Here is a 72089-nt window from a genome sequence, read left to right on the forward strand (position 1 = left end):
ACGAACATCGAAAGATGATGTTTACTGACATCAAAGAAGACCAGACACTACGCATGACTGGGAAAGCACCGAAAGATGGTGTTTACCGACACCAAAGAATACCAGACACTACGCATGACTGGGAAAGCACCGAAAGATGGTGTTTACCGACACCAAAGAATACCAGACACTACGCATGACTGGAAATCACCGAAAGATGGTGTTTACCGACACCAAAGAAGCAACACACGCGGGTGCTGACAGGAAGGAACACCAAGGATACCGGGTTGTAGGTATGAAACAGGTGACCGACCAAAACGTGAATCGGTTTGTGCTCCAAAACACTTCACATCCTAAAGAGGGCTAGAAAAGCAGTCTTGTTAGAGGATGGACATTCGATTCCACAAGGAATACGAATCTTACTCGACTGGGGAGGACGACTTCGACCCAAGAGCGCGTGAGACAGATTACCTATAGCCGTCAAAACGTAGATAATAGACTCGCATGGAAGATTATCCATAACCGGGTTGTAGGTTGTTAGATGGATAAATCAACCGACATCATCCTGAAGAGAGCGAAGGCAAACTTGTTAAAGGATGGAAATTCGACTCCACAAGGAATACGAATCTTACTCTGCTGGAGAAAACAATCAAAAGACTGACCAGAGAGTGCATGAGACATATTATCTATAGCCGTCAAAACGTAGATAACACACTCGCATGGAAGATTATCCATAACCGGGTTGCAGGTTGTTAAATGGATAAATCAACCGACATGAAAGGCATCGTGTACCAGGAACAGGTATGCAAAGATGACCAATCAAAAGAGGATAAAATTGCTTACTCGGAGCAAATACCCAAAAGAAAGGGGGAGACCCACTGGGGACAATACTGCTTGATCAAGGCGAGTATCCAGAGGGGAAAAGAATATCAATACCGCAAACTGGGTACTGATAACTGCAAAGAGGGGATTACATCTACCGGTTAGTAGGCAGAAAACCACGGAAAAGTAACCAGTCATCGATAAGATGAGCACACAGGGTTAACTCCACCAAGGGGATGAAAGTGGGATTTTACAACTACCGATTGGGTAGGTAGAAAACCACAAAGATAGGACTTACAACTACCGGGTTGTAGGTAGAAGCCAACAAACAGAATGAACCACAAAGGCTACCTCTGCTAGGGGATGAAAGTGGGATTTTACAACTACCGGCTTGTAGGTAGAAAACCACGACGATAGGACTTACAGCTACCGGTTTGCAGGTAGAGGCCAACAAATTCCGCTGAGGATAAGATGAATGAGTGCCGGTTAGTGAGCAACTATTCATTTATGCCCCAGGGAAGTACAAGAAACAGTCAACGGGGAGCCAATTTAGGATCAATCCCAAAAGACAGACTGAAGCAAGACTCATCCCAATGAGGAAAGAACTCAATAGGGAAACCCATCCCGTTAGGGAGGGAACGGAAACAACCGTCATCCACGAGGATCTAACTCAGTGGGGAGCGCAGAAGGAAATGGTAGACACTTTTCCGCTTAAGGGGTAGACTCTACATGGAGAGATCAGACACACCCACATCTTCTAGGGGAATTGTACTGCTGGGGATACCCGCTCGACTAAGGAGTCGCTTGCTGAGAAAACACCAACCTCTCAACCATGCTGGGGAACCCAGCTCTGAAGCCGATCCAATGGCGCGATGCTAAACTCTTTCCAACAACCCAATCTCGGTTGGTCACCACTACCTAGGGCTAATGGACATGTTTGCAATGTTGATGCATGAGTTTTTTTTAATTTTTTTTACACAATGCCCCATGATCACGGAAATGTTATGCACTAATGATGCAATATGCCATGCTTATCTAAATGATGGATGCATAAACACACGTCTCCTCCAGAGACAACACCGGGGAACTCCAGGAACCGTGCTGAGGATCTCCTTGCCGCGTCAATTTCCTCCCTGCTGGGGAAAGACAAACCTTGCTGGGGATGAACTTCATCGAACCCGGACTTCTTAGAGATTACCCTGCTATGGGAGGCAACCAATCCTTATCTCTACCAGGGATAATTTTCGCCGAACCCGATCCGCTTGGGGACCTTGCTGGGGGAGAACCATCAACACAAACTCTACTGGGAAGACAACTTCAGAATCACAACTCCGCTGAGGATACGGTAACCTTCAGGCTTGCTGAGGAGGCACTAATCTCGAATCTGCTAGGGAGATGACACTCTCAAACCCATTGGGGAAATACGGCCTATCGGACACGGGCCGCCCTTCGATTCGTCGAATACTGGTGTTCATCATCCTACCACAGTGTTGACTTTCCGCTTTTGAGAACTCCCAGACTCATCTGGACTTTTCTGATCCATCACCTTGTATTCCCGACTCCTCCGTACTCCACGGGGATCGCACTCCTGGGATTATACAAACTTCCCAGTCCTCAGACTTTGAAGAGTCTTCTTGATTAAACCTTCCAGGATCGTCGTCCTTCTTTCGTCGTCCTTTCACCGTTCGTCTATCCCTTGCCCCTGGTTGGACTCTGTGGGGATCTTTTGTCAAAAGGCTCCATATCACTACTTGCCAGCGAATGAAGATATCTAACAGCACCTGCACAAGAGATTGTTAGATAAAAGCGTGCCCCAGGCGTGCCAACACTTCAACATCTTGGTCACTCAAACTTCCGAATAAGATTTCCAGATTTCAATCTTATAAGCATGCATCGGAAGGGACCTCCATGTTTCAAAATGCAAATATTCTTATCAAAACGAACGGATGTTTTCGTAATCAAAGCAGTAATGAAAACAAAAACAAAACTATTTGACTGAACACGTATTTTATTGACTGAAACACAAAGGATGGCTTAGAATCGAGCAACACACAGGAAGCAAACCCTGGAAAGAGGTGATTGCGCACAAAAGGAAAAAAAATCTACCCTAATGGCAATGTGAAACCATGATCTCATCGGGTTCCAACTCAGTTACACCTCATATGTCCTCAAGACGTTCCGCACTTTCGGCCTTCTAAACAAGACGCTTCCGATCGATCTCTGTCGGAGATTAGCCGAGTCATCTAAAGCTCAAACGATCATGCTAGACGCAGTTGTTCGTTTCATTCCCTCTTTTGCCTGGACCGTCCTTTCGGGTTTCAGTCCACCGGGATACCCATTTTTGCCCAAGTCGCCCTTGTGGGGTTTTCGACTTGCCGGGTGTACAGCTTTTTATTATCCCTAACTTTTGCCCGAATCTTTTCTGTTTTTTTTCTTGGTTCGCCGGGATGCCCCTTTTTTGCCTGGACTCTTTCTTTTTTGTCCAGCGGGTCAATTTTTCACGAAGTATCTTTTAACTGCGTCCGCATCCGCAGGGGATGGAAAATCCTCATCATCCGTGGTCGTCAGCAACAAGGCTCTGTCAGAGGAGACTTTTTTTTTGACCACGAATGGACATTCATAACTGCTTATCCATTTTCCCCACGATCGTTGAGGAGGAAGGATCCTTTTCAACATCACATCTCTTCCATGCTACCCACGAGGTCCCACTTCTCGGTTAACAACACGCTTCATTTATTGGGTACAACTACCCCATGACAAGTAACTGTCGAACTCTTTTCTCAATCAGGCTCAACGCGTCATACCGAGTCCTCATCCACTCGCCCTTTTCTGACTTCTCATCCATCTGGACTCTCCACAATGAGATCTTGCCTCCAGCAGGCAATATCACTCCCATCCCATACTGAATGAGGAAGGTGTTGCCCCAGTAGATGCACGTATCGAAGTACGACACTCAGGATACCAACTTCGTACTCAGCCACCATCGTTGGCGCTTTCAACTGTTATCGGGGAAGCACTAGCTCATTCACTTTAAACTCTCCCCATCAGACATCAGAACCCGTTCGGATTCAGGGTCAGGCCCCTCCTCCGGGATCGGTCACTCTCAATCTTTCGATTTGAGTACCTCGAGATGTCCTCATCAGGGACTTCAAACTTCCTTGGTTGAGAATCATCGATGGGTTGTTGGGCGAGATAACCATACAATACCCTCTTCTTGATTGCTTTCTGGGAGGTATACCGAATATCGTATTCAGTCGACACCATTTGCCCTCTCGCAACCCGTCCGTTCAACGCTATCTCCTCAAGCACATACTTGATCAGATCCATTTTGGACATCCACAAGGTGGTATGAACCAGCATACTGTCTCAGTCGGCGAACAGCCTATGCCAAAGTACATCAAGTTTTCTCGAGCAGTGAGTGTATTGTTTCACAGTCGATAAACTTTTTGCTTAGGTAAATTGCATGCTCTTTTCGACAAGACTAGTCATGCTGACCCAATACGCCTCATAGACCCCTTAAAGGCTGTCAAGTACCAGATTAACAGTTGTTTCTTCCAAGGAAGGTATCAGAATCGGAGGTTCCTGCTACTTATTTTCCTTTCCATGCCCCTTGGCAGTCACCATTCCACCTGACCATTTGATTTCTTTCTTTTTTTTTTCGGTTCAGGCGTTTCTAGTATTGTCTTTTTTTTTTTTTTTTTAGCAGGATCGACCTCGACTCCTCTTTCGTTCACGATAAGCCTCGGCAACTTACCGGACAGCACTCCACAAGTGCACTGGTTCGGACTCAACCTCAGTCTGAGTAGTTTCGATCCGGTCAAACAATTTGTCCCAGATCCACCGGATGCCCCTCTTCCGCTTGGGACTTTGTCATCATGTCATCAACATGGCATTCGCTTTCACGATGAGTCATATCATGAAACAAAGTCACCGTAGCCCTTTGATTCGTGGCACCGGCCTTCTTTACTAGAGGATAGTCTTCTCTCGATGGTAGCTCGTGCCCCACAACATGGGTATTCCACCCTGGTGTACCTTGATGCAACCAGGTGAAGATATCAACCTGCTCTTTCGACAGGGCTACCATTCTGTTCTTGACTTGCCTCTGAAGCGGCCTCAACTTTCATTTCCCTTCTGACCTCGGCGGTACTTGGGATTACAGTCTTGACTTGCTCCTCGTGTGGTTGAATCACCTTCTCCTCTTGTTTCAACAACCTAGCTAATTCCAGCAGATCACAATCTTCTTCGCCTTTTTCTTCGGCATGATAGACCGGATTGTCGAAGTCATGCAGAGGTGTAACCAAATCGTTATCGGTGAGATCAGGAAGGTAATCACTTTTGTGGTCGGAACCAAATGAATCAAAAGGAAAGAAAATAAAAACATTGCCATTTTAATTTTATTTTTTAAACTGCAAAAAGTGAAAAACAGGGAGCACCGCTTTTGATCACAAAAACATCCATTTATTACTGATGTAAAATGTTGCACAATGAAACACATGAGATGGCCCTTACAATGGACCATTACGTTTCGGGCAAAACGTATGGCTTTCATGCAAACAAAATAAAAACCAGAAATCCTACAGCTCAGGATGAGTGATAGTGGTGATTTTAGAGGCCTTCCAATCGCCTGGTACGCACGACTTTATCCACAGCTCGAGCTCGCGGTCGCGGTCAATCTCTTCACTCACCGAACAAGCATGATCAGAATTCAGCATTCCTGCACTGACGAAGATGTACGATGGACGACGTCCTCTGTTTGATCTAGACGACTCTTGGTCTGGATAACCAATCCCAAACATGTCTGCCTTTACCGGTGTTGAGTGGATCCATCAGTTTGGATTTGTTGCCCCTAGCAGGATGTTTGAGCAGACGAGCTATGCACACTAGCTGATACCTACAAAACAGCAAATGGGTTAGTATGACTCACACATGCAATGTCTATCCGTACTAGGAAAATTCTGTCCTTTGATTCTAGCATCACTGAGACAGATAATTTTTCATCAATAACAATCTGCCATCTGGATGTCTCTTAACCAGAATTTCAATTAAAAATAATGGCCCCTGAATACGGACAGACATGGGTTGAATGCAGATGAATGCGAAATGAGACAGATGCAAATGCATGAATGCAGGTCACTGTGCCACCAAGTCATCTGAGGACCCATCAAATCTCTGGACCAGTCACAGTCATCGGGACTAAGTCACCATAAATCCGACTTGGGGAGTTCCGAAATAAACGGAACCGGAGATTACATTACTATCACAGAAACATCCACTGAACGGATGACAGCCAGATCCTCTGAACCGGTACTCTCAAATTCAACCCGGGGATCCGAAATAAACGGAACCCGCTGATAAACCACGGACAGAACTCCGGCGTCCCAGAAATAAATGTCCACAATTCACAGTCACCATCAGTACCAAGAGTCACCAACAAGTCACCAACCAGTCAGCAACTGTACCTGTAATAATCATTCCCTCCCACTCACGGGTGTCATCTAGGCCAGGGTAAGGTCGAAAGAAACGCAACATAAATAACCTTTCGCAGAATATCATCCTGTGCACACCCGATGTATGCACCGATAATATCCCACCAGGGTCTGAACTGCTCGTGATATCAATGTTCCGCTAAGTGGCGCATACCACCCGCTTCCCATGAATCACTCTATTCCTAGGTTTCCTATATTTCACTCATAGCCTGGGTATTGGGCCTTTTACCTCGAGTATCACCCACCCCCAATCAGAGAAAACACAGCCAGCACAGCAGATGAATATGAATGAATGAAAACATTAATGCAAACAATAAATGCAAACAGTAAACAATGAATGCAATAAATAACAGCAAAAAGCAACCAAAGCCCTAACCTAGAGAGCGCTAGGAGAGACTCGCTTAGGGAAGAAGGACCAGCACAGGTCAACTTCTCTAATATCCCCAGCAGAGTCGCCAGCTGTCGCATTACGCGAAAAACCGGCGGGAAAACAGAACAACAGAGCCGCCACCGTGCGTTATTTATCCCAGAAGAGGGAAAGGAAACGCTCAGAGTAAACCTGGAAAAAGCATGGTCTCGCGACCAAAGAGAATGGGATCGGGAGTCGGTTATGCGAAGGGAAGGTATTAGCACCCCTACGCATCCGTCGTACTCGACGGGATCCACGCACAAAAGGAAGGAAAATGGTTGCTAAAACACTGCTCAAACAATCATCTACACAGGCTGAAAGAGACACAAGAAAACAGTCAAGACTGACTCGGCAGGATATCGCATCCTGGGCCTACTTAGTCTATCAAGCATAGACATCAGAGTCAAAGTAGTTCGGACTGGGGAAAACAACACATGCTCGCTAGGATGTCGCATCCTATGCATACGTATCTCCTTTGGACGAAGGAGAATCAGAGCATTCGTAGCTCGGCTAACACGCACACAAACAAATGCAGGAAAAGGCAAACGTGGAGCCTGAATGCCAATCACTGGGCTTACATCAGCATCCGAACCAAACACACGCACACTGGAACCCGAACGCCACTCGATGGACTTACATCAGCTTCCAAGCACACAACGAGACAAAACAAAGACACAGGCAGAAGAAGGGTCTCGATTGCAACTAGGGCAAGAGAAGGGGAAGTTCTCAATCGCAACGAGGGCGAGAGAAAAGAAGTTAGTGTTAGTGGTTAGTCAAACTCGACAAGACATCGCATCTCGTGCCTACGTATCTCATCTGAACATGAGAATCAGAGTTGCCGTAGTTCGGCTAAACTATTCCTGTTGGTTTGTGTTTTTTAGGTGGACAACGTCACTACGCAATCTACTGGATGCTCGACCTTTGGAGACTTACTCACCTGTAGTAGAAGGAGTTGACGTATCCTTAAGAGGGGATAATGTTTGTTTGTGTTTTAGGAAAGCTCAAGCAAGAAAGGAAGTCCTATACGAAGGAACCGTGCTACCTTAATTGTCATGCAAACGAGACTACGCGGAGTCTAGCAAACCTAGGGGATACAATCACACCACACAAACATATACAGCATGAAATAAACACACCAACAAGGGGCTCAAACATCAGGGCTAGGCTTTAGTCGAGGGGTCATATCAACCTCAACAAACAAGTCTCTGTATCGGGGTAAGGTTAGCTCTTAACCTTGCCATTGAGGGGCTAAGGTGAAGCTGATGAAAGGTGAAGTGAGGATCAGACCTCACAGCTCTTATCCCTAACCAGGGAGAGCTTCTGACAAATGAGCATGGGTCCAGAATGGGGGGACCCTTCTATACTCAGAGACTCTGACACAATGTGCACTGCACAAGATCTTGGGCTTGTGATCTCAATGCTACAACCATGTAATGGGAGCAAGGAGAAGACTCAACTGAATAGTGGGGGATAGATTGCTTATCCCTAACTTCCACCAATTGCCTCTTTTAGAGGACTTTCACCTGCTTGGCACGAAAAATAAACAATCACAATCATTGCCTCTTAAGGAGGACTTCAGACAGTTGCCTGGCCAAGTAACAGACCGGGTCTCCAGACTACATGAAGTTAGGAAGTTATACCTCAATGAAAGTTGCTTAAGCAAAGCAAAGCAAAAGTTCACAAGGAACTGAGCAACTAAAAGTACCTGGAAACAGTCAAACACAGTTAGTACTCAGACAGACAAAGATAAACAGCAAGTATTAATCATCCAGACTATACAAACTAATGCACAACAAAGCAAGCTCAAAGCTCAATCCCAAACTTCACAACCTACAAAACAAAGTTATATTAGTGTACAAACATCAAACAACATCAATTGAATTGACTTGGATCATTCTCCATTCACATTGCACCTTTTCATCCTGAAAAATCAATCAAATGTTAGCAACTAGACCACTAGGCCAAGCCTAGGGTCCAAAGGCAAGAAAAATTCCTAAACAGCAAGGTATCTCTAACCAAACTCAAATTAATGTCAAACAAGAGCCAACACAATTAGTCCCATGTCTCTATCATTCATCATGTTCATGTTATGCACAAAACAAGGCAAACTAGCTCAAATGAAGCATCAAACATGCAAACAGAACTATTGCATTCAAATCCACATCAAAACACTTCCAAAAATTCTCAAATAATTTATACCTAAACAGCACATGTTCAAGGTCTAGCATGTCAAATTTTAGCTTAATTGGACGAATGGAACCATGTCAATGAAAATCAACAAAAACAGACACAATTACATGCTCCAAATCACAACATCAACACATGCTTCCACTTCAAAAATTCATAACTCAATGAAAACAATAAAGAAATGAGTAGGACCAAAACAGGGATGTTCTATCATGAGTCTATTACCAGCATATCAAATTTCATGATCATTCAATACCATATGAGCATTTCACATTAAATCTACCAACCTATGTCACATGAACTTGCACTATTGACCAACAGAGATGAAAAATAACAATCAAATTGAAAATGCCACATAAAATTCCACAAAAATTCACATAGCATCTTAACATGTTAATGAACATCCATGCAAAATTTCACATCATTCTAACAAGCCTAGGTCATTCAAATAAATCCAGCAAGTTGACATAATGAGGTGTGACACACATTGTCACACCTAGATTCCAAAATTCATAACCCAATGACCAGGAATCAAAAATTCATGAAATTTACATGTAAATAAGCATCAACCAGTCCACAATCATCACAAAAATTTTCAAACATTTATTTGCAACCATGAGCATTTCACAAAGGAATTGGCACAATGTATCAAAATGTAGCACATGTTAAAGAACCCTAGGTCACACATAATTTCTACCATGCACAACTTCCATCAATAGGTCAAATAAATTCTAGAGTCAAAAACAAAGTCAACACAAAAATTCTCACATTTTTCTGATTTTTCTATGATTTTTTATGAATTTTTTAAAGTCTTTATGAATTTTTAGAATTTTTATGAGTTAATTGAAATATCCAGTGGCACTCTGGTAATTAGTGGAGCGCGGGGGAGGGAAACACGTTATTTGAAAATTCAAACGAATTCAAAGATCAAACAAGCATTTCATCATCACTTTCATTCAGAAATTCCCAGGAACACGCATGAACATGAATTTTCAAATCAACACCAAAATGCGCAAATGAATAGCCGTTCAAACCGTCTTAACATGTACAATCCAAATATCAACTTAATCTAACCTAAATGTTGCTATATCACGTGAATCGATCAACTTAGGGTTTTGGTTCGAAACTTCCAATCCAAATTTCTTAGCCTACAGTGCATCATTTCACAAACCAAGCACATCACCATAACCTACGTTCTAAGCTCTACAAAACGCACCTAAGCACTTGAAAAATCGTGACACTCGAAAAATCACATACCTGGAATGGCAGTGGTGTTCTAGCTGTTCTTTGCGTGCTTCAACCTCAAACAGATGTAGTATATGCTAGTGGAAGTGAGATGCAAAGCTAAGATTCACTCGATTTCGCTCCTAATGCTTGAATTCACGATTCACCATTGATGATGCCATCTTGTACAGTTGAGCTTCACACGGTTTTGGATGTTGAAAGGCAAAAACAGATGGAGCATATGGTGATGCAAGATCAATGCCACAAGAATTTCGAAGATTGATCCACAATTGATGAAGTTTGATGAATTTTGGTTTTGGAGTGTTCTTGAGGAAATTGAGAGAATGAAGAGTTTTCAGATCTGGTTTTGGGATGTGTGATTTTCTGTTAGGATTAGAATGTGATTATGAATATATATGATACCTTAATCCAAACTTAATCATGTAATTAGCCAACTTGCATTTGATTAGTGAAAATGTTAATTTTCAAGTAAGGGACAAAATGGTACTTTCACACACAAGCCAATGCCAGCTCATGGACAACTCACACACTCTCTAAATGACATGTGTGAGCTGTTGCAACTTGTCTCACTCTCATTGGATGCATATTTCTCATTTTCACTATGTAATTGCACTTTGTCCAATTTTGCACTTTCATTCCACAAGCCAATTTCCAAACCATGAAGCCTAGCCATGTAATGATGATTCCAACAAGTTTCAAATACCATTTGTGAGGTGTAGCAAAAATCCCCACTCAAAAATTCCAATTATTTCACAAGTTGGACAATTTTGCCCCTGGTCCACTTAACTGTCCAGTTGAAATTTGACTTTTTGCATTGGCCACTTTTGAAGAAATCCAATTATGCACCATGAAAGTACATGTCAAATGGAGTTTGTGCATATAAAGAACTTGCAATCTGGACAAACCATGTGGAAATTATGGCCTCCTGATTATGGGTCATTTCTGAAATTCACTGAGCCCTAATTTTCCAACCATGCATTGGATTTTCAAGTTCTTGGACTTTTTGGAAAGGTGAGATCAAGATCTTCAACTTTCATGTTGGACAAAATTCCATTTGAAGCTTGTATGATGAAGTTATTTTGAGGGGAAAAAGTTTCCATTTTGGGCAGCTGAAATTACAGGTCACCTGCTATTTTTGGAAACTTTCTGTCTGACCTCCAAATCTTCAACCTTGGTCTTTGGTATGTCAAATGAGACTCATATGGACATGCATGAGGCCTTTCAAACCATTTCCCACCTTCCAATCCATAAAATCGGGCACAGTTGACCACAGTTGACTTTCTAGGGTTTCTGGTTGACTGAACAATGACTGGTGATTTCTGAGCATCCAACCTTTGGCCAAACCACTTCAAAATGATCCTTGGACCATATGAGCTTGATAAATCAACCCTAGGGCCTTGTCCCAATGAAAATGGCACTCCCTTGCTTGATTGACTGATTCTCCTGATCAGTCTGACCCAATCCATCAATTGAGCTTGCTCTTGGGCAAATGGACAATGCAATGTTATGCAGTGGACATTGTTAATGCTATGACCTAATATGAAATGAATGTAAACAATGGTAGGGTGCAAATTTGAGGTGCTACAGTAGGCAAAAGCTGGAAATCCGGGAATGTGAAGCAACGGTATAAGGGATCATAGAACTACACCAACACACTCATCAGACCTTCATCAACCTGAGTAGCAAGAATAGACAGAAGCTTCCCATGACGAGCCTTGAAATCCAAGGGTTTAATACATAGGATGTCAAACTCCTTAACTCTTTCAAATCGGGTTGTCTGAAACTGTACTTCTTTGTATTCCTTCTTTGCTTATCCATGTCTGAAAATTTGCAAATAAACCTCTTAAGTTCCTTGAAAATTTTCTCATTGTTGATGATATGGATGTATGTGGATGCATGAATGCATGGATGCAACAATCACACTCAAGGATCAAACAAATCACACCACACAAAGGTCATGGGATGAATCAAGTCATCCTTAATATCAATCATCCATTTTGGTGGATTATGGTTTACACCTTATCAACACCCAAGTTCCATTGATATTAAGGATATACACGAACGAATCAACCATGAATCAAGGGTTTGTTGCAAGTCACGAGCATGGAGTCTCGGTTAAGAACCACCCAAAGGGAGTGTACTATGGTTAAAACCTTCCAATCATGTTCTACAAGAGGTTCCCATAGTCATCATCCCATCTTTCGGATATTATCGGATAAACGACTACTCGTATTCCAAAAATATTCTCAAGAGAGACTCTTATGAGTGTAGTATCGCGTAACAATCGTATCAAATCTTACACTTGAACGACCTTCGCACTACGTCCTAAAAATAGGCCAAGATGGGCTTGGTAAACTAAGGTCCTTGGATTCTAAGGTCTATATTGGAAAGAGTAAGGCCTAACCACGACTACTCGTGTGACATTATTGATCCCAACATGACCTCCACCAAGTGAATAGGCTTGCAAGTCAACTTGCTAAGGAATAACTCCACACAAGTCAACAAGTCTATGCCATTCTCCTACCCTAAGTGCACTCGAGTTCGGGTATAGAACTCATCTCACAAAGATCACCAAGCATACAAGGAATTAATATATCAAGCAATTCAATCATTACATACAATACAGTAATCCCAAATTGCACAAAAATATGTCACAAAATAATATAAACAATACAATACATTAAATGTGAAAAGTAGGCAAAACCCACTAGGCAATTACGGATTTTCCCCAGCAGAGTCGCCACTTTTCTGTAGCGGGGTATTCGTTACCTTTAGATTTATTGACTAAATCAAAAGTAAACCATACAAATCGAGTCGCCACCGCACTTCTATTTATCCAAAGGAAAGGTTAGAAAGTGAATAAAAACCGAGAAGTTTTATCGAATCAAAAACTAATAAAAATGTCAGAGATCGGGGTAAGGGGGTTGGTTATGCAATGGGAAGGTTTTAAGCACCCAAAACATCCTAGGTACTCCTAGGGAGCCCTTTTCACAATTTGTTGTAAGGTAGGTTAGTATTTGTGAAAATTATTTGTGCAAACATGATTGGGGAGATGAGAGAAGAATATACAAGTTATTTACAATTTTGTGTTTGAATGAATAAACCCATTGCCTACGTACCATCTTAAAAAAGATTAGGATCAAAACCTCGTAGTTTGGGGTAAAAAATCTCAAAAGAAGTTGGTGAATTGATTGGTCCAAAAGCCTTAAGGTCTTTTGTTATCCAAGGGAGAAAACTCAGCCTAAAACCACAAATCCACCATGTGAGGATAACTTCAACATGCTAGTGAGGGGTTAACCCTATAATAAGCATGGAAGACTCATTGTCCATCACTAAGGATATAGGTGAGTATTATATCAACCTCAAGGATAACTCAAACCTAATAGCTAATGGTTATGAAAAGAGTTTTGATAAGAAAGTGGGCATTGAAACCACAAAACATTTGAATGAGTGATATTTACCAATGAAAAGTATTTACAAGATATGGTCAAAGTTGACTTAAAGATTCAATTCAAAATAAGTGTTATGAAAAGGAAGTTTGAAAAATCAAAAGCATAATGCTTAGGTTTCTAATGTTTGAAAACAAGTGTTAATGTTTGCACAAAAGTTTTGGCTTGGGTTAGAGTGGGGGGAAGAAGAAGAATGGCTAAGTCCTAAACATACAAGAGATGAAGGCAGGATACCTAGTTGCTCTTTGACTTTTATAGCACTCTAAAGGCATGAGGCCTAGTTGCTCTTTGACTCCATTTTTACATAGGGAATGTCCTAAAGTCTAAGTCCTTTTGTCCATTTGCAATTGGTTCACAATAATCAAAATAAAACACAAGCACAATAGTATATGCACAATTATGTGCTCAAGTGAGCAAAAGGCAAATTGGATTAACATAAACATGTGCTCAAATGAGCAAAGGGCAAAAGCAAATGAATAATATGTACAAGAATATTAAATTGCATTAATGTAAAGTGCAAGAATAAAATGTTAATAGTCAATGGTTAGAGTTAGTGTGCCATAAGGCAATTTAGCGCTATGTTAAGCAATCGTAAGTGGACTAATATAGTAGTCACACCTATCTGAGGCCGGTCAATAAAAATATAGGCAACAACACAAGTTAGAGATCTTGATTAGTGAATCAAGCCCCTACAACTTGCCATGCCAAAAGAAGATGAGAAATGATCTTGTATTGATTTAGGTTCTTTGCTTGATTAGGAAGCAACTTACCCTTAATGCAAAGCCATTCACTTGATCTATGATCAAGATGAATTAGATTTGAATCAAGGAAGGTTAAACCTCCCATTCATCAAGGCTAACCACTAATCTTTAACTCATTGATCAAAAAATAAAAAGATGAAGAAGGAGATGAATAAGAATGAACATTAATGGAAATTTAAATGAAGTAATCAACATACGTTGACCAAAGATAGATGGAATCAAGGTCAAACATTAGCAAACAGAAGCAAAATGAAACTTAGAAGTCAAGAAACAAATAAAATATTTTTGGTATTTTTCAAAATTAAAATAATACTTGAATTAAAATAAACAATTAAAGATCAAACTTCAAATCCATTTCAAATCAACTTTGAAAAGTCCAAATGGATCATCCAAAGTTCAACAAGGTCAAACAAAGTTTGACAAAAAATTTCAGCATTTTTAGAAACCAGAAACTATTTTTTAATCAATTAAAATGCATAAAAATAACCTAATTGGATTAAAATCTCAAATAAATCTCAAATCAATTAATAAATTGATGAGAATATTTTTCATAGATCCATCATCATTCAAAGAGGTTAAGAAAATATTTTTGTATTTTTTGAATATCAAAAACTATTTAAAATGAATTAAAAACAACCAGAAAAGAGAAAATTCATAAAAAAATATCATATGATAAAATAAAAAATATTAAAAATCATTTTTAGAAACTAGAAATTAAAAGAGAAATAATGCAATTGGTCTCACATTTTTTGGAATTAAATTGAGTGAGATATGATTTTTTGAAATGAAATGGAATAAAAGAATAAAATGGAAATTAAAATCAGAAATAAAAAATAAGGAAAAACGTGAGGCGTAGGATCTAAGCTCATTAATTGAGCTGGCGCATCAAACGATTCCCAAGCGCGCGTCCATTAAACACACTAGTCAACTGAGCAACATGTGGACATTAAAAAAGTCATAAAAAGGAAGGATCCAGATTAGATCTGGAAATGAGATCGCACGACCATGATTTGATATGGAGTTGGGACGGTGGTGTACACCACCGTCTTCTCCGGCATGTTCTCCAGTTCCGGTGAGAGTTGCAGACATGGCAACCTTAACCAAATGCCACGATCTATACAACAATGGAAAGCTGGGGTGATGTACATCACCCCTGTGCCATCTATTTTCGCTCTAGACTTCCATGGAGAGAGAAATCAGAGGTTGAAAAATATTGTGTTCAACTGAAACTTGATGGAATTTCAAAATTCAAAGCATAAATGAATTGCCTCTGACGAAGAACTTCAGCCAACCCAATAAATGCAAGAAACAAGCTATAAACAAAGAGTTTCGAAGAAGGAAAGTTTGAATATCCACCTCTGAAATATGGATCTTGAGAGCACGATTCTCCTCAGCTAATGCTTGTAGTATGATCTAGTGATGAAGATGAAGCAAGGTCAAGGAATTATAAATCTGAAAATCAACCAATGTAGTTGAAATTCAGATCTGAATTTTTTAGAAGAAAGTGGAAATTCCTTTAAGTATGGCTATGAAGGGATTCTTGCAGCATAACAGGCGCCTTCAGGTTACCGAATTGTGAAGCTTAGCACTCCTATTTATAGCAATTGGAAGCTACAAGCATGAACAAAGTGTGTGCATGGATGAAGAGGGCCTCCATGCATGGGCCTGTACAGGCGCATGGAGGGCCCAATTCTCATTGCAAATGAATGTTCATACCACATTTAAGTGAAGTGGACGTGAAGAAATGATGTCATGAGCTTGTGCAATGTGTTTTCAACTTGTTTCCAAAAATGCACTAAAACTTTCTCCACTTCGAAAATGATATTTCCAAAAATAAAACATAGCCTTATAGGTAATGGTTGGAAAGCTCTTGGCATGAGGACCAATTTTTATGTTGGGAAAAACTTCATTTGGAATTGGGAAATTGGTGAAAATTGATCATGAAGTGCAAGGTGCAAAACATGTGTATGTGAAAATTTCCAAAAATGATCAACTTCAAGCCCTTCTGTTTTAATGATGCATGCTCCAAATGACAAAACCTTCAACATCAAAGTTGTAGATATTTTCAACATAATCAATTTGGACTTAAATTTTGAATCATTTTGATTTTTTATGAGAACTTTATGGGCACTTGAAGTTGGACTTTTTCAAATTTCAATGCCTTTGGTCCAAAGTGACCTATAATGTTTTGCATTATCACATGTATTTCTTTTAGGAATATGAAAATTTGTTCAACATAAAAAATGAAGTAGACATCTTAGAATTTCCAATTCACTTGAGACCACCTCAAAATCATGAAAAATGAATGAGTTATGTTCTTAGGAAGTTGACCTAAAATTAGGGTTTCAGTCAAAATGACCTATAATGTTTTGAAATGGATGATGACCTTACAAGCTTCAAATCAATTTTTGATGAACATTAAAGTTGTTCACTTGGTTCTTAAGAAAATTTTTTCTCTTGGGGTCATCTCCATTTTACAAACACATTAAAAGTTATATCTCAGTGTACTTCAAAATAGTCAGATGAATTGACTGATCAACTTCTCAAGTCCAAACTTCAAATCTTGATGAATTGATTATTGAGGACACTCACATAGGCACATATATGCATGAAATGATGAATGAAAGAAATTCCCTTGCTTGTATTTTATCATAGGTTGAGGTTGCTTAATGAGCAAGGCACAGTTGATGCACAGTTGAATTAGGGTTTCCTTGGGAAACAATCCTCAAGCCCTTTGGTTTGCTTTGATCAAAATGATGAATTGGGATACTTGAGAGGCATATTTGATGGATGAGAGATTTGTGAACCATTGTCATTCTTGCTTTCATCTTCACCTGGCCATATCAATGAGCATAGGGGCCTCTAGGAGCCTTGGATCTTGTGATTGCTCAAGCTACAAAACAAAAGATGTTAGTGACATATTTTTGTGCTTTTGGTTAGTAATCAAAGTAAGAAAAAGAAATAATATACAATTCAAGCATGCTTGGTGATCTTACCAACTCACAAGTGTTCCCACCCAAAGGTTAGGAGCCAAGATGCCATGATCCTTGAGGCAAGATGCAAATGCAATGTTATGATGTCACGAGGGATCTTATGGTCAAAGTTGGGGTCTTACAGTGTTGAATGGTCTTGTTTTTTCTTTAGGTTGTTATATGGAGTATGTTGTTGAAGGAGGAAAAGAGTTATGGATGGATACATGTTTTTTACATGGTGGAAAAGAGGAAGCTTGATGAATAGCGGTTTGTGTTGGTTGAGTTTCAAGAAAATCAGCTTTTTCTTCAAAGCAGATGGAAAGTTTTCTTTTCTCTTTTTTTGAAAAAGGAGGTCGAGAAAGAGACTTCAGTTTTGTGAGAGTAGCCTCTTTGTTGTGAGTGTGAGTATTGAGTGGAGAGAGAGCAAAGGGAAGCGTGAGACAGTGATGGAAATCTGTGTGAGAGGGTTTTTTTTTGTGGATTGGAGAGAGAGCCTCAAGATTTTCTCCATTATTTCTTCACTTCATTTTATTATTAATTAATTCGACTTTTTATAGATGAATAGCAACGCACATGGTGTCCCAATATTGACCACTGATTAATTTGAATCATCCATTCAGAGTAAAATAAACCAATCAAAATTGCAATGTTATATTTTTTAAATGATTTAATTGGTTTAAAGGGGATTAAATCAATCAATTCAAATAAAAATTCACAAATTCCTAAATAAATATGATAAAAGTGAAATGAAACGTGGAAATTCCTATTTATTCAACCCGAATATTTTGGCGAAAGAATAAAATTAAAAGGACTAACAATGAATAAAAGTCGGGCAAAAATTTGCTCGAAAAATTAAATCGGATGTACTAAAATGATCAGCACAAAATATACTTATTAAAAAAATACAGCCTTTCTTCAAATTCTGAAATAAATTTGCACCGGTAAAAAGGCTCAGGCGGGTCAAAACGCAGCTGAAACAGTCATTGAAAAATATGACGAGCACATCAGGTTAAACTACGTGAACCGTAGATTAATAATACTGGCGTCTGCAATTTTAATTTTGAAACTTTTTATCCGCTGATTTTGTCCATACTTGAGGAAAGATTCAACCGATTTGTCTGTATTTTCAATAAATTTATTCTGACTGATATTTTAGTTGTTATATATGATGCAAATTAAAAATGAAATCGATTTTACAAAAATTTAAATATGCCCAGACAAAATTGGGGCATGACAGTGGGTACGACATATGAGCCTTGATCAACAAGCCAAATTGCTTCTTCAATATGTTTTTTTATGGTGCTTAAGAGACACCTGTTAGACGTGATGTCACATCATGTGGGTACGACATCTTGGTCTTACTCAACATGACAGATTGTTGCGTTTTGGGATGGATTTTCTGTTGAAGATTCAAATAGATTTTATTACTTTTATTTAGTAATATGATTATATGATTGTTTTGAAAACTTTTAAGCTCAAATAATATTTATATGTGATTTAAATTTGAATTTGAAATAAAGCAAAATTACATCTTTCTGTTGGAGATATTTATGGAACCATTCTTATCCAACATATTATGCAAAGATTTTGGACGAAATTAAATCAAAGATTCAAGGAGAAAAGACCATAATTTTGCTATATAAGGAGGTCAAAACCTACATTAGAAAGCAATAAATACATTGAATATATTAGAGTTATATGGTTTATTTGAGTCCTTGTTATTTATGTATGTACACCACTATATTTCAGTAACTTGGCATAGTTGGTTTGTCTTTGTTGAGTTGTAATATTCAGCATTGTTTATTGAGATTGTAAACATCAATCACAGGTCATGTGATTGAGAAGAAAGTGAATAGGTTCTCATATTTAGGGGGGTCCTTAAATAGAAAATAGAAAGTCACTAGGATTAGGAAGAGGCTTTGAACAACATATGGTTTATTGGTTCTTGTAAGAATAAAGGTACTAATTCAAAGTAGTGGATTTCCTTTTTTGGGTAGAGTGCCCTATAGACGTAGGTGTTTTTTGCATCGAACTAGGTTAGCAATCTCTTGTGTTTTTATTGATTTCCTTATTGTGTTTTATATTGATATTATTCTGGGTTAACTTGTTGGAGTAGTTGTTCCAAGATCGTGTTTAAAATTTGTCCCATAAGAAACATAATTTCAATTGGCGTTAGAGCAAGCACCATGTTGTATTTGGTTGAGCTTCAAAAAGGATATTTTTGGTTCAGATGGTCAACACAAAAGATGGAGGGTCTTTTAATATACCACATGTTTTGGATGGTAAAAATTATTACTATTTGAAAGTCAAGATGGTAGTTTTTCTTAAATCCTTTGACAACAAAACCTAGAAAGATATGGTTAAAGATTGGAAACATCATGTGATCACTTCTTAAGATGGTTCAAAAAGCTTGAAGCATGAAGCTGATTGGTCCAAAACTAAAGATGATAAAGCTCTTGGTAATGATAAATCCTTGAATGTTATATTCAATGGTGTTGACAAGAATATGTTCTAACTAATCAACACATGTAATGAAGCAAAAGAAGCTTGGGAGATTCTCAAGACTACTCATGAAGGCACATCCAAGAGTGTCAAGGTTGCGGCTATTCACAACCAAGTTTCAAAATCTGAGAATGATGTAATATGAATCCATATTTGATTTTAACATTCGTCTACGTGACATGGTCAACAATTCTTTTGCTTTGGGAGAAAAGATGTCAAAAGAAAAACTAGTTAGAAATATTCTCAGATCTTTACCTCAGAAGTTTGACATGAAGGTAACAACTATTAAAGAAGCCCAAGACTTAAGCATCTTTAAGGTTGATGAGCTCATTGGTTCCCTTCAAACCTTTGAAGGTTCTATAAATGGAAGATCAAAAAAGAAGAGTAAAGGTGCAACTTTTGTATCCAATACTCAAGAAAAGGAAGATCAATGTGATAAGGATATTGGAGAAAGATTTTCATAGGCTATAGCCCTTGTTGGGAGAAAGTTTAATAGTTATAGCGGTAAAAAAATTGAGATTAAGCTATTGATTAACTTAACTCGCACAGCAAGAGTTGTCACTACGCTTTTATTATTTCAAAAGAAAAAGGAAAAAAGTACGAACAAAGCCCAAAGAAATTTTAAAACAAAACTAATAAAAAGAGAACAAGGGTCTGGGGGTTATTTATGCAAAGGGTAGATATTAACACCCTAAACCTCTATGGTACTCCATGGGAACCTCTTTGAAAATATGTACATTTTGGTTTGCAAAAGGGCATTGTTTGTTAAAAGATTGGAGAGATGAAAAAAGAAGCATTTTTTATTATGATTTGGTGTTTGCCAAGACCTTTAAAGTCTCATTCCTATGTACCAACAAAGTGCAATGGAGGATTAAAACCTCGTAGTTCATGGTAAAAATAACGAAAGGAGTTTGTTTTAATTCATTTTCATGGGAAAGACATTTTTTCATTTTAAGGAAAATACTCAACTAGTCACCGACAAGTATGAGAACTTTGCATCATCATGAGAAGGGCCCCAACTTGGATAAGGATCAACAAGTACACTACTAGCTCCCACAGATAGAAAAGAATCATCATCAATACTATAGAGATAGGAGAATTATAACTCAACTATGGAAATGACTCGTGTCTAATGCCTTGAGAAAAAGTTTAAAAAGAAGAAGTACACAAGAGTAAAAAAATGGTTTGAATGAGTTAGGCACATTTTAAGTATTTTGAAATTAATTTAAACATGCTTAAGATAGATTAACATTTATTAAGAAAAAGGTTTTGAAAATCACTTCACAAAAGTCAAGGTTTATTGAGGAAGTGGTTCAAATTAAAACAATAAGGTTTTTAAAAAAAGGGAGGAGATTTTGAAAATTAAAGAAGGGGGGAGGAGAAGAATAGACTATCCTAAAGCAGTAAAGTAAAAGCTAAAAAAGAAAGATCTAACCAAGAGATAACAAGCTTTATGACATAAGTCAAGCAAGAATTCCCTCCTTTGGATTAAGCCTCAAGCAAGCAAAATAAGCATATAGTAATCTATGTGTCAGATGAAACCAGAGTAATCAAGCTAGGTATTCACAGAGAAATCCTAAGTCATAGGTATCAGATGAATTCCAAGGTTTCAAATCACAAGTCCCAAAGCAAGGGTCAAGATCCTAATTCTAAGTCCATAACTCCATAATGATGCCAAGAATTGTAATCACAAGTCCATGGGTTAGGAGTGAAATTCTGGTATCAGATATAAGATGTCGAAGGTAATGTCACGACACAAATATCTGCTAACACAAATAGGATAAAGATATTGAATGGTAAAGCACATGACACAAGCAATTGTTAACCCAGTTTGGTCCAACTCACCTACATCTGGGGGCTACCAAGCCAGGAAGGAAATCCACTATAATAGAATTAGTTCAAAGACTCTTCGTACACTTCAACAAGTTACAGTATTTCTCACCTAATCTCTACCCGTGTAATTTCTACCTAAGCACTCTTAGATATGAGAACCCACTCACTTCCCTACAATCACACCTGTGATCTTAAACAACGATCCCTTGAGAAAAGAAAACACTTTTCAATAACACACTCTTGATTTTACTACACAATTTCAATCAAGAAGACACACTCTTGATCTTGCTTCACAGCTTTGATCAAGAAGACACACACTTGATCTTGCTTCACAGCTTTGATCAAGTAGACACACACTCTTGCTTAACAGCTTTAGAGTGACAACTTACAACCACAAATCAGTCCAATTCAATCATCAAAAGATGACTTGAATGGCTTACAAGTCTCACGACTAAACAGACACAAACCCTAGCTCTCTCTATAAATTTCGCTCAGTATTGGTTGTGTTGTTAAACAGGTTTTCTAAGTCCCTTTTTATAGAAGCTTTCAGCTGGGCTTGAACATCTTGAAAACCCTAAATCTATTTTCCAATCAAATCTTTTTATAACAGCTGGTTAGATCTCCTTGGAAAATAAGTAAATCAGGTTGTAATCCATGATTGAATGCGCTAGCTAATCAGATCTTCAATCATACATAGATTGTCGTTAATTGTGCAATCACAAAACACCAGACATTCACACTGAATGTTCTGTGTACAGGATGTCATGACATCGGGTCTGACATCCTGGAAAAATCCTGCATAATCCAATAATTCCTTTTATAACTTCCAGCAGGTACAACCATATCAGATGCCATGACCTTGTGTATGTCATCTGAAACAATCCTACATGAACATGTCTTTCACTTAAGCTCTAGCAGGTACATCCAATATCAGAATCCATGGCATTGTATGTGGCATTCTGAAACAATCCTGCATGAACATGTTCTTGATCTCCAGCAAGTACATAGGATATTTCATGTTAAGACATCACACATAACATCTTGTGAACACTCTTTGTTTTATCAAAATTGCTGCCAACACTTAGAATCAACAAACTCCCCCTTTGGCAAATTTTGGCTAAAACATATATCTGTCCTTTTTGTTCACAAAGTAAACTATCAGCAGTTAAACAACATAACAGTAGTTTAAACAGCAGCAGAAGCAAATACAATTACTAGATATAGCTACTAGTAATACACACATGCACAAGGGTACTTCTCCTCCCCCTAAATCTGGGCAACAAAAACAGAATTACTAGTTATGGATGCAACTAGTAAGACACACAAATGCATAAGGGTACTCTTTCTCCCCCTAAATCTGTGCATACATCAAACATCTTTCATGAACATAACAACTACTGTAACTCCAGCACCTGTACCAGCCATGCATACATCAAACATCTTCCATGAACATAACAGCTATTGTAACTCCAGCACCTGTACCAGCCAGAATGTCATTCTGACATCTGCTTCAACATCAACACCTGTGCACCATATCAGACATCCTCTTTGACATCTGTAAACAGAACAATATTCTGTTTTAATACCTGCGCACTTCCTTCAATAATAGATGTCCTTCAGTTCAGCTACATACATCTCACAACTCCATATCAACAACTGCTTCCACATTAGCACTTCTCCCCCTTTTTAGTCAAAATTGACCAAAGGTGACAAATCAGACAAAATAAATGTCTATTAGCCTAGCAGAGAATGTTAAATCAGATGTTATAACATTAAAAATGTTAAAACATAATATTCAGGAAGTACAAACCATCATCATACACAGCTGTGATAGCTGAGATAATGATCAAATCCAAGGAACTTATTAAGAGCCCAAAATATTACAAACAGGCATCAATAAGGACTGCCACAAATTACACATTTTTCAAAAATAAAACATCAGTCTTCCAAACAGCAGCACCAGAACAACAATAGTCACAATAGCCACACAGCACCCCTGACACAATCTTCAGTCTTCCACACAAAAGAAAAGGGGGGGGGGGGGAACCATCAATCAGAAGAAGAAGTATCACCTTCACCTTCACCTTCAGAGCCTTCATAGCTTTCAGAGCTGCCACTGGATTGGGCTTTTGCCTCTGAATTCTTAGCAGCCTTCTCCATTTCTTCCTTTTCCAGGCTACAAATAAGAACTTCCAAAGCTTCTTTTCTTGCCTTGGCCACCCTTATACCATTATCCAATTCCTTGCAGGTTTCTTTTAGTTGATCAATCAAGCTCCCTTGAGATGCAGGCTCCCTTCGGGCAGATGTCATGACAACATCATTGACATGACTTCCCTCAAACAGCTTATAATGAATGGATGGAGGGGGTTTTCTTCTGCTTGGCATGTCATTTGTATTGAGTATGCCTGGTTGTTGACTCAAGATAATACCACAAATGATGGATGGGAAGGCAATGGGCAATTTCACAGCATTTGTAGAGGCATGTCTGATGGTTTGATCAAATATAAACTTTCCAAAATCATAGTTAATCCTGGTTCCAATTGCATGAATGATTCTTCCAAGACTAATGGAGATGGTAGAGATATGATTAGTAGGCACCTAATTAGCTGAACCAATCTTGTGTAAGATGGCATATTTGACAGTGAGCTTCCCAGCTGATAAGTGATTCCTACTAGGCCATTCCTTAACTTGGCCGGCTGTAATAATCCTACATACCTCATTGTCTGTAGTCTCTAGGTTCACTCCTCCATCAGTTCCTCTTCCTAGGAACTTGTTGATAATACTTGGTGAGAATTTCACACATTTTCCCCTTACAAACACCTTGCAGAACTCCCTGCTGCTCTTTTCATAAATATCCTCAGGGATATTAACAATAAACTCTTTTACCAACCCCTCATAACATTGGGGTAGAGCTACCACAGTCTTCATTAGTCCAGCATTTTTGATCAAATCAATTATTTCCTTTACCTCTACAGCCTCTTTTCCAAGCTCTCTTTCAACAGCTACTCTTCTCTGAATGACAAATTTCTATTTTGTAGCACCATCTTCTAAATGAAAGGAGATGTTGTCTAGGTGCACAGCAGCACCTTTGCCATGAGACTTCTGAACAACCTGCCATTTTGTAGGGGAGATGTCTGGGACATCATCTTTGACATCCTCCTCAGAGTCAGAGTTGTCACGTTCTTTCCTTTTCCTAACCTCAACTTTGCTCCAGGATTTTGAGGGTCCTACACCAGCAGCCTTTTTCACTCTTGTTGTTCTCATTTTAGCCACATTTTTCCCTATCCTAGTTCTCAATTTCTCAACTACACTAGGTTTTACAAGATGAAACAAATGATCATCCTCTTCTTCAGAGCTTTCTTCCTCTAGGTCAATAATATTCTCCTGAGACATATTTGCTGGTTTCTTGCTAGGTGGGGTTTTACCTAGAGAGCATAGCCCCTCAGCAGCCACTTCCTTTTTTGATCTAGATGAATCATCATCTTTATCAGCATGAGGTTCCTCCTCATGAGAGGGGTCCCTTCTGGACAGAGGGGTAGAAACCCCTTTGACTTTATGCCCTTCACTTAGAATCCTAGTGACTAGGTTCCTTATGGCACGATCAGCATAATGCATGTCTTTTGGAAGAGAAGAGTCACCAGGGGTATTACCTTGCTTATCTCCATCCTTGGAGGAGGGACCTGGGATGTCGCCTGGTATCACGCAAAGTGGAGTAACGTCCATCACGTCTTCATCCAGAAACTCCACGGAGGGAGTCTTTGCATGGTGAGAGGATTTTGAACCAGATGATGATGGATGTTGAGACATGTTGTAGGACTTTTGAGAGAAGTTTCTTTGCCCTAGCTGAGCTTCTCTGAGAAGTTGAATGGAGATGGAGATTGGTGTGTTTAGGTAGCGTGTGCTGAGGGAATAGATACTATTTTTAATGCTAGGGAATGATTTATCATTAATGTGGCTCTTTCTTTTAAAAGGGCAGACACTATTTTTATTTCCTTTATTTTTCCACTTTAATTGCCATAATTTCACAGGAGTCCAAATCCCTAATTTCCCTCCCTCATATTCAATTTGAATTTCACCCAAATTCCTTGCAACCTTGTCTGCTAGTTCCAGTCCATGCTTTAGACCTTTGAATTTATCTTCCACGAATTTTCTAATGAAGTGATAATAGCAAAAATAGTACTTTGTCCATCTGTGTTGAATCTGATTTTTGGACCTAGTGTCAGTATTCGGGTTGTCATAATACAATGTCATGATATCGTGTGTGACATTGTATGCAATCATCAATAGTTTCATCCAATCCAGTTGAGCCCAAATGCTTCCATCTTCTATACCTTTCACATGTGTAAGAGCAGGTGTCATCCCAATCTTCTCCACATTGTTCTTGGCATTTTTGTTTTGAGATAAACATATAGTCCCTTATGGCCTAGTCCCAACAGTTCCATTCTGCCTATGACTGGTCACATGTCCACCTGTTTGATCTAACCTCTCAGTTGTTTGAGCCATCATAACCTTTTCTCCTATGAAGGTGAGGTGTGACATCTTTGTCTGACATTTACCACAGACTTGTTTTTCATCACTCTTGAGAGCATCTATACTCATCTTTATCCATTCCTTTTTGACATAGGAATTCTTTAAGGGATAATCCATTTGAGAGCTCCACATGTAGCAGTTATCTTTGGTCCTGATTCCTTTCATAATCACTTCACTATTTTTGTCAAAGATTAGACATTCAGTTTTGGTGAAGTTAACATTCAGACCTTGATCACAAAGTTGACTGATGCTTATTAGATTTGCAGTCAAGCCCTTAACTAGTAGAACCTTGTCAAGTTTAGGAACTCCAAGACAATCAAGCTTACCTGTTCCCTTGATTTCACCTTTTGCTCCATCTCCAAAGGTTACATGGCTTATGGTATGATGATGCAGATCAGTTAGCAGGTCTTGGTTTCCAGTCATGTGTCTAGAACATCCACTATCAAAGTACCACTCTTCTTTGGCTGAGATTCTGAGGGGAATGTGAGCTATCAAACCTATAACATTAGTCTTAGGAATCCATTACTTCTTAATGATAGGCCTGTGCTGTTTGGGTCTGGATTGATAGTGATTCTGATGATGAGCAGGCCTAGGATAACCATACAGTTTATAGCAGAACGGCTTCAGATGACCAAATTTCCCACAGTGATGGCATCTCCATCTTTGGTGTTTCCCTTTCTGCTCTTTTCTCCTCTGGTGTTGTGACATATGATGTGACATCACAGGTTTACTTTTAATATGGATGCACGTAGGTTTGGCTTGAGATTTGGCACCAGTGTAACTGCTCTCAGGCTTTGAGTCATTATACCCAATGCCAGATTTGTCTCCTGTTATTTGTCCAGTTTGGAGAATCTTGTCTAAGGAGTCAGATCCATTGCTTAACATCCTTACATACTTGGTCATCTCTTCTATTTTAGAATTTAGAAACATGACTTCAGTTTTCAACTTAGAGATGGTTCTCACATGGTCTGCCTTCTCACTTTCCAGCTGTGCTATCTTCTGACTTTCAGCTTGTGGATTTTCAACTAGCTTGGTATTCAGAACCACTGCTCCTGTTTGTAAATTGGAGATGGTTTCCAAGTATTCTACCTTCTTGTTCTCAAGTTGAGTTATTTCCTTCTTATGGTTTTCAACCTGTTTGCACAGCTCTACACTTTTGTGACACAACTTTCTGTAGGTAGAGGTCAATTCTCCAAAGGTTACTTCACCATCACTTGAGTCTTCATCAGATCCCCATCTTCCTGTCAAAGCAGTCACAAGATTTGCAGCCTCCTCTGTTTCACTCTCATCAGACCAAGTGGCAGCAAGACTCATCTGCTGTTTCCTGAGGTAGGTTCCATATTCAGTCATGATGTGTCCATACCCATCACATTCATAGCATTGTACCTCTTTTCCTTCTTTGAGCTTCTCATCTGATCTTGCTCTTCTTCCAGTATTGTTGGATTTACTGATGTCAGATGAGATGTTCTTGACATTTGTATTAGATCTTACATCCATCTTTTTCAATAGTTTATTGAACTGTCTTCCCAGCATTGCTACTTTATTGACCAAATCTTCATCAACCTCCTGACTCTTTTCCTCTTCTGTGTTTGACATAAAGGCCATGCTCTTTATTTTCTTTTCAAAACCATCACTCAATCCCATCTCAAAGGTTTGGAGGGAACCAATTAGCTCATCTACCCTCATGTTGGAAATGTCTTGAGACTCTTCTATGGCAGTCACCTCCATTGCAAATCTCTTAGGGAGTGACCTGAGTATTTTCCTTACCAGTTTTTCATCTGTCATCTTTTCTCCAAGGGCTCCTGAGGCATTAGCAATTTCAAGGATACTCATGTGAAATTCATGAATATTTTCATCTTCTTTCATCCTTAAGTTTTCAAACTTGGAGGTGAGCAGCTGAAGCCTAGACATATTAACCCTAGAGGTGCCTTCATGAGTGGTCTTGAGAATGTCCCAAGCATCTTTGGCCATTTCACAGTTGTTTATCAACCTGAAAATATTTTTGTCTATTCCATTAAATATGGCACTCAAAGCTTTAAAATTTCCAAGGGCTAGATCATCCTCCTCCTTGGACCATTGTTCTTCAGGCTTCTTCTCAGTGGTGGCTTCTCCTTCTTTAGTAATGACAGGATGCACCCAACCTGTTAACACAACTTTCCAAGCCTTATTATCAAGAGATTTTAGAAAAGATACCATTCGAGGTTTCCAATAGTCATAGTTAGAACCATCCAAAGTTGGGGGCCTATGAACAGATCCTCCATCTCTCTCCATTGTACCAGAAAGTATTGTCCCTAGATCTCACCCAGAACCAGAGCAGGATGCCTGCTCTGATACCAATTGAAATTCTGGTATCAGATATAAGATGTCGAAGGTAATGCCACGACACTAATATCTGTTAACACAAATAGGATAAAGATACCGAATGGTAAAGCACATGACACAAGCAATTGTTAACCCAGTTCGGTCCAACTCACCTACATCTGGGGGCTACCAAGGCAGGAAGGAAATCCACTATAATAGAATTAGTTCAAAGACTCTCCGTACACTTCAACAAGTTACAGTCTTTCTCACCTAATCTCTACCCGTGCAATTTCTACCTAAGCACTCTTAGATATGAGAACCCACTCACTTCCCTACAATCACACCTGTGATCTTAAACAATGATCCCTTGAGAAAAGAAAACACTTTTCAATAACACACTCTTGATTTTACTTCACAGTTTCAATCAAGAAGACACACTCTTGATCTTGCTTCACAGCTTTGATCATGAAGACACACACTTGATCTTGCTTCACAGCTTTGATCAAGTAGACACACACTCTTGCTTAACAGCTTTAGAGTGACAAATTAAAACAACAAATCAGTCCAATTCAATCATCAAAAGATGACTTGAATGGCTTACAAGTCTCATGACTAAACAGACACAAACCCTAGCTCTCTCTCTATATTTCGCTCAGTATTGGTTGTGTTGTTAAACAGGTTTTCTAAGTCCCTTTTATAGAAACTTTCAGCTGGGCTTGGACATCCTGAAAACCCTAAATCTATTTTTTAATCAAATCTTTTTATAACAGCTGGTTAGATCTCCTTGGAAAATAAGTAAATCAGGTTGTAATCCATGATTGAATGCGCCAGCTAATCAGATCTTCAATCATACATAGATTGCCATTAATTGTGCAATCACAAAACACCAGACATTCACACTGAATGTTATGTGTACAGGATGTCATGACCTCGGGTCTGACATCCTGTGACATCCTGGAAAAATCCTACATAATCCAATAATTCCTTTTATAACTTCCAGCAGGTACAACCATATCAGATGCCATGACCTTGTGTATGTCATCTGAAACAATCCTGCATGATTATGTCTTTCATTTAAGCTCCAGCAGGTACATCGAATATCAGAATCCATGGCATTGTATGTGGCATTCTGAAACAATCCTACATGAACATGTTCTTGATCTCCAGCAGGTACATATGATATCTCATGTTAAGACATCACACATAACATCTTGTGAACACTCTTTGTTTTACCAAAATTGCTGCCAACACTTAGAACCAACAAGGAGTAACAAGCTTTTCTTTTTGGTTTTTTCTTATTAGTATCTTTTTTACAATGATATCAAAAGGAAGGTCCAAATGGACAAAGAAAAAAATAATATAATCACATAACAATATGATATGAAATGCTAAACATAAAATATAAGGTAAATTACATAAAAAGTAAAGGTATAAAGGTAAATGACTTTGAAGTAAAAGTTAATACAAGTAAATTGTTAGTAAATGATGTTAGTAATCAAAGATGAGAATATATTTTGGTCATTTTTTAGAGAACACTCAACTATCCACTCACAAGCATGAAAATATGAACCTTATACATCATTTATAATAAGGGCTCTAACTTGGATAAAATCAACAAGTATGCCACTAGCTCTCATAAATGGAAAAGGAGCAACATTTTCATACAATACCATGAGGAATATGAGACTTACAATCTCACTTATAAAAATGTCATTGCCTTTGGTATAAATTTAGCTCTATGTGAAACAATCGTAATTGGACTTATGTAGAAGTCACAACTATCTGAGGTCGGTCAATAATAATGTTTGTGTTAATACATGCTAGAGAAATGATATGTAAATCATCATCCTAAAGTTATGCCACACAAGAAAAGAAAATGAAAGGGAATGATCAAGCACAAAGGTTAGGGGGATCATCCTTTACTTCAATCCATATTTCATGACACTTAAGACAAACTTATGCATCAATCCAAAGTACCTTAAATGATCATGATCACTTAGAAGATAGATTTGAAATGATGAAAGTTCATCAAGCATCAATCCACACATCATGAACAAGATGGACACAAATCCATCTAATTGATCAAAAGAAAAGAAAGGTATGAAGAAAAAGGGGAACAATAGAGGTCACACCCAAACTGAATCACAAATTTGATCAAAGTCATCATCAAAATCAATCATTCATTTTGGTGGATTAGGGTTTTCACCCATCAACATCCAAGATCCATTGAGTTTGATGAGACTTGAGTCAAAACCATCATGATCCAAGGCCAACAGAAGTCCACAGGTCAAACAAATTAAAAAGGCAATTAATATGAAATAAAAATGCATAAAAGATATTTTTAAATGACTCTTAAAATTAAAATAAAATGGAAAATCCACAAAATCCTTCAAAACCCAAAATAAATGGCCAAGAAAATTATGGAATATTAAAAATAAAATGAGAAACATAAAATAAAATTTTCAGAATTAAAAAATGCATAAAAGTATTTTTAAACCAATTAAAACAAAGGAGAAAAGAGAAAATTCATGAAAAATAGAAAAACAATGAAATAAAATGTGAAAAAATAAAAATCATATGAATAAAAATAAAAGAGAATTTTAGAAATTATTTTGGTATTTTTTGGATAAAAAATGAAATTACTACGAATTTTTAAAGAAAAAGCAATTTAAAATAATAAAAGAAAAATAATTAAAAACAGAAAAAATCGAGAGCGTTGGATCACGCCTCATTAATTGACGCGGTAGATCCAACACACTAAATGCTAAGAAACACGATGGAACGCGCTACAAGCCAAACACAAGATCCAGTTTGAATTTAACCAATCAAAACATTTCAAAATGCCAACGTGTCTAGTGCAAACTCATACCACCTGAGAAATACTCCGGTCATCTTCTCCGGTGAGCTCTCACCAGAGTTTCATCGTTTGGTAATTTTAGAATCCGAGACCACCACCATTGTGATTCTCTTCTCATCCCGAATTTAACCTTATGCTTCAAATTCATTTATGTGAACTGAGTAAAGGAAATTTCAAAGAAGTTTCATAAACAAGCAAGCCACGAAAAATAAAATTAAATGATGAACACGATCAATCAACACCAGATAAGTTAGGGGAAAGCACCGGAGAGTGAAGGACTACATTGTGGTAACTTGTTTGAGTTCAAATGATGATCAGAACTACCTTGTCAATATGGTGATCAGAAGTTAATGAAGCTCGATCTAGTTAGAACACTTCAGAAGGTCTCAAATCTTGGGAGTTGTTGCAAAAGCTTCAGAGGATTCCGATGGAGATAATAGAATCAAGAAAATGGATTGAAACAGGCTGAAACTCAAAACACGATAGTTGAATTTTCTGGAAAAACTTCAAGTTGCAGTAGGGGTTTCTTGGCTATCAAAAGCTTACAAATGAAGGCAATAGGTTCCTCTAGTTATAGGCAATGTAATTGGATCCAAATACGTGTGGAATGATGCAGAATTCGTGCAAAACGAATTTGATCCAAGTGTGTGAAAATTGTGACTTTAAACTCCTCAAAACTCTGTCAAATGATGTATTTTAAGTGTCAATTAACTTTTGGAGGTTTGATTAAACATGTTTAGGACCAAAACACTTACTAATTTAGCTTAGAATTGAGTTTAGTCGTGATCAAATTTCGGGTAATGGTGATTTCTTCAGTTTCAAGTCACCATGTTCAACTCAATTAGGTATCCTACTCAAGAGACTTTATGATCCCATTCTTTTTGAAATGTGTTAACATCATGGACAAGATTACAATGAGCCAAGAAAGGTTGTATTTAGATGTTTAAGCATTAATTTATGGTGTGTTGAAGTTGGCAAAAATACTGGTTCCATAACTTAGAAAAATTTGAATACTTCATGGCTGAAAATGACCTATAATGTCTCAATGAATTCCATGGCCTTCCAAGCATAATTTGGCCTTGGTCCTTGAAGCAAACTTGTAGAGTGTATTACCAATGACATTATGCAAAAAGAATTAGATCCATATGTTGAAAATTGAAGAAATTATGATCTTTTAAAGTTGGAAAAAAGTCACTTGAAAATAGGTCAGATTTCACTAAGTCCACAAATGGCCTATAATGTCTCCAAATGTTTGATGATCCTTCAAGCATAATTGGATCTTGTTATGTAAATATAAGTTATAGAGAATGTTGATAAGAGTCATATGCAAAAAGGGGAACTAAAAAATGTTGAGAATTGAAGGAGTTGTGATCCTTGGAACTTTGACTTCAAAATATTGACTTTTAGTAAAACCCTTTGGAACAAGCTTGTGCACTTGGACTTTCTTTTAATTCCAAAGCACATGGGTGATCACATGAGCTCAAGATATGTGTAATTTATTTCCTATTTATTAGATAGCTCAAAGCTTGAATTTTATTGTTGAAGAAGGCATGGAAATAAGCACATGAACCTTTGACTTTCTTGAGGAGCCCTAACTTGCACCATACACTTAAGAGAAACAAGACATATTTTTGGTATTTTCATTAGTGGTTATATAAGCAATGAATCAAATAAACACAAAGGTAAACAAAGAGGTGCTTGGTGATTCCTACAAGAAGCAAACCCAAAGATGAATAGGGGGAAAGGACCAAGATATGACCTTGCTTGTATTCAAAAGATGCAAATGAGATGTGGGATCGTAGGGTTAAAAATTAGGGTATGACAATAGTGATTTGAAAAAGGTGGACAAAAACTGAAGGGAAAATGTCTCAGGCAAGAGGTCAGACATCAGTCCCCTAAACAAGAGGAAAAAAGATTTCAAAGATAATAAAGGAAAATAAGCCCAATGTTCAGAATGTGAAGGGATTGGTCACATTAAATATGGATGTATTACTTTTTTAAAGAAATGGAAAAATGGATTATCTATCACTTGATCTGAATTTGATGATCAAAGTGAAGGAAAAATAGCTAATGAAGTGATTGCTTTTATTGGGAAATATGATTCTTTAAGTGAGGCTAATGATGAAGAGATGTTAGGAGAAGAACTTGTTAAAATTTATAGAGAGCTACTCACTGAATGGAAGGAGACTTGGTTGTGATAAGAGAATAAAAATAAGACCATAAGTAATCTAATCCTTCAAGAAGAGAAACTTGGCTCAACCATTATAGGTTTGGAAGAAGAAGTCACATTGTTAAAGTCCAAACTTGAAAATATGCCAAAATATGTACATATGAAGAACAACAATTCAAATATGTTAAATGATGTCGTCTTAGAAGGGAATATGAAGTGTGTAGGTTTTGAATATAGTTCCATGAACAAAAAGATCAAAGTCCAACCTAAGAAGAGGGCTGAGTTTCAGATGGTGGGCCACATGTCTCAGCGTCATGCTCGACATGTGTATCCTTAACAAAGGGGTTACAAGAACTCTGCAAAGAGATGTCACCACTGTGGTAGACATGGTCATATAAGACTTGTTTTCTATAATATCTATGAATATCCTCAGTATTATAGTCAGTCAAAGTCCAAAGGAAAGAAAGGGAAGAAAACTCACACTAAAAAAGTGTGGAAACCCATTAAAACTGTCAAATTTCTTTTAGCTCTTGTTCCTCTTAGAGTTTCTTCTCGAAACCCATTAAAACTGAAGTGAACAATTGTCAAAAATCTTTTTTTTGAAACCCGGAAAATTTTGATACTTGTCCTTTTGCCGTAAAAAGTCAAGAGCATTCACTTAGGGTGAGTAAGAAATAAGTTGGGGAGAACGAAAAAGAGAATCGGTAAGTGCCACAACTCTTGAAAAACCAAGCAAGCATTGAAAATAAAAAATATATATATATAAAAGAGAAACATTTGTTTTGTAAATATGATGTGAAAGAAAAGAAAAAATAGAAAAAATGAAAATGAATGCTTGCTTGGAAGAAAAATAGTGAAAAACAAAAATTGAGTTGTGAAATAAGAGTTGTGAAGGTTTCAAATGAGAAACAAATGGAACGAAGTTGAGATGTGTGAATAATATATAGTGAATGTCTCTTTTGCATCGGCAATTTCGTTTTCAATGGCCTTAGAAATGACCCTTGTTTGTAAACCTAACCATGCTACAACCGGAAAAGTCCTTAGTGATCTTCTCGCTTCCGCATTTCCATTTATAATTGTTAGACATTGTATGAATTGAATTGATTTCTTCATTGTTTGTTGGAGAGAGATTGCCCCTGCGGTTGCAAACGTGTAATTTCTTCAATCCTTATTCGAAGAGGAGAGATAGGGTGATTCATTCAAGATAATATTGTTGTGGATAGATACATATTTCGCATTGCTATTAAGTTTTAGTTCTTGTGCATTATGTTATTCTAACCATTGGGAACTTATGCCTGGTTGATTTTCTTGTGTTTGAGCCGTTTTATCCGACTTCGGAGAACCCTTTTTCTTAAAGCAAATCCTCTTGTCCTTCAAGAGGCATACTTTTCTTGAGGACAAGCAAGAATCTAGTTGGGGAGAGTTGTTAGATGCCCAAAAGTGCTTATTTGAGCTATCAAATGTGAGCATCTTTCACTCCTTTTTGTTGCTAAAGCGTTCGAAACCGCCTTTGTTTTAGATGAATCGCAATACAATGTTAAACGATCTTGGTACCTTTGATTTGTGCGTTATTGTGGAGGAATTAGGCATGAAATAATAGAAAATGAAGGCACAATAAAGTTGGCAAAGGGACCAAGAGAAGAAAGCATTCATCAGCATGCTCGCTAGGCGAGCACCCAGCGAGCATCCAGCGAACATCTCCAGTATTTTACAGTAGCAAACATCAACAAACTCGCTAGGCGAGCAGCCAGCGAAGGTGGTAGCGAACACGCCTAGACTTGGTCAAAAGCGCAGCCAACACTCACTCGCTAGGCGAGCCATTAGCGAGCTCCCAGCGAGCAATTCCAGTAGCAAAACCTCCTAAGCTCGCTGGAGCGAAGGTTGAAGCGTGGGCTTCGCCTAGCGAAGGTTTTGTTCACCTAGCGAACATGCAAATCTGGCAAAGGATATTTCTCTGGGCGCAGATGCCTCTGGTGCCTATTTTAGGGGCTCGCTAGGCGAACCATTCTGCTCGCCTAGCGAGCATGACAGCTCAGTAGCAGCACTATAAGTAGCAGGGGCTACTTTTTGGAGCCATATTTTTACACTTCCATACTTTGTACTTTTTTTAGATATTTTCAGCATTGCTCTAGAGATATTTTGTAACCTAGAAACCCATTTTTCTTCATCTCTTAACATTATTCTACAAAAAGAAGGTGGATTCCCATCCAATCTCGATTCTTCGACTTGGATGTTGATCAACCTTCAACCGAGACTTGTTGTGCAAGCCACCATGAAAATGAGTGGCTAAGTTCTTCATTTTGTCAAGGTTAGATGTAGATGATCATTAGCTTTGTGTGTAAATGGGATGATCTTCATTTGTAAACTCTTTAATGATGAATATATGGTGAAAACTTTGTTTTATTGAAAACTCTTTGTGTTGGTTTATGATCGAGAGATGTTTACCAACTCTTTACCTAGGTTTTCATCCAATCTTGTTTGTTAGCTAGAGATAGTAATGATTGATTTTGTTCACCATAAGGTTGAACCAAAAAGTTGTCATTTTGATAGATTGTGTTAGAGATAAATAATGGATCAAAATGGGAAAACCCACAATGTATGTTAGAGATAAACACATTGGGAGGACTTTGTAAAATAGTTTGTCATCTAAAGGAGTTTATAATTTTTGTTGATCGAACATATACATGCAAAGTGATCGTCGAACCCTAACTTTGACAATATTTCTCAAATAGAAAAACCAAAACTTTTACCGCATTTTATTACACTTTTATGCAAGATACTGTGACTAAAACCAAAACCCCCTTGTTACTACGAGTTAAGAATTGAAACAACTGTCGAACGGCGGTGATATCTCACAATCCCTGTGGAGACGATAACAAAAACCCGACACTTAAAACTACACTCAACAAAATGGCGCCGTTGCCGGGGATTGTGAATTGATATTGCGAGCATCGCAATAGTTGCTTAATTTTTAGCTTTCGAATTTTTGACTTGTGCTTGTAATTTGTTTGGTTTAGTGTGCAGCTTTCGTTTTATGCGAGGGCAGATTCCTGTGGACGAACTTCTTTTTGATCCCGAGATCGAAAGAACCGCCAGGAGACTGAATAGCAAAACGAGACGAAGGAGGCAACAAGCTAGACAACGACAAGAACAAGGAGAAAGTTCTTCTACCACACATCCACCACCGTTCATACCTATCATGGATCAACCACCACAACCACCGCCCATTTCCACTCCATGTGTAAACAGTCCAAGGAATACTGCTCAGTTTGCCAACCACACGGGAAGGCAAGCCGAGATGAAGACGGGAACTCTTAATTTACTATATGGAAGTTCATTCACCGGAATGGACCATGAAGATCCCTTTGCTTTTTTCACCAAATTTTACGAGATAGCATTGGCGGTCGGAGTTGATCAAGCTCAAGAGCTACCGTTGTTCAAAATATTATTTCCCCACGCTTTGCTTGGCAAAGCAAAAGATTGGTACTTAGATCAAACACATGCCGTCATGACAGATTGGAACGTGTTGGAAGAGAAGTTCATCGAAAGATTTTTCTCCCACAACCGGTTCATGGAATCCAAGACGGCCATCTCCGTGTTTTCACAAGGGACCAACGAATCGTTGAATGAGGCATGGGAAAGATTCAAATCCATGCTTCGGAAGTGCAAAGGGCACGGTTTCGACGAATTGACTCAAATCCACATTTTCAAAAATGGCCTTCAACTGAATTGCAAGACTTTGTTGGATGCTACCTCGGGTGGTTCTTTATTGTCTAAAAGCGCCGAAGAAGCTACATATATTATTAACCGAATGGCTCTAAATAACCTCCAAAGTCAAAGTAGAGGAAACTCTTTGAAGAAGCCGGGAGTGCTTGAACTTGGGACGAACGATGCTATTCTTGCCCAAAACAAACTCATTTCACAACAAGTGGAACTCTTAACTCAACAAGTAAAAGAGTTAAGAGAACCTTCAAAAGCTAAACAAATAGCTTGTTGTGAGCTTTGCAAAGGTGAGCATGACACCGGATTTTGTCCACCTCCCGGGTTCGAAGAAGTAAACTACATGGCGAACCAACGAGATTACCAACCGAGACAACAACAACAACAACAACAACCTTATCAACCACATCCTCAAAATCAACAACAACACTTCCAAGGGAATCAAGGGTTCCAACCTAGGAGTAACTATTACCATAACCAAGGTTATGGGGGTGGTTCTTCTAGTCGTCAAAACCCTCCCCAAAATCCTTACCAACCTCAACAACCGTCGGTCGTGACTTCAAAGCTAGAAGAGACATTGACGCAATTTATGCAAATGTCAATGGCTAATAAAAAATGTAACGATGCGGCAATCAAAATCCTCGAGACTCAAGTCGGACAACTTGCTAAGCAAATAGCGGAACAACAACCCGGTCCATCTTTTTCGGCGAACACGCAAACTAATCCTAAAGAGCATTGTAAAGCGATAACGACGAGAAGTGGAAGGGAGTTGATTAGTGAGAATAAAAAAAGAGATGAGAGTGAAAAAAGAGAGGAAGAAAAAAATGATGAGGAGAAAATAATAGAGGATAGTCTTGATGGTGAAGTGGGGGAGTGGAGTGAGGAAGAAGTTGAAAAGAACGAAAAGAATGGTGAAGTTGAAAAGAAAGAAAGTGTGGAAATTGAGAAAAATAAGAGTGATGAAGTAATGGTGGAGGAAGTGAAAAAGAAAAGAGCGAGAAGTTCTAGAGTTGCTAAAGGAAAGGAGGTAGTGAGCGCTACTCCAATCCAAAACCTTCTTTACCCACATGCTCCATCTAAAAGGGAGAATGAACGGCATTATGCCCGGTTCGTGGATATTTTCAAACAACTGCAAGTCAACATTCCGTTTGCCGAAGCACTGGAGCAAATGCCCAAGTATGCCAAATTCATGAAAGGCATACTTACAAAAGAGCGGACGTATACGGAACCGAAGACGATTGTCCTCGATGCTAGTTGTAGTGTGATCATCCAACGGACGCTTCCGAAAAAAGAGGTTGATCCGGGACGAGTTACTTTGCCGGTTAAAATTGGTGATGTCTATGTCGGAAAGGGACTAATTGATTTGGGGTCAAGCATTAATCTTATATCATTGTCTATTGTGAAGAGGCTTGGCAACATTGAAATTAAGTCCATCCGGATGACGTTGCAATTGGCCGATAAGTCGACTACCCATCCTCATGGTGTAGCCCAAGATGTTTTGGTTAAAGTCGACAAATTATTTTTCCCGGTCGATTTCATTGTGATTGATATGGAAGAAGATGATGATGCTCCGCTCATTCTTGGCCGACCGTTCATGAAAACCGCGCGCATGATGATAGACATTGACGACGGTTTGATGAAGGTAAGGGTCCAAAATGAAGAAGTTACATTTGACCTATTCGAAGCAATGAAGCATTCAAATGATAGACGTGATAGTTTTTGCATTGATGCGATTGAAGAGGCAACCTTTGAAGTTTCTAAGCATATTCATGAGATATCTCCTATGGAGTTAGCTCTTGATGACTCCTTTGAAGTTTTCACAGTTGAAGAAGAGCAAGCTCTTGATGAATGCTTAAGGGAACTTGATAGTTTAAACGAACTACAACCGTGGGAAGTTGAGGAGGAAGACTTGAAGAAGGAGGTTAATGAGGAAAAATCGCCTATTGAATTGAAAATGTTACCTTCTACTTTGAAGTATGCATTCCTCGACGAGACCGAGGCAAAGCCGGTTATCATAAGCAATCTTTTGACAAAAGATGAAGAAGCCCGTTTGATCAAAGTGTTGAAAAAGAATCAAGAAGCCATGGGTTGGACTCTTTCCGGTCTCAAGGGAATTAGTCCTTCCTATTGCATGCACAAGATCTTAATGGAAGAGGATTTTAAGCCGGTAGCTCAACCACAACGCCGCTTAAATCCTACTATGAAGGAAGTTGTTAAGTTGTTGGATGCGGGAATGATCTACCTGGTTTCGGATAGCCCATGGGTTAGTCTTGTGCATGTAGTTCCGAAGAAAGGTGGCATTACCGTGATCTGAAATGATAAGGATGAGTTGATCCCGACCAAAGTTGCAACGGGGTGGCGTATGTGCATTGATTATAGGCGGTTGAATACCGCAACTCGAAAAGACCATTTTCCACTCCCGTTCATGGATCAAATGTTAGAAAGACTCTCGGGGCAACAATACTATTGTTTCTTAGATGGCTATTCTGGGTATAACCAAATTGCGGTTGACCTGGCCGATCATGAAAATACGGCTTTCATATGTACCTTTGGAATTTTCGCATACCGTAAAATGCCCTTTGGGTTATGCAATGCACCGGCGACTTTCCAAAGATGTGTGCAAGCTATTTTTTCTGACCTTATCGAGAAAACAATGGAAGTCTTTATGGATGACTTCTCAGTATTTGGTGGTTCCTTTAGTCTATGCTTGGCAAACTTGGAAACGGTTCTTGAAAGATGTGTGAAGACCAATCTTGTGCTTAATTGGGAGAAGTGCCACTTCATGGAGACCGAGGGGATAGTGCTTGGCCATAAAGTCTCTTCAAGAGGGCTTGAAGTTGATCGTGCTAAATTTGAAGTGATTGAAAAGTTACCTCCTCCGGTGAATGTGAAGGGAATCCGAAGCTTTTTGGGGCATGCCGGTTTCTATCGGCGCTTTATCAAAGACTTCTCAAAGGTAGCTAAGCCTTTGAGTAATTTGCTAGCCAAGGACCAGGTATTTCTTTTAACTGATGAATGTTTGCAAGTTTTTGAGATTTTAAAGGAAAAATTGGTTACCGCTCCAATTATAGTCGCTCCAATTATAGTCGCTCCAAATTGGAATTTAAATTTTGAGCTCATGTGTGATGCGAGCGACTATGCAATCGGAGCGGTATTAGGCCAAAGAAAAGAGAAAAAATTTCATGCGATACATTACGCAAGTAAAGTTCTTAATGAGGCTCAAATTAACTATGCCACCACTGAAAAAGAATTACTTGCGATAGTGTATGCGCTTGAAAAGTTTAGGTCTTATCTTATAGGGTCCAAAATCGTAGTGTATACTGACCACTCGGCGATTAAATATTTGCTCACCAAACCGGATTCGAAGCAAAGGCTCATCCGTTGGATCCTCTTGTTGCAAGAATTTGATGTTGAAATCAAAGACAAGAAAGGATCGGAAAATTTGGTGGCGGATCATTTATCTCGCTTAGTTAATATGGAGGTTACAGCTTCAGAGAAAGAAATCCGAGAAGAGTTTCCTGATGAAAAACTTTTTAAAGTTCAAGTTAGGTCGTGGTTTGCGGACTTTGCGAACCACAAGGCTAGTGGTTTGGTGCCTCCCGACCTAACTTCGAACCAAAAAAGGAAATTTCTCTCGGATGCCAAGTACTACGTATGGGATGACCCATATTTGTTTAAGTTGGGTGGTGACAACCTTTTGAGAAGGTGTGTTACCGGCGATGAGGCGCAGAGCATCCTTTGGCATTGTCACAACTCGCCTTACGGCGGACACTATAATGGGGTAAGAACGGCCACTAAAGTCCTTCAGTCGGGATTTTATTGGCCCACTATTTTCAAAGACGCACATGCCCATGCGCAAGGTTGTGATAATTGCCAAAGAAGCGGTGGGATTGGTAAGAGAGACGAGATGCCTCTCCAAAACATCCAAGAGGTTGAAGTATTTGATTGTTGGGGTATCGATTTTGTAGGACCATTCCCACCCTCTTATGGTAACGAGTATATGCTTGTGGCTGTTGATTACGTTTCAAAGTGGGTTGAGGTGATTGCCTCACCTCGGGCGGATGCGAAAACGGTAATAAATTTTTTGAAGAAAAACATCTTTTCCCGTTTCGGAACCCCCCGAGTGTTGATTAGTGACGGAGGGTCACACTTTTGTAATGCACCGTTAGAAAATGTCTTAAAACATTACGGTGTATCGCATAGAGTGACAACCCCCTATCACCCACAGGCTAATGGTCAAGCCGAAGTCTCTAATCGTGAGATTAAGAGAATTCTTGAGAAAACTGTGTCAAATTCGAAAAAAGAGTGGTCACAAAAATTGGATGAAGCGTTATGGGCATACCGTACCGCTTTCAAAGCTCCAATTGGGCTAACTCCTTTTCAATTGGTGTTTGGTAAAACTTGCCATTTGCCGGTTGAATTGGAGCACAAAGCATTGTGGGCCCTGAAATTATTAAATTTTGATAAGGATTTGGCCGGTGAGAAAAGGAAAGTGCAACTGCTTGAGTTGGAAGAGATGCGCAATGCCGCATATCACTCGAGTTGGTTGTATAAAGAAAAGGTAAAAAAATATCATGACAAAAAGCTTCGAAAGAAGGATTTTGTGCCCGGACAGTTGGTCCTATTGTTCAATTCCAGGTTGAAGCTATTCCCCGGAAAATTGAAATCAAAATGGTCCGGGCCATTTCGGGTCAAAGAAGTCAAGGAATATGGAGCTATTGTCATTGAGGACATGGAAAAGAAGGAGAGTTGGACGGTAAATGGCCAATGTTTGAAGGTTTATCTCGGCGGTCATGTGGATCGCGGGAGCTGTGCTATTTCCTTGGATGCTCCTCTGTGAGTATCAAACCGTCGAGCTTATCCGACGTTAAACAAGCGCTTGTCGGGAGGCACCCCAACATTGTAAGTATTTTTAAAAGCTTTCTGTTATGTTGTATTGGTGTCCATCTTGAAGAAACTTGTTGAATTGTGCATTGCATTTTGTTTTGAAAAGCAAAATACTGTCATGTTCGCTAGCTGCTCGCTAGGCGAAGGCAGTAGCGACGCTTCGCTAGCTGCTCGCTAGGCGAAGCAGTAGCGAGCGCTGCGTGGCAGAACCAATTTAAGTTTCAGCAGGCCACTATTTTGGGCCCAAACACTCTCTCACTTTTCATCTCACTCAAACCCTAAATGGTTACATTGCATTGCAAACCTCATTGTGCACTTCAAATTCAATCAATCTCTTTCACTAAGGTTTGCCCTAATTCCATTTCTTTATGTTTTAACTTTGTAAATTTCTGATGTATATGTCATTTAGGGTGAATTTGGAGGAATGGGTATATTAGGTTTTGCATGTGGGTGTAGATTTGCATGTACCTTAGAACGATGCCTTTCATGATAAATCATTTTGTTCTGAAATAGATACCATGAGACCTTGGGTTTTTCTGAAATTTCAGTGTTAACAAGGCAGAACCCAAAACCCGCAAGATTCGCTAGCACCTCGCTAGGCGAATCAGTGGCGAACATGACAGTAATTGGATATTCTGTTTTGCTTTCTAATCTGTTTTGTGTTTGTGTTGTTTCCTCTCTATGTCTTTACAGATGGCATCCAGATCAAGCGCGCCTAAAAAGAGAAAGGTCAGGAGCACTTCCCGTACCGTGCCCATACAATTCGACACCGACAAATTTGTCAGGCCAAAGCAAGCGGCTAGATATATGGCTTTGGAGAAGAGAAAGATTCTGCTGGAGAAAAGATTCATAATCAACCCCGAGGGAGAATACCGTACATTTGTCGGGTTGATTCACAGTAAGCGGTGGGACCGGTTGATATCTCCGCTTGAACACTATGACATCGAAACAGTGCGTAAGTTCTACGCGAACGCACTGCCTAACGATGACGAGCCATTCACATGGACAACACGAGTGTCTGGCCGTCAGGTTGCATTCGATCGGGACACAATTAACCGTGTCTTGGGTGAACCGATCCATCTGGGAGCGAATGAGAGAGACACTTACCATAGGGATTTGAGGCTTCACCGGGATACCGATTCAATTTCTGATGCCCTGCTTTTTAAAGGGAAATCAGTTGAGCTGAACTCATCTGGGGTTCCGATGAGATACCATAGGGAAGACATGATTCACATGGCTCAGCTGATCCTCATGTTGGTTCTCACAAATATAAAACCCAAGTCTCACACCTCTACCGTGCCGATCCCAGTGGCACATCTGGTTCACTGCATCTTCACGAATATTCAAATTGATGTGGTGAGGGTAATTGCTTTGGAGATGAAGTCTGTGGTCGAGAGCGGGCTAAAGTCGGGGGCACGAGTTAACTGCCCCCTTGCTTTCCCGTGTCTAATCATGGCTTTGTGCCAACATGCGAAGGTGAAGCTACCCTCCCGGAGTCAAGTAAGGATCCCGCCGGCCATCAATGATAGATATGTGGCCAAGTTTTGCAAGCCTAAGAACTTAAGAAGTGGTGCAGCTGCTGGTAATACCGGGACTTCTGATGGTCCTGGTACTTTTGCTCATGGATCCGATCCTTTCTAGCAGGCTGTCTGCAACTACAATTGGGATTGGATGGCGGCAACTCACCGCGCCATGGTTGACATGCACGACTCTATGCAGCTGTTGCAGTTGCAGGCACGTGACCCCTCCGATGATCACTCGATGATGACGCGTGAGCAGTTTCTGCAGAACGCTAGCTGGCCTGTGGACAGGCCTATGTTTGGAGAGGGGGCGGGTGCCGGTGCATCTGGTGCTGGTGCTTCAGGTGGTGCTGAGGATGATGGTGATGATGACGATGATGATGATGATGATGATGATGATGCTACCGGTTTTGAAGCCGGTAGTGATGAGGGTTTTGAGTCCTTTGAGGGCTAAGTTTGTTTTATTTTATTGTATTTTTCAGATTTGTTGTATTTTTATTTTGGTTATGTACTTTTGGGGTGTTTTGTCCCCAATGCACATTTTTAAAATTTTTAAGTAATGAGTATTGTTTATGTTTTTAATTTGTGTGTTTGGTTTAAATTTCTTTTTGTTTAATAAATTTTTGGTTGTTGAGTGTCAAACCTTCTAGATTGGTTGCTCCTCAATGAAGTATCCAATGAAGGTGCATCCGAGCTTGGATGGCAATGATAAAAATAAACAAGTGAATAATGCTAAGGTACATGGTTAGCTCCGGTTAGAATTTTAGAATGCATTAAGAACTATACTCTTTTTTGTAATTGAATATTATTCTTTTTGCAACATAATTAAATGAATGTTTCATCTAGGACTTAGAACCACAAATTGTGAGGAAACCTCCATTGTACACTTAAATGCTGGATTCTAATAAACTTTGTTGATTCATTTGATTCATGCTTGGTCTTTTATTATTGTGAATTTGTGGAAGCAATTAGAAATGATCAAGGCGCTTGTTTTCTATCGAGCACAACCAGTTCCAAATACAACTTACCCGTGAGCAGAGAGAGTATTCGTTAATCCCTTTGAGCTTAAACAGTTGAGTCTCAGCTTGAAATAAAGCGAGATGTCAAAAATCTTTTTTCTTGAAATTCGGAAAATTTTGATAATTGTTCTTTTGTCGTAAAAAGTCAAGAGCATTCACTTAGGGTGAGTAAGAAATAAGTTGGGGAGAACGAAAAAGAGAATCGGTAAGTGCCACAACTCTTGAAAAATCAAGCAAGCATTGAAAATAAAAAAAATATATAGAAAAGAGAAACATCTGTTTTGTAAATATGATGTGAAAGAAAAGAAAAAATAGAAAAAATGAAAATGAATGCTTGCTTGGAAAAAAAATAGTGAAAAACAAAAGTTGAGTTGTGAAATAAGAGTTGTGAAGGTTTCAAATGAGAAACAAATTGAACGAAGTTGAGATGTGTGAATAATGTACAGTGAATGTCTCTTTTGCATCGGCAATTTCGTTTTCAATGGCCTTAGAAATGACCCTTGTTTGTAAACCTAACCAAGCTACAACCGGAAAAGTCCTTAGTGATCTTCTCGCTTCCGCATTTCCATTTATAATTGTTAGACATTGTATGAATTGAATTGATTTCTTCATTGTTTGTTGGAGAGAGAGATTGCCCCCGCGGTTGCAAACGCGTAATTTCTTCAATCCTTATTCGAAGAGGAGAGATAGGGTGATTCATTCAAGATAATATTGTTATGGATAGATACATATTTCGCATTGCTATTAAGTTTTAGTTCTTGTGCATTATGTTATTCTAACCATTGGGAACTTATGCCTGGTTGATTTTCTTGTGTTTGAGCCGTTTTATCCGACTTCGGATAACCCTTTTTCTTAAAGCAAATCCTCTTGTCCTTCAAGAGGCATACTTTGCTTGAGGACAAGCAAGAATCTAGTTAGGGAGAGTTGTTAGATGCCCAAAAGTGCTTATTTGAGCTATCAAATGTGGGCATCTTTCACTCCTTTTTGTTGCTAAAGCGTTCGAAACCGCCTTTGTTTTAGATGAATCGTAATACAATGTTAAACGATCTTGGTACCTTTGATTTGTGCGTTATTGTGCAGGAATTAGGCATGAAATAATAGAAAATGAAGGCACAAGAAAGTTGGCAAAGGGACCAAGAGAAGAAAGCATTCATCAGCACGCTCGCTAGGCGAGTGTTGTGGCGAAGTGCTCGCTAGGCGAGCACCCAGCGAGCATCCAGCGAACATCTCCAGTATTTTACAGTAGCAAACATCAACAAACTCGCTAGGCGAGCAGCCAGCGAAGGTGGTAGCGAACACGCCCAGACTTGGTCAAAAGCGCAGCCAGCACTCACTCGCTAGGCGAGCCATTAGCGAGCTCCCAGCGAGCAATTCTAGTAGCAAAACCTCCTAAGCTCGCTGGAGCGAAGGCTGAAGCGTGGGCTTCGCCTAGCGAAGGTTTTGTTCGCCTAGTGAACATGCAAATCTGGCAAAGGATATTTCTCTGGGCGCAGATGCCTCTGGTGCCTATTTTAGGGGCTCGCTAGGCGAACCATTTTGCTCGCCTAGCAAGCATGACAGCTCAGTAGCAGCACTATAAGTAGCAGGGGCTACTTTTTGGAGCCATATTTTTACACTTCCATACTTTGTACTTTTTTTAGATATTTTCAGCATTGCTCTAGAGATATTTTGTAACCTAGAAACCCATTTTTCTTCATCTCTTAACATTATTCTACAAAAAGAAGGTGGATTCCCATCCAATCTCGATTCTTCAACTTGGATGTTGATCAACCTTCAACCGAGACTTGTTGTGCAAGCCACCATGAAAATGAGTGGCTAAGTTCTTCATTTTGTCAAGGTTAGATGTAGATGATCATTAGCTTTGTGTGTAAATGGGATGATCTTCATTTGTAAACTCTTTAATGATGAATATATGGTGAAAACTTTGTTTTATTGAAAACTCTTTGTGTTGGTTTATGATCGAGAGATGTTTACCAACTCTTTACCTAGGTGTAAGACCCCAATTTTGTCCCTAAGATCCCTCATGGCATCATATCATAACATTGCATTGCCTCAAGGATCATTGGGCACCTTGTTTCCTTCCCTATGGGTGGGATCTTTCTTGAGAGTGGTTCTTGATCACCAAGCATGGCTTGCATTTATATATCATTGTTTTTCTTTTTGTCACTAACCAAAATGTACAAAGATATGTCATTAACCCTTGTTACTTGCAGCTGAAGCATTTGCAGGTCAAGCAATGAAAGGCATTCATTGAGCAATAGATGGTGGTTATTCTTGAGATTTGGGACCCATGATCATTATCAATAGTTCATATGAGCTATGATGTCATTTTGAAGCAAAACCCCAAGTGGTAGAGGTCTAAATTTCATCAGGACATTTCCAGGTCATCTGAAGACCCAAAAAGTCAACTACAAAGTCAATTAAGGATTTGGAGGTGGGAAGTGATTAGAATTACTTCATTCATGTTCAAACAAGTCTTATTTGACATTTCAAACACTCACATTGAAGAATTTGAAGTCAAGTCAAAAATTTCCCAAAATGGAAAGTGACCCATAATTTGAAGTTTCCAAAAATGGAAGGGTTTTGGACCAACTTCAACTCAATCTTACATCCTCAAAAAAGCTTCAAATGAAATTTTGTTGAATATAAAAGTTGTATATCTTTCTCTCCCATTTCCAAAAAGTCCAAGATCATGAGCATCTGATGAATGGTTGAGGAGATATGATCCAATCATTGCCAAGTATGCATGGAACTTCAAATGAGCATAACTTTTGAACCAAAGCTCCAATTTGAGTGGTTCTTTTTGCAATATTCTTCTCTTGACCTCTAATTTCCAAATCATGCATCACATTACATAAAATCTCATCACATAATCACTTGCATATCCATGACTTTTTTTGGAGGGAAAATGCAAAATTCAAAAATGGTGCATTGTATGAACTTTCTACCATTGCCATTGAGTTTAAAAGATAATTTTAAGTGAAAATGATGAGGCCAAGGGTACTGTTCACGTGTAAATGGTACATGCACCATGCAAATTTTGATTTTTGCAAAACACCTTATTTCACTTAACCAAACTAATTATGGATTAGCAAAGTGATTAGGAAAGCATATATATACTCTAATCATAACAAAATTGAAGGAGGTTAATCACAATTCACATTTCAAGATCCAAATTCTCTCTCCCTCCAAAAAAAATTCTTCCATTCATAATTCAAAAAATTTCCAAATAGCATTGCAATATTACTTCATATTCTTGTTCCCTAGCATTGATTTAGTGCAGATCAAGTATTTGTTTGAAGAATTCGTGCAAGAATGGTACATAGCAAGCTCATGAAGTTGAAAATGGAAAGTCAAGATTAAGCTAGATCTACACGTGTGCAAGCTTCCTTTTCTTCACCAAACATCATTTCAAGCATTGTAGAGTGGATTTGGATACTTACAAGCTTCAGATCATGCAAAATCAAGAACTGCTCTTCAAGAGGTTCAGTTTTCGAATCTCTTAATTCTGAAATTCATGTAAATATTCTGGTAGATCTTGTTCTCCTGGTGATTCTGATCTAAAAATCGTGTGAAATGATGCACTATAACATGAGATATGTGTGTTTAAAGTTTTACATCCATGAATGTTCTTGCTTGATTCTCTCTATTCTTGATGATTTGTGCTTAAATGATTGTTGATCTATGTTCACTGTTGAAATAGCTTCCAAATGATGTGGTTGGTTTTGATTTCTGAAAAATTCTGGAAAAAAAGTATGAATCTCATCCACTGTTCATCTTCATCTTCGTGAAGAAGATGAAGATCTTCTTCCATGCGTCGACCGCACAACAATGTTGCGTCGACCGCGCGGCAGTCTTGCGTCGACCGTGTGAGGTCTTGCGTCGACCATGCCTGGCTAGGGTTTGCAGTGAAACGGTGTCGTTTCAGGCTTGGCGCGTGCGCTCATTCAAATATGTACATGGTTCGATTCTGGCCGAGTGTGTTTTTGCAATTGTTCATTATTTTATTCACTTTCCCTCCAAATTACATACATGTGATCATTTCCATTTCAAATTATTTTCTCCAACTTGTAAAAATCATATAAATTTGAAAAATGATCCAATTCATCTCCAATTTTTTGCAAAATGATCCTTGTTTTGTCTAGTTTTTTATGATCATGAATTTGCAAGTTGTTCCTGGCTGGAAATTTATTTGCTCTAGGTTTATTGAACACATGTGCATTTGTGACCTTGCCTTACTCTTTCTTTTGTGAAATGCTTGATTTTAATCCAATGGACTTGAAATTTTGCATGCTGATTCTAGACACATTGCTGGATGTTTTAGGCTTGGTTTGGTATTTTTCTCATGTACCATTTATGTTTTATGCTTGTGTTAACATGGTGTGACAATTTGTGTCACACATTTGATTGTCCAACTTGTGCAATTTAATTTCCATGCCAAATGAACTTGGATGCTTCTGATTTTTTGTATGATGATCATGTTAGATGTCTTGAATGTTCATGAATTTTTCCAGATTTATTTGAATCATTTCTGTTTTGTTTTGGAATTTTCATTCATGATGTCCATATATGAGCTTTGAAATTGCCTTTGACTTCTTTTGATGATGAAATGCCTTTGATGATTGATTTTGATGTGAGCCTTTTTAGGACATGTTAATATGTGTTTGAAGTTGCAATGTGTTGAATTTCAGCTCCTGTTTTGAATTTTTTCCTCACCTTTGACCCTAGGCTTTGACCTAGTGGTTTGTTGCTTACATGTGAGCTTTGAATTTCAGGTTTAAGCATCTGAATGTCATGGTTAATGATGCTTCATCACTTGAACATTGATATTTGCTTTTGATTGCTAACACTTGCTGTTTTGTAGGGCGATGATAACTCATTTGAGTTTGCCTTATGGCTTTTGTGTTTGTACATTGGGATTGTCTGTTGGTTATTAACTGTTGTCTGTTTGTCTGAAAGTTGTACTGATTGGTTTAGCTGTCTCCACATGTACCTAAGTTGCTTTAAGTTCATTTGAACTTTGCTTTGCTTTTGCTTGTGGTTGGCATACCACTTAGTTATAATCTCTAATCTGAAGGTGAGAAAAACAAGAAAGGGGGGTTTGAATTGTTTAAAAAAATAAGCGCTTTTGCAAAATGAAATCACACAAAGATTTTATACTGGTTCGCTTATAACACAAAGCTACTCCAGTCCACCCGGCCAAGGTGATTTCGCCTTCAACAAGGACTTAATCCACTAATCTTGAAAGATTACAAACAACCCCTAAGAGAAAAGAAAATCTCTTAGTCCTCTCAAGTCTACAGACTACAACAAGTCACTTGAGGAAATCAAATAAAAATAGATACAAGATGTGTAATCTAAAGTGCTTCTAAGAAAGCAAATATTACAAACTTAAGAACAAATTTTTTCACTTGATAAGCAACAGCTTAGTGAAAATCTTTGAAGAACAAAGAAGTTTTTCTTGAGCGTGATATAATTTCAGTATAGTTTTGGCTAGTGATTTCTTGGTATTTGCTGAATGAGATTTCTTCTCTATTTATAGGAGTTGAAGTAGAGTTGAAGTAGCGTTGAATCTGTTGGATATTGAGATGTAATTACGCCATTCCATTAATAGCTTCTGCAGTAGACTTTTTCACTTAGAAGTGACTACTTACCACAATTAGTATCTTTTCTCTTGGAAGTGGAGATTAACGTCTCTTTCTAATTGAGGAAATCCGTTTGCAGAACTTTAACTTGGCTTAAACGTTACTTCATCATGATTAACAATTCTGATTAGAGTCTTTGTGTATCTGGAGAAATTGGCTTCTGATGTTATCTCTTGAAAGTTCAGATGACGCTTGATAACTTCAGACTTTGCAGAAGGCATTTGTTCAGAGTCAGAGCTTCTAGACTTTACTTCATGTTCAGATGCTTCTGATATTTTGTAGTTTTGTCCAGAGTCAGAGCTTTTTGAAACGAGATTTCACTTTAGATGCTTCTGATACTTGAGATTTTGCATCTGATCTTGTTTTGCATCTGATGACATCATCAGATTTATTTCTTCTTTCTTTAGAACCCTGCACACTTAGAAACTTTTCGTTAGGGTGCCACTTTTGGTTTCATCCTTTGTTATCATCAAAATCATGGAATCTATTGTAGAACTATTTTTGTTCTTACAATCTCCCCCTTTTTGATGATGACAAAACAAATAAAATTATCAGATGAAACATGAAAAATATTAGATCAGATAGACAAAAGCTCCCCCTGAGTTAGCGCTAGGGAGTTCAGAAGTTCTTACCAGAGCTTTTCCAAGTAATTAGGTTTCTGAAAACTTTCTGCAAATGCTTAACTTTAAAGTTAGAGTTATTTAATCAGAGCTATTATTTAATCAGAGCTTATTTATATCAGAACTATTTCTATAATTGTTGCAGAATGCTTAAGGTTTTAGACATAATTTTCATCAGAGCTATTTAATAATTTCTCCCCCTTTTTGGCATAATCAAAAAGGCATACAACATAAAAAATAGAGAGAAAAACACTTCATTAAACAGCACAAAGGCAAACAGCAGTCAAAAACAACAGATTCAAGAGAATATCAGAGCTAAAAAAGAAAAGACAGAAGCAAAAACACTAGGCAACCAAAATAAATCCTAAGTGCCTAAGGGTTTGGAGGAGGAGGAAGTCTCTGTAGTAGCATGGCAAACATATTCTGGAGGTTTTCATTCAGAGCGTCTTGTTTGTCCATCCTTGCCCGGAGCTCACTCTGATCTTGCTTGATCTCTTTCTGATCTTGCTTGATCTCCTTCAGAGTGTTAAGAATCAGAGGGATCGCAGAGGAAGACTCCCCCTGAATCAGAGCCTGCTGAGTTTCAGCTTCAGCAGCAGCTTGGGCTTCTGCATCTGCCTTAGCCTTGGCTTCTGCTTCCTGAATTCTCAGAAGTTCTGCTTCCTTTGCCAGGCGTTCTTCTTCCAACCTCTTAGCTTCTTCTGCAGCTTCCTTAGCCAACCTTTCTTCTTCCAATCTCTTGGCCTCAGCTTCTCTAGCCAGTCTCTCCTCCTCTAACCTTCTGGCCTCAGCTTCTCTGGCCAGTCTTTCCTGGAGTCTTTCCTCAGAGTCTCTGATGTAGCCATTTCTGACTTGTTCAGAGATACTCTTCAGCCTATAAGACTCAGAGGTCATCCAACTAATAACTCTGTTCCAGTGTGTCCTAACAGATTTAGGATCATCACTAACTTCAGAATTTTTAGCCAGAGACTTGATCTTCTGGACTGAGGATTCTGCAACCTGCATAATGGCCTCCTCAAGGGTAGGTATGATAATTTTAGGTTCAGGTTCAGGTGAATGAGGTGGAGAGTTTTGAGGGCTGAGATGTAGAGGTTGAGGTTCAGTTTCTGGTTCTGGCTGGGGTTCAGATTCTGCTTCTGGTTGAAGTTCAGAATCTGGGTCTGGTTGAAGACTGGGGGATGAAGCATAGAGTGGGTTTACATCTAATGGGTCAGAGTCTGGGCTAGGTACAGCGGGAATTAATGGTGGAGTGATATAAGGTTCAGATGGGCGAATTACAGATGGTTGAGTTTCAGAGGGTGTGGTGGTTGTTTGTGGTGGAAGGGAAGTTTGATTTTCAGAGGTAATGGTGGTTGTTTGTTGTGGAATAGAAGTTCGGAGGGGAGAGGTTACTTCAGTTTGTGTTTGAGTTTGTGGAGCGAAATTTTTAGCATAAATTTCAGCTATTGTTGGGGAGTTTGGGTCAGAGTGTTCTTGATCAGAAGACTCATGATCAGAGGACTCTTGGTTAGAAGAAGGGGAAAGGTAAGGTGGTGACTCATACTCAGAGGATGAGGAAGAACTGTGGTGATATAGTTGATTAGGGTCAGAGGTTGTTGTAAAAGTACGGGCAATTTTTAGAACAGGTGGAGGTTGAGAGGTTCTAATGGTAGAAGGTGGTATTTCTGAGGTTGTAAAAATTGGTTGAGAGGAGAGAGGGTTAGAGGAAGCCATTACAGATTCAGAAGAGACAGGAGGAATGGACTTACCAGAGGAGACATTCAGAGGTGCTGAAGCTTTGGTGCCAGAGGTTTCTCCAATTCTGGCTTTCTTTGCCTTCCTTGCTTCCTCAGCTATCTTCTTCTCAGAAAGGCCTCTTTTGTATCTGACCAGATCTTCTACAGAATCCAGACAGTCTTCAAGGCGGAAATCAGAAACGTCAATGCCTTCATCCAGACGATCCTGAAGGTAGATGGCAATGGCATCTCTGGGTTCATTTTTGAAGAACCTTTCAAGGCCATGAGGCATCTTCCTCTGATCCTTCAGAGCTTCCCAGGTCACATTCATAGTGGGCTTGACTCTGATGTCTTTGATGATTCCCATACTCCTCAGATTTCTGGCATTCAGAGGCTTTCCAACGTCAATTGCCAGATCATCCATACATCTGGTCTTCTCCAGAGCATCTACCAGCCCATGCTCAATGAAGATGTCAGAGAGCAATCTTCCCAGAGGGATGTAGGATCTGGGCTTCATATTGTTCCTTGTTTCTCTGACTGAATCCCTCAGATATCTGAAGAGAAGAACAGGGAGGTTGATTGGAATACCCTTCTGAATACAGTAGAGGATGCACTTCTGATCAGCATTTATATAATCTGAAGAGTTGGAGGCTGGACGATGATGGATTGTTCCCAGAATAATCTTCAACCAAACTCGGAGGTTCTGATGAAGCTCCTTGTTCTTAGAGGGGTTTCCTTCAACATTTGCTTTGAAGATTGTAGGGTTAATGACTTCTGTGATGCGCTTGGACCTTGGAGGAATGTTGTAAATCCTTTTACCTCCAGTTCTCTCCATGTTCAGCAAAGAGGCAATAGATGCTTCTGTGATGATGATCTTCACTCCCAGAACAAAAGAAACAATGAACTCATCATCAGCATCTGCACATCTCCAGAACTCTTTCACCAGAAGAGGATAGATTGGACCATACAATCTGTTGAAGTAGTTTTCCCAACCTTGCTTGCGAAGATCTTCAGTTAAATCAACGCCATTTCTTCTCAAATTCTCAAAATCTACCAGCGATTCACATAGAACATCCAAACCTTCAAAGGGAGTTGAAAGGTTTATGTGTTGTTCGCGTTCCAAAATGTGAGGTTCTTTGTAAACTGGGGTTGTGGTAACATCTACAACCATGGGTGTTTGAGTGTTTGAGGTTTGGGGGTTAGAAGCAGCTTCCATTTGTTGGGAGAAGTCAAAAACAGATTGTTCTTGAGGATTCATGATGAAGATTGATGAAGAAGATGAAGAACTGAGAAGGTTGCAGAGAAAACTTCGAGAGAGGGTTTAGGGTTTAAGAGTGAGTGAGAGTGATAAGTGTGTGAAATGTGAGAAAAGTGTTTATATACCTAAGGGTAAAAACACATGCAAAACGACACACATACCAGCGTTAGCACAAAAACCAAAATGGCACGTTTGGGGGAAAAATGATTACAGCTCATTAATGAATGTCTAATCCCAACAGTAAGCACACTGCTCGAGGAGATTTCAAGCGTTCTGACCTTTGATTTCTCTTGACAGCTGTCTAGAAGTTCTAGGGTTAGACGCATGTTCCCCACGTGTTGATGTTTCTGATCTTCAGGAATACAAAAGGATTTCTGAAGATTTCTAACTCAGATATCTTCTTAACTTGGTAGAAGTATCAGAGTCAGAGGCAGAAGTATATTTGTTTTTATCAGAGTCTCATTTTACATGTTCAGAGCCAAATTTTACTCAGGACAATTTTTAATGTTCAGATTTTCTAAGATGAAACGAAATCTATCTTCAGCTAGAGGCTTAGTAAAGATATCTGCCCATTGATGTTCTGTATCAATGAACTTCAGCGTTACTATTCCTTTCTGAACATAGTCTCTAATAAAATGATGTTTAATTTCTATGTGTTTGGCTCTGGAATGTAGAATGGGATTCTTACTTAAACAAATAGCAGCAGTATTATCATAAAGGATAGGAATGTTACTCTCAAAGATTTGTAGATCTTCTAGCTGATGTTTCATCCAGAGCATCTGAGTTGTGCATAGTGACGCTGAGATATATTCTGCTTCTGCAGTTGATAGAGCAATTGTTGACTGTCTTTTGCTAGCCCAGGAGATTAAGTTGTTTCCCAGAAGCTGGCAATTTCCAGATGTGCTTTTACGTTCTATTCTATCTCCTGCATAATCTGCATCACAATAACCAGAAAGCCTATACTCTGATGTTTTCTCATACATCAGGCCCAGGTTAGGGGTTCCTTTCAGATACTTAAGAATTCTCTTAACAGCTGTTAAATGAGATTCTCTAGGATCTGATTGGAATCTGGCACAAAGACAGACGCTAAAGAGAATATCAGGACGAGTAGCAGTCAGATAGAGAAGAGAGCCTATCATACCTCGATAGAGCTTCTGACAAACCTTGTTGCTTACCTCTTCCTTCTCCAGAATGCAAGTTGGATGCATGGGAGTCTTTGCAGAATTGCATTCAGACATATCAAACTTCTTTAGAACGTCTTTAATGTACTTGCTTTGATGAATGTACGTGACTTCTGGAGTTTGATTGATTTGAATTCCCAGAAAGAACTTTAGTTCTTGCATTAGACTCATTTCAAATTCTGCCTGCATTAACTTAGAAAATTCTTGGCAAACAGAAATATTAGCAGAACCAAAAATAATGTCATCAACATAAATTTGGCATATCATGAGATCATTTTTATGATTTTTACAGAAGAGTGTAGAATCAACTTTCCCTCTGATAAAATTTTGTTCCAGAAGAAAATTACTTAAGCGTTCATACCAAGCTCTGGGAGCTTGTTTAAGTCCATATAAGGATTTCTTAAGTTTGAAAACATGTTCTGGAAAATTTGAGTTTTCAAAACCAGGAGGTTGATTTACATACACTTCTTCTGAAATATAACCATTTAGAAATGCACTCTTGACATCCATTTGGTATAATTTTATAGAGTGATTAATAGCAAATGATACAAGAAGACGAATAGACTCTAACCTTGCGACTGGAGCAAAAGTTTCATTATAATCAATACCTTCTTGTTGACTATAACCTTGAGCTACCAGTCGTGCTTTGTTTCTGACAACTTCTCCTTTCTCGTTCAGTTTGTTTCTGAAAACCCATCTGGTTCCAATGACATGAGTGCCTCTGGGTTTAGGAACGAGATCCCAGACATCATTCTTGGAGAATTGATCTAACTCTTCTTGCATAGCTGCCACCCAATCGTTATCTTGAAGAGCTTCATCACAGGACGTAGGCTCAATCAGAGACACTAGTCCCAGAGGAATATCTTCAGAAGTTCTGAAGGTAGATCTGGTTCTAACAGGTTCATCTTTGTTTCCCAAAATCAACTCTTCAGATACGTTGCTACGACTCTTGACTTTCCTTGGAATTTCTGGAGATTTAATTTCTTCAGAGTCTGGAGTGACAGTTGCTTCTGGAGTTTTCTCAGATTCTACCAGAGTGATCTCTAAATCTGCAAACTTTTCAACTAGCTTTGACTTTTCAGGGTCAAGCTTATCATCAAATCTAACATGAATTGATTCCTCCACAATTTTGGTTTCTGTGTTGTATACTCTATAGCCTTTAGAGCGTTCTGAGTATCCTAACATAATACCTTTCTGTGCTTTGGAATCAAACTTGTTTAGATGTTCTTTAGTATTTAATATAAAGCAAAAGCATCCAAAAGGATGGAAATAAGAAATGTTGGGTTTTCTTCCCTTACACAGTTCATAGGGAGTCTTATCCAAAATAGGTCTAATAGAGATTCTATTCTGAAGATAACACGCTGTATTTACAGCTTCTGCCCAAAAGTGCTTTGCTACATTAGTTTCATTGATCATGGTTCTGGCCATTTCTTGGAGTGTCCTATTCTTCCTCTCTACAACTCCATTTTGTTGTGGAGTTCTAGGGCAGGAGAAATCATGGGATATTCCATTAGAATCAAATAATTCTTCAAAATCTTTATTTTCAAATTCTCCACCATGATCACTTCTGACTCTAACAATTTTAGAGTCAAATTCTTTTTGCACTTTAGAACAGAAACTGGTGAATACAGAGTGAGACTCACTCTTGTGCTTTAGGAATTTTACCCATGTCCAGCGGCTGTAATCATCAACGATTACTAGTCCATACTTCTTTCCATTGACTGATGCTGTTTTCACAGGACCAAATAAGTCAATGTGAAGAAGCTCCAGAGGCTTGGAGGTAGAAACAACATTTTTCTTTTTAAAAGATGTTTTTGAAAACTTTCCTTTCTGACAAGCTTCACACAGAGCATCTGAAGAAAATTTCAGTTTAGGTAGGCCTCTGACTAACTCAAGTTTAGTTAGCTGAGAAAGTTTCCTCATGCTAATGTGGCCTAAGCGTCTATGCCATACCCATTGCTCTTCGTGAACTGACATTAAACATTTAACATTTTGATCTTTTAAATCAGAAAGATTTATTTTATAAATGTTGTTTTTCCTCTTGCCTGTGAAAAGGACAGAGCCATCGTTCTGATTAATGGCTTTACACGTTTTTTGATTAAAGATTACATCATAACCGTTATCACTTAATTGACTTATGGATAACAAGTTATGCATTAATCCTTCTACATAAAGAACATCAGATATAGAGGGAAGAGTACCATTACCAATAGTTCCGGAGCCTCTGATCCTTCCTTTCTGATCTCCTCCGAAGCCTACGAAGCCAGCGTCTTTAAGTTCCAGGCTTTGGAACATAGACTTTCTTCCCGTCATATGTCGCGAGCATCCAGAGTCCAGGTACCATGACTGGTGTCTGAACTTTGCTGCATAGGATATCTGCAACATAGATAATCTTATCTTTCGGTACCCAGAATCTCTTGGGTCCTTTTAGATTAGTTTTCCCAGAGTTTCTTACAACTTTGGGTCTTCTAGCATTCTTAAATTTTTGTTCTTGTGTGTGTGTGTAATGATATGAAAAAGGAGATTTAAGCTGGTTACTGGTAGAAGTTTTATCAGAATCAGAATCATACCCAATACCCTTTTTATTATTCTGACCTACTCCATAAATCATGGATGCCATAATACTCCTATTTATCCCATTCTTCAGAAATTGTTGAAAGGCTTCTTCATATTTATAAATAATTTCATTTGAAGTTTGTGGTGCTTGAGACAACACTTCTTCTAATTTTAAGCTTTTTGTTTTAGCTTCATCTCTTTCTAACGTTAAAGATTTGATTGTATCTTCATGTGCTAGAATTGTTGTCTCAAGTTCACTACATTCTTCAGATTTTGCTTTAAGAAGGCCTTTAATGCTTTTAACTTTTTGTTTTAATTTCTGAAGAGAGGTAAGAGTTTCTGATAAACATGATTCTAAGTCAGATCTAGAAAGTTCAGAAAATACCTCTTCAGATTCTTCATCTGAGCTGCTGGATGTGGTAGCCATAAATGCTACGTTGGCTTGTTCATCAGAGTCAGATTCTGATGATCCTGATTCACTATCGTCCCAGGTCGCCATTAATCCCTTCTTTGTTCTGAAGGCATTTTTCTTGAAGTTTTCTTTCTTAGAGTTATCTTTCTTCAGCTTGGGGCATTCATTTCTATAATGACCTGTTTCTTTACATTCAAAACAGGTAATATCTTTATTAGGTTTACCTTTTGAAGTTGACTCTGATCTATCCCCTCTGGGTCTTGATCTTCTGAAGTTGTTGTTGTTCCTTCTTTTCCAGAGTTGCTTAACTCTTCTGGTTAGTAAGGACAGTTCTTCTTCATCATCAGAGTCTTCAGGTTCAGAGTCATCAGTGTCTGCAGTTTCTGCTTGAAGAGCCTTGGTTCTGTCTGACTTCCGTCTTTCAGGTCTGGACTTCAGCGCCACTGACTTGTTCCTTTTCTGAGGCTCATCCTCCTCTAGTTCTATCTCATGACTTCTGAGAGAGCTAACAAGTTCCTCAAGGCTGATGTTGTTCAGATCCTTTGATAGCTTCAGAGCAGTAACCATTGGTCTCCATTTCTTTGGCAGACTTCTGACAATCTTCTTAACATGATCTGCAGTCGTATATCCCTTGTCTAGCACTTTAAGACCTGCAATAAGAGTTTGGAATCTGGAAAACATAGCTTCTATAGCTTCGTCATCTTCCATCTTGAAGGCTTCATACTTCTGGATCAACGCCAGAGCCTTCGTCTCCTTGACTTGGGAGTTTCCTTCATGGGTCATCTTCAGAGAGTCAAGTATATCTTTAGCCGTCTCTCTGTTGGTGATCTTTTCGTATTCGTTGTATGATATAGCATTTAGAAGTATTGTTCTGGCCTTGTGATGATTTTTGAACTCACGTTTCTGATCTTCTGACATTTTGCTTCTGGGAACTTCAGCTCCATTTAAGGTTGGAGGTTTGTATCCATCTGTGACAATGTCCCAGAGGTCAGCATCATAACCCAGAAAGAAACTTTCGATTCTATCTTTCCAGTAATCAAACTTTTCTCCATCAAAAACAGGAGGCTTGGCATTGTAAGAATCTTTCTCATTTGAGTGGGCCATTTGTTTTTCTCGCACTGGATCTCTCTACACGGTTAAGTGTTTGATTTGAAAATCAATAACAGAGCCGGAGCTCTGATACCAATTGAAGGTGAGAAAAACAAGAAAGGGGGGTTTGAATTGTTTAAAAAAATAAGCGCTTTTGCAAAATGAAATCACACAAAGATTTTATACTGGTTCGCTTATAACACAAAGCTACTCCAGTCCACCCGGCCAAGGTGATTTCGCCTTCAACAAGGACTTAATCCACTAATCTTGAAAGATTACAAACAACCCCTAAGAGAAAAGAAAATCTCTTAGTCCTCTCAAGTCTACAGACTACAACAAGTCACTTGAGGAAATCAAATAAAAATAGATACAAGATGTGTAATCTAAAGTGCTTCTAAGAAAGCAAATATTACAAACTTAAGAACAAATTTTTTCACTTGATAAGCAACAGCTTAGTGAAAATCTTTGAAGAACAAAGAAGTTTTTCTTGAGCGTGATATAATTTCAGTATAGTTTTGGCTAGTGATTTCTTGGTATTTGCTGAATGAGATTTCTTCTCTATTTATAGGAGTTGAAGTAGAGTTGAAGTAGCGTTGAATCTGTTGGATATTGAGATGTAATTACGCCATTCCATTAATAGCTTCTGCAGTAGACTTTTTCACTTAGAAGTGACTACTTACCACAATTAGTATCTTTTCTCTTGGAAGTGGAGATTAACGTCTCTTTCTAATTGAGGAAATCCGTTTGCAGAACTTTAACTTGGCTTAAACGTTACTTCATCATGATTAACAATTCTGATTAGAGTCTTTGTGTATCTGGAGAAATTGGCTTCTGATGTTATCTCTTGAAAGTTCAGATGACGCTTGATAACTTCAGACTTTGCAGAAGGCATTTGTTCAGAGTCAGAGCTTCTAGACTTTACTTCATGTTCAGATGCTTCTGATATTTTGTAGTTTTGTCCAGAGTCAGAGCTTTTTGAAACGAGATTTCACTTTAGATGCTTCTGATACTTGAGATTTTGCATCTGATCTTGTTTTGCATCTGATGACATCATCAGATTTATTTCTTCTTTCTTTAGAACCCTGCACACTTAGAAACTTTTCGTTAGGGTGCCACTTTTGGTTTCATCCTTTGTTATCATCAAAATCATGGAATCTATTGTAGAACTATTTTTGTTCTTACATAATCTTCATGTAGTCTGGAAGACCTGTCATGTTACTTTGGCAGGCACCTGTCTGAAGCCCTCCTTAAGAGGCCATGTTTTTGTTTGTTTAATGTTGTGCCAAGCAGGTAAAGTCCTCTTAAGAGGCAATTGGCAGATAAAAGGGATGTGTAGTCCATCCCCTGCTATTCAGTTGTGTCATTCACTCTGCTCACACCATGCGTTGATGCATTGTGAATAAGAACCCAAGATCTTATAGAGTCAATCATTTGTGGAGAAGAGTTCCCTCATTCTGAACTCCCACACTTTCTATTGTTTAAAGCTCTCCCAGGCCAGGGATAAGAGCTATGAGGCATAACCCTCATCTCCATTTCATCTGCTTCACCCTAACTCTCAATGTTAGGGTTAAGAGCTCAAAACACCCATACAGTATTGGCTTGTTTAAAGCCCAACCTTGATTGAGCCTCTTGATTGTGTATAGTGTGTGCTAACTGATTGCTTGATTGCTTGATTGTGCATCTTATATGTTTGCTTTTGCATATCTACTTGCATCATTCCATGTGCTTGCTTTTGCTTTTCATAGCATGTTTGTTTATGGGAGGAGTCAGATGTAAGACCATTGATTGGCTATCTGTTTCTTATGATCATTTCTTGTGGAGGTGGACATAAGACCATTGATTGGCACTCCATTTCCTATTTTTGTCTTGTGAGGAGTCAGATGTAAGGCCATTGATTGGTTATCTGTTTCCTATGATCATTTGTTGTGGAGTCAGGTGTAAGTCCATAGATTGGTTACCTGTTTCCTTGTTTGTTTTGTCCATTGAGGAGTCAATTGTAAGCCCATTTATTGGCAGTTGTTTCCTATGATCTGGTAGGAGTTAGGACTAAGACCATTGTTGGGCATCCCATTTCCTTGGATTCGAGTGTAAGACCATTTATTGGCAACTTGTCTCCTCTTGCTTCTTGCATTTGTTTTCTTTGTTTTGTGAGACTAGTATAAGTCCATTGATTGGCATCTGGTATCCATGTTTCTCTTTGTTTTAGGAGATTGGTATAAGTCCATTGATTGGCATCTGGTATCCATGTTTTGTTTTGTGAGTCTGGTATAAGTCCATTGATTGGCATCTGGTTTCCAGTTATGTTGCTTATCTGCCTTGCCTGTTGCCTTATTCCAAAGGAATCACTTGGATCATCTATATATGATCTCAAGAGGTGAACACCTAAGAAGTTTTACATCCCTTAAACCATCCTTTTGTTTCTTTTAACCTCCATTTGGCATGTTAACTCAAACCAAAAAAATATTGTGCAAACATTTTCACTTGTTTTCAAACTAGAAACCTAGGCCTTAAGCCTTTGATTTTTCAAACTTCATTTTCATAATACTTCTTTTGAATTGAATTCTAATCATACTTTGACCATTTTTGTGAAAAATCCTAATTGGTTAATTTCACTCATTCAATTGTTTTGTGGCTTTGTCCATTCTTGATAAGTTTTCATACATTAGCCATAGATCTCAATTATCTTAGTGGTTGATGTGAATCTCACCTTTTGTCCTTAGTGATTGAATTGTAAGACTTCCTTGCTTATTATAGGGCATGGTCCCTCACTAGCAAGTTGAAGCTTTTCTCACATGGTGGACTTGTGGTTGTATAGGTTGAGTGTTCTCCCGTGGATAATGAAAGACCTTAGGGCTTTTGTTTAAAATCAATCCACCCATGTTTTTGGAAATCTTTTAGTCGAACTACGAGGTTTTGATCCTGTAAAGGTATGTAGGCAATGGTTATCCATCCAAACACAAAAATAATAAAATTGTATATTTTTTTCTCATCCTCCCAATCAATGTTTGCACAATAAATATTTTCATAAACAATATATTTTGCAACAATGTGTGAAAAGGGTTCCCTAGGAGTACCTAGGATGCTTTGGGTGCCTAACACCTTCCCTTTGCATAATTACCCCCTTACCTAGATCTCTGACCTTTCATTAGTTTTCTATGTGTAAAACTTCTTAGGCTTTTGTTCGCTTTTTAGCCATTCCTTTGGATAAATAAAAGTGCGGTGGCGACTCTATCTTTGTATGCTTTGCTTTTGATTTAGTTAATAAATCATAAAGTGATGAATACACCGCTACAGAAAAGTGGCGACTCTGCTGGGGATACGAGTTCCTAGTGGGTTTGCCAACTTTTCACAATTATTGTGATATATTGTTTATGACATATTTTTGTACAATTTGGGATGAATGTATTGTGTGTAATGATTGATTTGCTTGATATATCAATTTCTTGCATGCTTTGGTGATCTGTGAGATGAGTTCTATACCCGAACTCGAGTGTACCTTATGATAAGAGAATGGCATAGTCTCGTCGACTTGTGTGGAGTTATTCCTTAGCAAGTTGACTTGCGAGTCCATTCACTTGGTGGAGGTCATGTTGGATTAATGATGTCACACAAGTCATTTGTGGTTAGGCATTATTCTTCCAATCATGTGCCTTAGAAGCCAAGGACCTTAGTTTACCAAACCCATCTTGGCCTATTTTTAGGACGTAGTGCGGAGGTCGTTCAGATGTAAGATCTGATGCGATTGTTATGCGATACTACACTCATAAGAGTCTCTCTTGAGAATATTTTTGGAATACGAGTATTCGTTCCTCCGATAATATTCGAAAGATGGGATGATGATTATGGGAACCTCTGGTAGAACATGTTCGGTAGGTTTAAACCATAGTACACTCCCTTTGGGTGGTTCTTAACCGAGACTCCATGCTCGTGACTCACAACAAACCTGTGATTCATGGTTGATCCGTTCAGACAACCTTAATATCAATGGAACCTGGGTGTTGATAAGGTGAAAAACATATTCCACCAAAACGGATGATTGATATTAAGGAGGTTTGAATCGTTCGTATATCGTTAATATCAATGGAACTTGGGTGTCGATAAGGTGAAAACCATAATCCACCAAAATGGATGATTGATATTAAGGATAATACGAACCATCCCATGACCTTTGTCTGGTGTGCTTTGCTTGATCCTTGAGTGTGATTGTTGCATTCATGCATTCATGCATTCATCTGCATCCATATCATCAAAAAAAAAGAGAAAATTTTCAAGGAACTTGTCATACCCCAAAACTTGCCCGTTAGTATTACAAGGCATTTTTAAGGCACCCCAACTTACTTTTCAAGGCATTGACCCTAAAAGAACAAAGGCCCAGCTCACAGGTGGCCAAACCGAGGAAATGACTCCAGCTGGCATGCTCGCTAGGCGAGCAAATCCTTCGCCTAGCGAACCCCTCGCTATACCGCTCGCCTAGCGAAGCTTGCGGATATCAGAAAATTCTGGGCTTCATTCTGAGCCCATTAGGTCATAAAAAGAGCATTATAAATAGCAGAGCTTCATTCAGGAAAAGGGAACAAAAACGGAAGGAAGACGGGAGCAAGAGCGAAGGCACAGCAAACCCTGGAGGCTAACCCAGAGAATTCAGAGCAACCCTAAAGGAAACCCTGAAGGAAACTCATCTGCATCAAGGTCACCTCCGCCCAACTCAATCCGACTTACCAATTCAAGGTTGCAATTCGATTGCAAACAGGTTTGCATTACTATTACTGCTTTATGTTCTTAACTTGCATGTGATATTATAATTGAATTCATAAACATATTTGAGGTTTTGCATGTGAATTTAAGTGTGCCTGAATATCGTAATGCTAAACCATGTAATTTCTGTATTGGATGCCATAGGGCGTGCAGCATGTCGAGGTCGTACTGTTCTGAAATTCAAAACCCGCAGCCGCTCGCTAGCACATCGCTAAGCGAGCATGTAGCGAGTATTCGCTAGGCCTTCGCTAGGCGAGGCAGAAGCGAACGTGACAGTCGCTAATATTTTGATTGTTCTGTTCTATGCTTATCTGATCTGTTCCATTTTAATCATGCGTTATTTTGCCTGACATTCCTACTGCTGTGTTTCTTTTGCGGTGTAATCCTCGATTGCACCCTGATTTGGTATCCTGACTTGTGTGCTGAATGTTATAAGGGTTCACATATTCCCAGGAAAAAGTAGCTGGCTAGGTATTCCACTTTATTTGTGGGATACCCTGGTGGAGATTCATCCTAATTGCCTAATTGATTTTAATATGGAGATTCATCCCAATTATTTAATCGATTTTAATGTGGACCTAATTACTTAATTGATTACAACTACCTAATTGATTGTAAAATATTACCGTTGATTTTGGTGATCTTGGACCTCTCTTTGTTGCCCCACGATATTACGGTATTATGGTTATGTCCCGCGAATGTGGGGATACACTTAGCAAAGACCCTTCGATTAAATCATCATAGTCCCTCGAATGTTGCCTTTGTCCCTCGATGACCCTTCGGTATAGCCTACGGTTAAATGATGATCGTCCCTTCGAATGCTAAGGTATCCTTACAAAGGTTGCCTTCAATGACCAATCGATGACCCTACGATGACCCTTTTACATCCAAAGGACAAAACTACTTACTTCTCAATAGTAAGGACAGTTTTACTCTCATAAGGATAGGAAACGCCCCTAAAGACCTTGGGTAGGTATAACTCTTAATTGCTTACTCACGACTTAAAATACTTCTCACACCTCACACCTTTCAAAACTAAACGAGATAACCACTTTGTATGCATTCATACAAGAATCATTACAAAGTTAAATTCTCCTTTTCAAAACATTTCCTAAACACTTCTCAAACACTTTTTTCAAACAAGAAAAACATAAGTGATTAAGCAATTAAGAGCCCATGGATAACCATGGATACAAAGGGTGCTAACACCTTCCCTTTGTATAATGTACCTCCCGAACCCAAAATCTGATGAAGGTCTTTCCTGTTCTTTTCCACCTTTCCTTATGGGATAAAAGAAAAGTCGATGGCGACTCTTGCTAACCGCGACATTTGATTTCCAAAGCAAAAACACATAAAGTCAGTTCACCGTATGACAGAACTTAAGTGGTTTATTTGCAAAATTTTCAGATATGGAAAGACCAAAAAGGCATACAAAGAAGTACAGCTTTAGACAACCCGATGTGAAAGAATTAAGGAATCTGACATCTTATGTATTAGATCCCTTGGGTTTCAAAGCTCGTTATGGGAAGCTTCTACCTCTGCTGACTACTCAGGTGGATGAGGGATTGATGAATACTTTGGCGCAGTTCTATGATCCTCTGTATCACTGCTTCTCTTTTCCAGACTTCCAGCTTTTGCCTACCTTGGAGGAGTATGCGCATCTTATGGGTATTCCAATTCTGGATCAGGTGCCGTTCAGTGGCTTAAAGAGTATTCCTATTGCTCGAGAGATTGCAAACTTGTTGCACATAGATGAATCCTTGGTTAAAGCTCATATGACGACCAAAGGTGGAATTCAAGGTCTCCCTTCTGAGTTCCTCACCGCTAAAGCTACCGTTTATGGGAAGGCCATGAGTGAGGATGCTTTTGAGGCTATATTTGTGCTTCTCATCTATGGATTGGTATTGTTCCCCAACATCGACAAATTTGTGGATGTGAACGCTATTAGGATCTTCTCGGTTCTTAATCTCGTTCCGACTCTGTTGGGTGATGCGTATGTCTCTTTGCACTTGAGGAATGCGAAGGGTGGTGGTGCTATTGTGTGTTGTTTGCCTCTGTTGTACAAGTGGTTTATTTTGCACTTGCCTCAGACGGTTGCCTTCAAGGAGAACAAGGGATGTCTACGGTGGTCCACGAGACTCATGTCTCTCAGCAATGATGATATCTCTTGGTATGATCGTGCATATGATGGTGTCCAGATCATTGACTCTTGTGGTGAATTCTCCAATGTGCCTCTTCTTGGTACATGTGGTGGGATTAGCTACAACCCCGTGTTAGCACGTCGTCAGATTGGGTTCCCCCTAAAGGATAAACCTAATAACATTCTGTTAGAAGGTGTGTTCTTTCAAGAGGGTAAAGATCCCCAAGGCCTGAAAGCCAGGATGGTCCGCGCTTGGCGCAAGATTCACAAGAAGGGTAGAAGTGAATTGGGTCCGAAGAATTGCATAGCTTTGGAGCCGTATACTACTTGGGTAAGGAAGAGAGCATCTGAGTATCTCATGCCCTATGATTATCCTATACCTACACCGTTGGTTGTGGCTGGGCCTTCAACCCTCCCTAACCAAGGCGTAGAGGAGTTGAGAGACGAAGACCTTTCACGTGCCTGGATCCGTGAAAGAGAAGAGTTGCTTCAGTAAATCAAGGAGAAAGATGTTATGATCGAGTTTCTCGAGCATCAGGTCATTGATGATCCTGATGATACTTGGACTTCTCTACTTCCTCAGTCTTCCAAGTTCTGGAAAAGGAGGTATGACAGACTCGCCAAAGATAAGGCGGATATGGAAGCAGCATATGAGAGAGAGATCAAGAGGCTTCGTGTAGCTTATCTTCCGGCATCCCGAGTTTCTAGGGATCCATAAGATGTTTATTTTCCTTTTCTCTTGTAAAAAAAAAATTGACAATGCTGTACTTCTTTTGTTCAAATATATTCGATGAGATATTTTCCATATACGATTAAAATGATTAATATTCAAAAATTGCAAATAATACCCTGAAAGTTCCTTTGAAAATAAAAATAAATCATGTGCACGAGTATTGCATGCATCATCTTGCATAAGCAGGTGTTTGTTCTGGTCTTCTTGTCTGTGGCCTAACTCTATGCTCTTCATTTATTTTGAAGATAAGCTGACTCATCGGTATTACACCCGAGCCAATTCTGCAAGAGTGATGGATCAACTGGAACAGGAAAACCGAGAGCTGAAAGAGGAAGTCGCTAGACTGAGCGCTCTGATGGAGCAGTTTCTAATTACTCAAAACCAACCATCTCCACCACCTGCAACTCCTCCCCAGAGGACTGTTATATCTGAAGTAGTTGCGTCAACTGTGCCAGCTGCCAGTGCCCATTTCATGCCAGCCGGGTTTCCGTGGGGTATGCCTCCTGGTTTATGCCTGATATTCCAGCTCCTACATTTGCTTCCATGCCGGCATCTAGCCCGGTCCTTGCAATGCCTCCTCCTGTCGTGCATACCACTCCTAGGGTAGACGACACCATCTATCATTCTGAGCCGTCTGAGGGCCCAGATGTTAATGAGAAGATGGAAGCTATGAACGACCAATTCCTTGAACTCCGCAAGGAATTGAAGACCCTCCGAGGAAAAGATTTGTTCGGCAGGTCTGCTGCTGAATTATGTTTGGTTCCCGGTGTTAAGATTCCTGTCAAATTCAAAGTCCCTGACTTTGAGAAGTATAAGGGGAACACCTGCCCTCTCAGCCACCTGGTTATGTATGCCAGGAAAATGTCTACTCAGACTGATAATGATCAGCTGCTGATTCATTATTTTCAGGATAGTTTGTCCGGTGCGGCTCTTCGTTGGTATATGAGCCTAGATAGCACAAACATCCGTTCCTTCAGCGATCTTGGCGAAGCCTTCGTCAAGCAATACAAATACAACGTGGATATGGCCCCTGACCGTGATCAACTCAGAGCCATGTCCCAGAAGGACAAAGAGACATTTAAGGAATACGCCCAGAGGTGGCGAGAACTAGCAGCTCAGATTACTCCTCCGTTGGAAGAGAAGGAGATGACTAAGATCTTTTTGAAAACTCTTAGTTCATTTTATTATGAGCGGGTGGTCGCTAGTGCTCCCTCTGATTTCACCGAGATGGTGAACATGGGGATGCGATTGGAGGAAGGAGTCCGGGAAGGACGTTTGACTAAGGATGAAGGCTCTTCTAGCAAGCGATATGGGGCGTTTGCTAAGAAGAAAGATGGGGAGGCACATGATGTGCAATCCCATGCTAAACCCAGAAGACCCTCTGCCAAGAGGAAGCCTGTGCATCATGCCAGCAATCAGCATCAGGTGGCTCACATAGCACCTGTCTTCAGAGACAACAATCAGCATAATCAGCAACAACCTCAGTATCAACAGCAACATCGCCCACAGCAACAGGCTTACCAGCCTCGTGGCAACAGTAATCAGGCTAATTTGAATTATGATAGGAAGAAGATCACTTTCGATCCTATTCCTATGCCATACGCTGAGCTATATCCCTCTTTAATAGAGCGGAAACTGATTACCCCGAGGGATCCTCCGGCTGTACCTGCTAACCCGCAGTGGTGGTACAAGCCTGACCAGCATTGTGTTTATCACTCCGGTGCTCCCGGTCACAATGTAGAAAACTGCTATCCGTTGAAGACTAAGGTGCAAGACCTTATGAGATGCAGCATTCTGAGCTTTGAGGACTCAGGCCCCAATGTTACGAAGAACCCATTGCCCGAGCATGGGAAGTCGGTTAACATGGTCCAGGGTTGCCCTGGAAAATATAAGGTCAAATATGTAAGCCATATTCGACAGTCATTGGTTGAGTTGCATCGTCTGCTGTGTGATTACAGTCATATCGAGCACGACCATGACAAATGCCGTATCTGCTCCGTCAATAGATTGGGTTGCCGCCAAGTGCGCAAAGAGCTTCAAGAGCTATTGGATGAGGGGACTATTGAGATTCTTCAAAACAGAAATGTTGATGAAGATGAACCAGAAGTAAATGTGATCTCTCCTGTGTTCAAGCTACCTGAGCCTGTTGTCATCCGATATGATGGCAGCAAGCCGAAAGTCTCTCCTTCTTTGGTGATCAAGCCTACAGGCCCTGTGCCTTATTCTTCAGATAAAGCAGTTCCATTCCGCTACAATCCTGTTGCTGTGGAAAATGGGAAGGAAGTGCCTTTGCCTTCATCTTCCGTTGTGAGTATTACTGATGTCAGCGGATTGACCCGTAGTGGTCGTGTGTTTTTAGCACCGAAGCCTCAGGCTAAAGCTGATTCTGATGTTTGTCCGGTGGGGAATGCTGTTAATCCTCCGAATCCGGCACCTGTTGTTAAACCCTCCTCTGTACAAAAGACTCATACTTCTTCTGTTGGCCCTAGTGGCACTGTGAATGAAGACTGTGATGAGATGCTGAGGCTCATCAAGAAGAGTGAGTACAACGTTGTAGACTAGCTTCTACAAACCCCGTCCAAGATCTTCGTGCTATCTTTGCTTCTGAATTCAGAACCCCATAGGGAGGCTCTGCAGAAAGTATTGGACGTGGCTTATGTTGATCATGACGTCACTATCGAACAGTTTGATAGTATTGTTGCAAACATTACTGCTTACAACACTGAGTTTCTGTGACGCTGATCTCCCTGAGGAGGGAAGAGACCACAACATGGCTTTACATATATCCATGAATTGCAAGACTTATGCCATGTCCAACGTGCTGGTGGACACTGGGTCATCTCTAAATGTATTGTCGAAGACCACTCTTTCGAGATTGTCATATCAAGGGCCTCCCATGAGGCAGAGTGGTGTTGTCGTGAAAGCTTTCGATGGGTCGTGTAAGACCGTGATTGAGGAAGTTGATCTCCCAATCAAGATTGGACCAAGTGATTTCCAGATTACCTTTCAGGTTATGGACATCCACCCATCTTATAGCTGTCTCCTTGGTAGACCATGGATTCACGAGGCTGGCGCCGTGACATCCACCCTACACCAGAAGCTGAAATTCGTCAAGAATAAGAAATTGGTTGTGGTAGGGGGAGAAAAGGCTCTCCTGGTTAGCCATCTGTCTTCTTTCTCCTATATTGATGCTGAGGATGAAGTTGGAACGCCTTTCCAAGCTTTGTCTATTGCTGAGCCAATTGAGAAGAAGTTTCCTTCATTTGCTTCCTATCGTGATGCGAAACTGGCCATTGAATGTGGTGCAGTTGCTGGGTTAGGAAAGATGATTGAGCTTGAAGATTATAAATCCCGGGATGGCATTGGCTATTCTTCTGGGCTCTTTAATGAGAAAGGGTTGTTCAAGAGTGGAGGTTTCATCCATGCTGATCAAGCCGAAGAAGCTGCTGCTATCTTGGAAGAGGATGCAGAGGATACTGGCAACTTTGTTATCCCTGGCGGGATCTGCCATAATTGGGTCGATGTGGATGTTCCTACGGTCATTCATAAGTCAGCGTAATATGTTTGCTTTGTTTAAAACCCTTCTCCCATGCCAAAAGGAGAAGTGATGACATTGTTGGCAGCATTTATATAATGATATTTCATTCAATAAATTCATGTTAAATATTTGTTTTTCCATTTGTTTTCACTTTTTGCTTTTGCATGAAATTGGTGATCACAAAAAACCCTAAAAAACAAGAATAAAAGCAACCTTTTCATCTGCATAATGGTTTGCTTGTTTAAATTCTAAAGTTTTTATTATCCAAAATCATTATGCAGGTTGATTCTAAAACCCATTGAACATAATGATCCAACACCATCTCCCAATTTTGAATTCCCTGTATTCGAGGCAGAGGAAGATGATGTTGAAGGGATTCCTGACGAGATTACTCGTCTCCTTGAGCACGAGAAGAAGATCATTTAGCCGCATCTCGAAGATCTGGAAACAGTCAACTTGGGGTCTGAAGATTGTGTTCGTATGGTGAAGATTGGGGCACTTCTTGAAGAGTCTGTCAAGAAGGAGTTGATCAGTCTGCTACGAGAATATTCTGATATCTTTGCTTGGTCGTACGAAGATATGTCGGATCTAGATATAGATATTGTGCAACATTTCCTGCCGCTGAAGCCTGAGTGCGTGCTTGTGAAGCAGAAGCTCAGAAGAACTTATCCAGATATGGCAGTGAAGATCAAAGAGGAAGTTCAGAAGCAAATTGATGCGGGGTTTCTGGTGACTTCTACATATCCTCAATGGGTGGACAATATTGTGCCTGTGCCTAAGAAAGACGGAAAAGTCCGTATGTGTGTTGATTACAGAGATTTGAATAAAGCTAGTCCGAAAGATGATTTCCCTCTACCACACATTGATATGTTGGTAGACAATACAGCTAAATTCAAAGTCTTCTCGTTTATGGACGGATTTTCCGGATATAATCAAATTAAGATGGCACCCGAGGATATGGAGAAGACAACATTCATCACACCTTGGGGAACATTCTGTTATCGAGTGATGCCCTTCGGTTTGAAGAACGCCGGAGCCACGTATCAACGAGCTATGACTACTTTGTTTCATGATATGATGCACAAGGAGATTGAGGTCTATGTCGATGATATGATTGCTAAGTCCCGAACGGAAGTTGAACATGTTGAGCATTTGTTGAAGCTTTTTCAGCATCTGAGGAAGTTCAGGCTTCGTCTGAATCCGAACAAGTGTACATTTGGAGTCCGTTCCGGTAAGTTATTGGGTTTTATTGTCAGCGAGAGAGGTATTGAGGTTGATCCCGCAAAGGTCAAAGCAATACAAGAGATGCCTGCACCCAAAACTGAAAAGTAAGTCCGAGGTTTTCTTGCCCGCTTGAACTATATTTCCAGATTTATATCCCACATGACTGCCACATGTGCGCCGATATTCAAGCTCCTCCGGAAAGATCAGTCTCATGATTGGACCGAGGATTGCCAGAAAGCTTTCGACAGTATCAAAGAATATCTGTCTGAACCTCCGATCTTGTCTCCGCCTGTAGAAGGAAGACCTCTGATCATGTATCTGACTGTTCTTGAAGACTCCATGGGTTGTGTCCTGGGTCAGCAAGACGAATCAGGGAAGAAGGAATCTGCTATTTACTACCTGAGTAAGAAGTTCACCGATTGTGAGTCTCGATACTCTATGCTTGAGAAGACGTGCTGTGCTTTGGCTTGGGCTACTAAGCGTTTACGCCAGTACATGATAAATCATACAACTTGGTTGATATCCAGAATGGATCCAATCAAGTATATCTTCGAGAAGCCTGCTTTAACCGGGA

This window comes from Lathyrus oleraceus, chromosome 5, assembly GCF_024323335.1.
Source record: "Lathyrus oleraceus cultivar Zhongwan6 chromosome 5, CAAS_Psat_ZW6_1.0, whole genome shotgun sequence".
In the NCBI taxonomy this organism is placed as follows: domain Eukaryota; kingdom Viridiplantae; phylum Streptophyta; class Magnoliopsida; order Fabales; family Fabaceae; genus Lathyrus; species Lathyrus oleraceus.